Source organism: Salmo salar, chromosome 22, assembly GCF_965601325.2.
Source record: "Salmo salar chromosome 22, fSalSal1, whole genome shotgun sequence".
Taxonomy (NCBI): Eukaryota; Metazoa; Chordata; class Actinopteri; order Salmoniformes; family Salmonidae; genus Salmo; species Salmo salar.
Window position 1 is genome coordinate 17,652,091 of NC_138312.1, and position 60,948 is coordinate 17,713,038.

Consider the following 60,948-nt stretch of genomic DNA (forward strand, 5'->3'; position numbering starts at 1 on the left):
CCCTCCCCAACCCACCTATCCTGAGAATGACACAAATATACATTTTCACAAAGTCTGCTGCCTCAGATTGTATGATGGCAACTTTCATATACTCCAAGATGTGTTAGGAAGAGTGATCAGATGAATTGCAATTAATTGCAAAGTCCCTCTTTGCCATGCAAATGAACTGAATCCCCCAAAAACATTTCCACTGCATTTCAGCCCTGCCACAAAAGGACCAGCTGACATGTCAGTGATTCTCTCGTTAACACAGGTGTGAGTGTTGACGAGGACAAGGCTGGAGATCACTCTGTCATTTTGATTGAGTTCGAATAACAGACGGAAGCTTCAAAAGGAGGGTGGTGCTTGGAATCATTGTTCTTCCTCTGTCAACCATGGTTACCGCAAGGAAACACGTGCCATCATCATTGCTTTACACAAAAAGGGCTTCACGGGCAAGGATATTGCTGCCAGTAAGATTGCACCTAAGTCAACCATTTTATCGGAACTTCAAGGAGAGCGGTTCAATTGTTGTGAAGGAGGCTTCAGCAAGCTCCAGGAGCGTCTCCTAAAGTTGATTCAGCTGCGGGATCAGGGCACCACCAGTACAGAGCTTGCTCAGGAATGGCGGCAGGCAGGTGTGAGTGCATCTACATGCACAGTGAGGCGAAGACCTTTGGAGGATGGCCTGGTGTCAAGAAGGGGAGCAAACAAGCCACTTCTCTCCAGGTAAAACATCAGGGAAAGACTGATATTCTGCAAAAGGTACAGGGATTTGACTGCTGAGGACTGGGGTAAAGTCTTTTTCTCTGAATCCCCTTTCCAATTGTTTGGGGCATCTGGAAAAAAGCTTGTCAGGAGAAGACAAGGTGAGCACTACCATCAGTCCTGTGTCATGCCAACAGTAAAGCATCCTGAGACCATTCATGTGTGGGGTTGCTTCTCCGCCAAGGGAGTGGGCTCACTCACAATTTTGCCTAAGAACACAGCCATGAATAAAGAATGGTACCAACACATCCTCCGAGAGCAACTTCTCCCAACCATCCAGGAACAGTTTGGTGGCGAACAATGCCTTTCCCAGCTTGATGGAGCACCTTGCCATAAGGCAACAGTGATAACTAAGTGGCTCGGGGAACAAAACATTGATATTTTGGGCCCATGGCCAGGAAACTCCCCAGACCTTAAAACCTCTTAGGGATAGGGGGCAGTATTTTCACGTTCGGATGAAAAACGTGCCCAAATTAAACTGCCTCCTACTCAGACTCAGAAGGTAGGATATGCATATTATTAGTTGATTTTGATAGAAAACACTCTGAAGTTTCTAAAACTGTTTGAATGATGTCTGTGAGTATAACAGAACTCATATGGCAGGCAAAAACCTGAGAAAAATCCAACCAGGAAGTGGGGGATCTGAGAATTGTAGTTCTTCTTTTGAATCCCTATCAAAACTACAGTGTCTAAGGGGTCACGTTGCAATTCCTAAGGCTTCCATTGGCTGTCAACAGCCTTCAGAAAGTTGTTTCATCCGTCTCCTGTTGCAGGGCAGAAAATAGGAGCTCAGTCAATCAGTGGCCTGTCTGAGGACAAGGGCTTGAGGATGAGCGAGCTTGCGAGCGCGCCATTCCTTCTTTTTCTTCTGGAATGAATACGCTATAGTCCGGTTGGAAAATTATCGCATTTTCACGTTAAAAATACCCTAAAGATTGATTGTAAACAGCGCTTGACATGTTTCTACAAACGGTAATGGAACTTGAGCTTTTCGTCTATTTATTTGCGCCCCCGCCTCGTGCCTTTGGAATAGTGTTCTGGACACGCCAACAAAACGGAGGTATTTGGACATAAATGATGGACTTTATCGAACAAATGAACATTTCTTGTGGAAGTGGGAATCCTGCGAGTGCATTCCGCCGAAGATAAGCAAAGGTAAGAAAAGATTTATAACACTATTTTAGAGTTTTGTTGACGCCGTGACTTCGTGGCTAACTGTATAGTTTGCATTGATGGTTGAGCTATGTACTCAGAATATTGAACAATGTGCTTTCTCCGTAAAGTTATTTTGAAATCTGACACAGCGGTTGCATTAAAAAGTAGTATAGCTATAATTCTTTAAATAATTGTTATTTAATTTGCCAACGTTTATGATGAGCATTTCTGTAATATGTGAGCTCATTGTGCTCATTCACCGGAGGTTTTGAAGGATAAACATTATCTGAAAATGTTCTGAACATCACGTGCCAATGTAAAATGCTGTTTTTGAATATAAATATGAACTTGATCGTACAAAACATACATGTATTGTGTAACATGATGTCCTATGAGTGTCATCTGATGAAGACATCAAAGGTTAGTGCTTAATTTTAGCTGTTTTTGTGGTTTCTGTGACATCTCCTTGCTTGGAAAATGGCTGTGTGGTTGTTTGTCTATGTACTGTCCTAACATAATCTAATGTTTTGCTTTCGCTGTAAAGCCTTTTTGAAATAGGACAATGTGGTTGCATTAACGAGAAGTGTATCTTTAAAATGGTGTAAAATAGTCGTATGTTTGAGAAATTGAAATTATTCGATTTTTGTGGTTTTGAATTTCGCGCCATGCTATTTTGTAAAATTATCCCGTTAACGGGATCCTATCTCTAAGGGGTCCTCATTAATCCCATTGAGAACTTGTGGTCAATCCTCAAGAGGCGGGTGGACAAACAAAAACCCACAAATTCTGACAAACTCCAAGCATTGATTATGCAAGAATGGGCTGCCATCAGTCAGGATGTAGTCCAGAAGTTAATTGACAGCATGCCAGGGCAGATTGCAGAGGTCTTGAAAAAGAAGGGTCGACACTGCAAATATTGACTCTTTGCATCAACTTCATGTAATTGTCAATAAAAGCCTTTGGCATTTATGAAATGATTGTAGTTATACTTCAGTTTTCCATAGTAACACCTGACAAAAATATCAAAGGACACTGAGGCAGCAGACTTTGTGAAAATTAATATTTGTCATTCTCAACAGAATACTAGTCTTCTCCCATTTTTTTGAACCATTGCCTCAACCCATAAGGTGTATAAACAACAACAACAATAAATAAGAATAAAATAAGACAATAGATACAAAACAAAAATGTGAAGAACATCAACTCTAATTAGCACCTGTAGGACAGTATGCAAGTGTGTGTGCATGGACTTTGCAGATATATTTCTCACATGTGCAGCACATAGTATTTGTTTTACAGTCCTTGGCATCGCCTCCTCTTGCCTGCCCCAGCTGCAGCCTCAGGTGGATCAGGACAAGATTCAGCCCCCTGAACAGCTTTCACAAGCGCTGCAGAGGCTGCTGTGCGGGGGAGGCGCTCCCTTCTTTGAATGTGTTTGGTTACAAGTGCCTTTCCCAGCTGCTCCAGGAACACCCTCCTCTTGTTCCGCTTATCAGGCATCCAGGTAGGGTTGATCTTATTCCATATCATGAAGGCATCGTATGAGAACACATCAATGATGTTATGGAAGATGACCAGTGGTCAGCGGGCAGTCATCCTCCTGCAGCTGAAAGTTCCAATCACCTTTGTTGTGTTTGTAGTCCAGGATGACGGCTGGGTTCCTGTCCTCACGATCACTGATCTCAGCCATTTTGTGCAGTGTGCTCAGGAGGACCATTATTCTTGTTCCTCTTTGGGAGGTAAGAAACTAGAGTGGTGGTGGGGGTGAAGGCAAACTTTGATGAGAAGGCCTCTCTCCCCCTTGAGAGGAGTGCAGGGGGAAGCTCAGGCTTGTTCTTTCTGACTGTGCCAACCATGGTGATCTTTCAGGAGGTGCTGGCTGAGTTCAATCAGTAGCACACACAATCTAAATTTCTGTGTGTGTGTGTGTTTTTGTGGTGTATCAATTATTTTCTAACTGCCGGGTCAAAAATGACCCAAAGACAATCTTTGTACCCTGGTGGTGTACAGCGTTCATGGAAATATGAACGAAGGTTTCACTTTTTCTAATGTTGGAGTCACTCTAGGAAAAGTCATAAAATTTCAAGTTGAAAAAATATAATTTAGGGGGTTTAAACACAGTGGCGGGTCATTTTTGACTCTTAAGACAACACAAGGGTTAATATATATACTAGCCATTTCACATCGGTTACACTGAAACTGTGCTTCCGCAGAGGTAGGGAGGCGAGCAGGCCAGAGGTGGATGAACACAGTGCCTTTATTTGGGTGTAGGGACTGATCAGAGCCTGAAGGTACGGAGGTGCCGTTCCCCTCACAGCTCCGTAGGCAGCTCCGTAGGCAAGCACCATGGTCTTGTAGCAGATGCGAGCTTCAACTGGAAGCCAGTGGAGTGTGCGGAGGAGCGGGGTAACGTGAGAGAACTTGGGAAGGTTGAACACCAGACGGGCTGTGGCGTTCTGGATGAGTTGTAAGGGTTTAATGGCACAGGCAGGGAGCCCCGCCAACAGCGAGTTGCAGTAATCCAGACGGGAGATGACAAGTGCCTGGATTAGGACCTGCGCCGCTTCCTGTGTAAGGCAGGGTCGTACTGTGCGAATGTTGTAGAGCATGAACCTACAGGAACGGGTCACCACCTGACATCATCATGATTTGACCTTGTTTTTTTCCCAGTTGTCTTGAAAGCACCATAAATCCAGAGAATTCCAGACTTTAATTACAAAGTTTGATGACAACATTTGCCCACGAAGGATCGCTTCCTTCAAGTGAGCACAGCATAAGGTGAGTCCAAAAATGTCTTGTATGCTGCTGCATAAATTATGGAATATGCCAGGGAGATACGTTTACTGTAGCTAAGAAAGCAATACTAAGTGAATGTTGTGTAGTAAGCTGTTAGTAGCCCACGTGCCTCACCCTAATAATTTGGTCTATTTTCCCTTCTTAATTTTGCCTACTGTTCTAACTTGGTGGTGCAAATCAAATCAAAGTTTATTTGTCACATGCACCGAATACAACAGGTGTAGACCTTACAGTGAAATGCTTACTTACAGGCTCTAACCAATAGTGCAAAAAATATATTAGGTGAACAATAGGTAAGTAAAGAAATCAAACAGTAAAAAGACAGTTGAAAATAACAGTAGTGAGGCTATATACAGACACCGGTTAGTCAGGCTGATTGAGGTAGTATGTGCATGTAGATATGGTTAAAGTGACTATGAGGGGGTGGTGGGTGGCAGGACACAATGCAGATAGCCTGGTTAGCCAATGTGTGGGAGCACTGGTTGGTCGGGCCAATTGAGGTAGTATGTACATATATGTATAGTTAGTGACTATGCATATATGATAAACAGAGAGTAGCAGCAGCGTAAAAGAGGGGTTGGGGGGGCACACAATGCAAGTAGTCCGGGTAGCCATTTGATTACCTGTTCAGGAGTCTTATGGCTTGGGGGTAAAAACTGTTGAGAAGCCTTTTTGTCCTAGACTTGGCACTCTGGTACCGCTTGCCATGTGGTAGCAGAGAGAACAGTCTATGACTGGGGTGGCTGGGGTCTTTGACAATTTGGTAGTGTAGAGGTCCTGGTGTAGAGGTCCTGGATGGCAGGCAGCTTAGCCCCAGTGATGTACTGGGCCATATGCACTACCCTCTGTAGTGCCTTGCGGTCGGAGGCCGAGCAATTGCCGTACCAGGCAGTGATGCAAGCGGTCAGGATCCTCTCGATGTTGCAGATGTAGAACCTTTTGAGGATCTCGGGACCCATGCCAAATCTTTTTAGTTTCCTGAGGGGGAATAGGCTTTGTCGTGTCCTCTTCACGACTGTCTTGGTGTATTTGGACCATTCTAGTTTGTTGTTGATGTGGACACCAAGGAACTTGAAGCTCTCAACCTGCTCAACTACAGCCCTGTCGATGAGAATGGGGGTGGGCTCGGTCCTCCTTTTCCTAGTCCACAACCATCTCCTTAGTCTTGGTTATGTTGAGGGATAGGTTGTTATTCTGGCACCACCCGGCCAGGTCTCTGACCTCCTCCCTATAGGCTGTCTCGTCGTTGTCGGTGATCAGGCCTACCACTGTTGTGTCGTCTGCAAACTTAATGATGGTGTTGGAGTCGTGCCTGGCCATGCAGTCATGGGTGAACAGGGAGTACCGGAGGGGACTGAGCACGCACCCCTGGGGAGCTCCAGTGTTGAGGATCAGCGTGGCAGATGTGTTGCTACCTACCCTCACCACCTGGGGGCGGCCCGTCAGGAAGTACTGGATCCAGTTGCAGAGGAAGGTGGTTAGTCCAAGGGTCATTAGCTTAGTGATGAGCTTTGAGGGTACTATGGTGTTGAACGCTGAGCTGTAGTCAATGAATAGCATTCTCACATAAGTGTTCCTTTTGTCCAGGTGGGAAAGGGCAGTGTGGAGTGCAATAGATATTGCATCATCTGTGGATCTGTTTGGGCAGTATGCAAACTGGAGTTGGTCTAGGGTTTCTGGGATAATGGTGTTGATGTAAGCCATGACCAGCCTTTCAAAGCACTTCATGGCTACGGACGTGAGTGCTACGGGTCGGTAGTCATTTAGGCAGGTAGCCTATAACCTGTTTTAGACAAATGTAATCATTTAACTTATTTTTATTTTTTATTTAACCTTTATTTAACCAGGAAGGGCTCATTAAGATTTAAAATCTCTTTTTCAAGAGCGTCCTGGCCAAGATAGGCAGCGCCAAGTCATTACAAAAATTACAGACAAACAACATGCAAAAATATAAGTAATCTAGTAAAAACCATAGAATTCACAAGAGTATAACAAAATCAAAAACAGCAAATTAAAAACATTGACATGTCAGGGAATCAGTCTCAAGATCATTCATCAGTGATTTAAAAATACCAATCGGGACAAGTTCTTCCAGTTTAAAAGTATTTTGTAAGGCGTTCCAAGACGATGGCGCAGAGTACATAAAAGCCCTTTTACCAAATTCAGTTCGGACATTTGGAACAGTTAGCAGGATAAAGTCCCGCGAACGAAGAGAGTACCCACCACATTTCTGAACAATAAAAATGCCCAAATAAAAAGGTAGTAAACCCAAAATGGCTTTGTAAATAAAAGTATACCAGTGACTGAGCCTACGAGTGACTAGAGAAGGCCAGCCAACCCTGGTATACAAAGTGCAGTGGTGCGTAAGGGTTTTGCAGTTTAAAATAAATCTCAAAGTGCCATGGTAAACGGTGTCAATTGATCTCAAACACTGAGCGGAAGCATTCATATATAAAATATCCCCATAGTCTAGTAAAGGCATAAATGTAGCTGATGCTAGCCTCCTTCTGGCTTCAAAAGAAAAACAAGCCTTATTCCTGAAATAAAATCCTAATTTCAGCTTAAATTTTTTTGTAAGTTGTAAGTGAATATTGTAAGAGCTTTCATTGTCTGCTTATATGCCCCCTTTATTTATCATACGGTTCTGATTTAGTGTACAGGGAGAACAAAATTACAGATTGCCTCTTATGCGCTTGTCTTCCTCTTATGCCATAGTTTGTTTCAATTGTCAGTAGAAACCACATTGGTTTAAGCAAGTCAGCCATATCAGCTATGTTTTTTTAATAGGCAAGACAAGGCTCTGCAGATAGCCAGGTGTAGCAGTGGTAAGGTGTTGGGACTGCTGTTGGGACACTGCTGTTGGGACAGCTTTATGTAGGCCCTAACAGTTTGTGGGCACCGTTTGTCACCGTTATAGTGTAATTAATGTATTGTTTAGTGTTGTGTAGTGGTTTTGCTGGCATGCATCCCCAAAATGTTTTTGTTTGACCCACCAAGATGTACATGCTAAAATTGCCACTGTGTACAACATATAAAGACCTGCATCACTATACTGAGAGTGTGTCCATTTCTAAAATTATTATTATTCATTTTTCATACTGCAGAATGAGGATGAAACATTCAATCGCTTGTTGCATGCCATTTACATCCCAAATACAGATTTCGTTGTAAAGTATACTTTCCTTTAGAGACAGTCCAGTCCCCTGGGAACATCCACAAAAACGCATGTTTTTTTTATTCCATGATAAATGTCTCAGCTTGAATTTTATTTCCAAAATCAATCCAGTCTATATATGGTTATAATGTATCTCCTGTATTTTATGGTGCAATGTACTCCATTTATTTCTATTTTATTAGGGATCCCAATTAGCTAAGGCAGCAACTACTATTCCTGGGGTCCAAACACTTTAAGGCACTTACATTACACATAAAACAAAATCTAAAACAGTACATCATATACAGTGGCTTGCGAAATATTCACCCACCTTGGCGTTTTTCCTGTTTTGTTGCCTTACAACCTGGAATTAAAATAGATTTTGGGGGATTTGTATTATTTGATTTACACAACATGCCTACCACTTTGAAAATGCAAAATATGTTTTATTGTCCCGCTGGATGGTGAACCTCCGTCCCAGTCTCAAATCTCTGGAAGACTGAAGCAGGTTTCCCTCAAGAATTTCCCTCTATTTAGCGCCATCCATCATTCCTTCAATTCAACATCCCCACAGCATGATGCTGCCACCACCATGCTTCACTGTGGGGATGGTGGGCTTGGTGTGATGAGAGGTGTTGGGTTTGTGCCAGACATAGCGTTTTCCTTGATGGCCAAAACGCTCAATTTTAGTCTCATCTGACCAGAGTACCTTCTTCCATATGTTTGGGGAGTCTCCCACATGCCTTTTGGCGAACACCAAACGTGTTGCTTATTTATTTTGGCCACTCTTCCGTAAAATACAGCTCTGTGGAGTGTACGGCTTAAGTGGTCCTATGGACAGATACTCCAATCTCCGCTGTGGAGCTTTGCAGCTCCTTCAGGGTTATCGTTGGTCTCTTTGTTGCCTCTGATTAATGCCCTCCTTGCCTGGTCCGTGAGTTTTGGTGGGCGGCCCTCTCTTGGCAGGTGTGTTGTGGTGCCATATTCTTTACATTTTTAATGGATTTAATGGTGCTCTCTGGGATGTTCAAAGTTTCAGATATTTTTTTATAACCCAACCCTGATCTGACCTTCTCCACAACTTTGTCCCTAACCTGTTTGGAGAGCTCCTTGGTCGTTCATAGTGCCGCTTGCTTGGTGGTGCCCGCTTGCTTGGTGTTTCAGACTCTGGGGCCTTTCAGAACAGATGTGTGTGTGTGTGTGTGTGTGTGTGTGTGTGTGTGTGTGTGTGTGTGTGTGTGTGTGTGTGTGTGTGTGTGTGTGTGTGTGTGTGTGTGTGTGTGTGTGTGTGTGTGTGTGTGTGTGTGTGTGTGTGTGTGTGTGTGTATATATATATACATACATACTGAGATCAGGTGACAGATCATATGACACTTAGATTGCACACAGTTGGACTTTATTTAACTAATTATGTGACTTCTGAAGGTAATTGGTGGCACCAGATCTTATTTAGGGGCTTCATAGCAAAGGGTACATATGCACGCACCACTTTTCCATTTAGAATTTTTAAAACAAGGTATTTATTCATTTCACTTCACCAATTTGGACTATTTTGTGTATGTCCACTACAAGAAATCCAAATAGAAATCAATTTAAATTACAGGTTGTAATGTAACAAAATAGGAAAAACGCTTTAGGGGGTGAATACTTTTGCAAGGCACTGTAACAGTCACACCACCACACCACATATCCGAATACTTTTGCAAGGCACTGTAACAGTCACACCACCACATATCCAAAACACAAAATGTAGGATACCACCACACAACAATAATACAATGTACGTGTGTGTAAAGTGCATTTGCTAGTAGTTTAAACAGACACCTCGGTACATTCAGCTTGTCAACACTTCTTACAAAAAGAAGTAGTGATGAAGTCAATCTCTCCTCCACTTTGAGCCAGGAGAGATTGACATGCATCTCTTAATGTTAGATCTCTGTGTTCATTTAAGGACCAGCTGTGCTACCCTGTTCTGAGCCAATTGTAATTTTGTTTAAATCACTCTATGAGTTTGAAGGGAAAGGAACATTCTGGCCTCAGCTCGTCAAAGGGTGTACAGGAGAGCACATTTTTATTCAGCAGACTCTTTTGGTGTTTCTCTCTCTCTCTCTTACTCTGAAATGCCGACACACAAGTTCTTTTGATTACAGAAAAACATCTGAAACTTTGAGCAGTGCTGACTGTCTGGCTTTACTTTTCCACAGATATTTCCACAGGCGCAGGCCTCTAAAGGATCAAAAACAAGCCAGTGCCTCAAACAAATATACCCATACGCCTCTGAAACAATCGAGTCTTACTGGCTGAATACATTTGAATTCCATTCTTGCATTTTTCCCTGAGGTCATTCTGATTCACTGTAATAAGATGGAGGTTTACACTAAGGCTGACTGTCTACATGCAATTTCTGTAACAAACCCTGACCTCCAGCATAGCAGATGAGTATCTGCTACTCAACATAATCCATTAGCAAATACTCTCGTTGGCACTGAAGTGATGTGAGGATAATGTGGATGTTGTTGTAAATGCTGTTTGCCTACTGAAACCATTTCCTGTGAGATGGGGAGTGGGTGACTTATCACAGGAGAACCATATCACATGCAGTACTGTGATAAAGTCTAATTTTGCACAGGTATTTTCAAAAACTGGATTCGAATTATAGGGCTTGTTCAGTAGCTGGTTTCAGCTGCCATTGTATTAAACTCTTATCATACTGTACCCTTGTGTGCACAAGCTTGTATATAAGAGCTTAGAATCCCTATGTGTTAATTGTAGAACAAAATGATTGAAAGGTAATCGGATGAGCACAGGGACAACATTTTTGCACATGTTAGCTACATGTCTTCTGGCTCAGTTCGTGTGAAGCACAGGCAGTCTCACGGTGCTATTGCGAGAATTTACTCTGGGGTGATTCAGTCCTGTTGTTGGACAAACAAACACCACCGCAGCCCTTTAGGTCATTGTGAAGCCAATGAGATGGTGAGTGACTAAGTGTTTGCCATTGTAAATTATTCTTCCAGTGCCCCAAACGGTTACATGCTGAGCTGCTCGCTTGGGGCTTATTGTACTTTAGCATGGACGGTAAGCAGTGTCAGTAATTATTAATAAAACATGCTTTTCATGACATAAAGAGCTGCACGGCCATATCATAAACAAGATACAGTGTACATTATAAAGAATGTATGGATTGGGACCAAGGGGCAGACTGAACCAGGTGGTCAGTTTGACTTGTCCTTGACTCCATTTGAGCACATGTATAGCAAACTTAAACAGAAAACGAAAATGAAAACTAATCATGATAAAAAATGTAGTAAACTGAAATAAAATAATTAACAAACCTGTTTGAAAAACTAAAACTGTACTAAAACTTATCTTTGACTCCAAAACAAACTAAAATAAAACAAAAACCATCATGAATTTTGTTCAGTTTTTGGGGGGCAAAATGTAAAGGTGTTTTCAAGTATTTTTTTCGAATGGTGTTTTCAGGCTTCTGAATCTGGTGTGGCGCATTGAGATTTATTTTATCATTTAAAGGTAGACTCAGCATGATGTTGCCACAAGCAGCACCGCAGATATTGGGAGCATTTGAGTGGTAAGACTAAAGCAACCGACTGTAGACAACAGTCGAGGAGTGAAGTCGGGGGAGGTGCATCAGCGACAGCAGAAAGTCTGTTTTCTAACAGCAAGGCTCAGATCAACATGGCAGTGTTGCCATTGTTTATAAACATATTTTATACCCGCACCCCTACTTCCTCCTTCTCTGGGTATGTGGCAGCAGGGGGTGCTGCCGCATAACCGCACCCCTACTTCCACCGCACACTCACTCGACTATATACAGTATACACACCATATACACACTCACTCACACTAAATTGACACTCCCACACAAAATCCACACACATTAACATACACTACATATGCACACACAGTGCCTTCAGAAAGTATTCACACCTCTTGACTTTTTCCACATTTTGTTGTTACAGCCTGAATTTAAAATGGATTACATTTAGATTTTTTGTTACTGGCCTACACACAATACCCCATAATGTCAAAGTGGACTTATGTTTTTAGATTTAGTTTTTTTAACAAATTAATTAAAAATGAGAAGCTGAAATGTCTTGAGTCAATAAGTAGTCAACCCATTTGTTATGGCAAGCCTAAATAAGTTCAGGAGAAAAAAATGTGCTTGTGTGGAGGTGCTGACTAACGGCGAATAAACAATCAAAATAAAGAAAGTCGCACACTCCATACCAGCAATTTAATGCGTGTTTACCAGCTTTTCGGCATCACTGTGCCTTCCTCAGGGTAATGTCATGAATACTTGAAACAGGTTATGTAGACACAGAGCAATTAGTGCAACCAATGACAATAGTGAGGGGTGTGTCATAAGTTAATTAAAATGAATTAGTGAAAATGTTAATAATTTTTTTTATGGCATATTAAATATTACACTTGTTATCATATAGAAACATAATTGAATATTGTACATCATATTAGCATCAACATACATTTCTGTTTAATTCAATTTCACATTGTTTCGTATTTGTTACATGTAATCTTTTGGTTCAACCTTAATGTATAATGAGCATCATCAACAGGGGGAACATATTAGGTGTAGGCTAATAAGCTGTAGCAAGAATATATCAATATATAAGACTTGTTCATAAAATAAAGATTTGTTTAAGGGCCTGAGATCAAAGTCAATATTCAGACCACTAGGGGTCAATGTTTTTAGATAGGATATCCAGTAAGCCTCCCTTTGTAGTAGTAGGATCTCCATGTTACCTCCTCTCCTTGGTAGAGCAACATGCTCAATGCCTGTGTATTTGAGGGAGGAGATTGGATTTTAGCTTCAACAAAGTGAGCTACTACTGGATAGTCAATGTTCTTACACCTGATTTGAGCTGCGGTGTTCAGCTATGCATTGTTTTAATTGTCTTTTAGTTTGTCCTACGTAGGCTTTTCTACATGAACAGGTGATGAGATAGATTACTCCTTTGGTCTTGCATGAGATGATACCCGCAACAGGGATTTTTCAACCTGTATGTGGGTGTTTGAAGAAAGATTTTTTTTTGTATAGTGCTATTGCACTGTGCACATGAGCCACATTTGTAGTTCCCATTTGGGATAGGTGTCAAGAGTGTCTGAGTGGGCTCAAGGGGCATGTCAGATCTCACCAAACTATCTCCAACATTGGGACCACGTGGGGCTACCAGTGGGGGTTCCTTGAAGAGGTGTGCGACTACCAGTGAGACTACACGTGGGGCTACCAGTGGGGGTTCCTTGAAGAGGTGTGCGACTACCAGTGAGACTACACGTGAGACTACCAGTGGGGGTTCCTTGAAGAGGTGTGCGACTACCAGTGAGACTACACGTGAGACTACCAGTGGGGGTTCCTTGAAGAGGTGTGCGACTACCAGTGAGACTACACGTGAGACTACCAGTGGGGGTTCCTTGAAGAGGTGTGCGACTACCAGTGAGACTACACGTGAGACTACCAGTGGGGGTTCCTTGAAGAGGTGTGCGACTACCAGTGAGACTACACGTGAGACTACCAGTGGGGGTTCCTTGAAGAGGTGTGCGATTTGTTCTGTCTGATTGCAGAATATGCCAGTGCTTTTTCAGGATTGCTTTCATTTTCTCTGAACCCTTGGTGTACTTAGTGCAAAAGACGGTTGCGTTGTTTTTATTCTTTGGTTGAGTTTTTACTAATTCCTCTCTTGGTTTTTGAGATGTTTTCATCATTGCAGCATCAAGAGTTTTGTCCTTGTAGCCTCTCATTTTGAATGTATCTGTATTTTTCTTTTAGCATTGCTGTCAAAATCTGTTTACCCTGCATAACTGGCTATAAGGTAGACCATTCTTGAGGGGAAGGGGATGCATATTATCCGCACATAGCAAGGTATTGCAATCTGTGGGCTTTGTATATAAGACTGTATGAAATGCATCATTCTCTAATAATCCATAAGTCCAGGTAGTTTATTTTTCTCTCATCAGTCTGTGTGGTGCATTTGAGGAATTCAGAGCTCTCGTTCAGTAGAGTCTGGAATTCGTTTAGTTCCTGCTCACTTCCTTCCCAGAGCACAAAGACATTGTCTATGTATCTCTTCCATAGGAGTATTTTAGAAAGTAAGTGGTGTGTGTGTCTGTTTTATGAAGGAGTGCTTCTTCAAATTGTCCCACATACAGGTTTGCATAGTTGGAGGGGGAAAGGGGGAGCCCATGGCTACACCCCGAATCTGAAGGAAAAAGTCTGACTCAAAGACAAAGTAGTTATTGGATAATACCAGTTCAGTAATTTGTAAGATGCAATCATTGGATGGAGCAAGGGTAGAGTCTCTCTGCTGAAGGAAGTGTTGCAGCGCCTGCAAGCCTCCAGTGTGTGGGATGTTAGTGTACAAGCTCTCCACATCAAAAGTGGCCAGCGGGGTATGCTTGTAATCATTAAGGATTGGGGAGATTTTTCAAAATAAAAAATAAAAGGAATGAGCTAAGCACAGGCAAAATCCTAGAGGAAAACCTGGTTGTCTACTTTCCACCAGACACTGAGAAATTAATTTACCTTTCAGCAGGACAATAACCTAAAACACAAGGCCAAATCTACACTGGAGTTTCCTTCCAAGAGGACAGGGAATGTTCCTGAGTGGTCGAGTTAGTTTTGACTTAAATCTGCTTGGCAGTACCGGAGCGGTACCGGAGCACCAAGTCTCCTATATATCGACATAACCTGAAAGGCCGCTCAGCAACGAAGAAGCCACAGCTACAAAACTGCCATAAAAAAGCCAGACTACGGTTTGCAACTACACATGGGTACAAAGATCGTACTTTTTGGAGAAATGTCCTCTGGGCTGATGAAACAAAAATAGAACTGTTTGACCATCGTTATGTTTGGAAGAAAAAGGGGGAGCCTTGCAAGCCAAAGAACACCATCCCAACCGTGAAGCACGGAGATGGCAGCATCATGTTGCTTTGCTGCAGTAGGGACTGGTTCTCTTCACAAAATAGATGGCATGAGGAAGGAAAATTATGTGGATATATTGAAGCAACATCTCAAGACATCAGTCAGGAAGTTAAAGCTTGGTCGCAAATGGGTCTTCCAAATGGACAATGACCCCAAGCATACTTCCAAAGTTGTGGCAAAATGCTTAAGGACAACAAAGTCAAGGTATTGGAGTGGCCATCATAAAGCCCTGACCTCAATCCTATAGAACATTTGTGGGCAGAACTGAAAAAGCGTGTGCGAGCAAGGAGGCCTACAAACCTGACTCAGTTACACCAGCTCTGTCAGGAGGAATGGGCCAAAATTCACCCAACTTATTGTGGGAAGCTTGTGGAAGGCTACCCGAAACGTTTGACCCAAGTTAAACAATTTAAAGGCAATGCTACCAAATACTAATTGAGTGTATGTAAACTTCTGACCCACTGGGAATGTGATGAAAGAAATAAAAGCTGAAATAAATCATTCTCTACTATTATTCTGACATTTCACATTCTTAAAATAAAGTGGTGATCCTAACTGACCTAAGACAGGGAATTTTTACTAGGATTAAACGTCAGGAATTGTGAAAACCTGGGTTTAAATGTATTTGGCTAAGGTGTATGTAAACTTCTGACTTCAACTGTATCTATGCATAGTAACTTTAATAACTCTACCTACATGTACATATTACCTCAATTACCTCGACTAACCGGTGCCCCTGCACATTGACTCTGTACCGGTACCCCCTGTATATGGTTTGGTTTTGTTATTTTACTGCTGCTCTTTACTTGTTTCTTTTATTTCTTATTCATATTTTTTAAACTACATTGTTGGTTAGGGGCTTGTAAGTAAGCGTTTCACTGTAAGGTCTACACCTGTTGTATTCAGCGTATGTGACTAATAACATTTGATTTGGCTTCCTCCCCTTAATAAATAAGTACTTAACCTGCAACTCCACAACCCCAGTAATGGCAATTAACATAATACTTAATTACATTCAATTTGCTGTCATTTTAATGTTGTATGTAAACTTCTGACCCACTGGGAATGTGATGAAAGAAATAAAAGCTGAAATAATTCTCTAGTATTATTCTGACATTTCACATTCTTAAAATAAAGTGGTGATCCTAACTGACCGAAAACAGGGAATGTTTACTAGGATTAAATGTCAGGAATTGTGAAAAACTGAGTTTAAATGTATTTGGCTAAGGTGTATGTAAACCTCCGACTTCAACTGTGTGTGTGTGTGTGTGTGTGTACATACACACGCGTGCGCACACACATATATTTTGAATTCAGGCTGTAACACAACAGAATGTGGAATAAGTCATGGGGTATGAATACTTTCTGAAGGCACTGTAACACACCACACATACCGACACAATACAAAGACATACATACACATTACACGCACAATCACACATAAACAGTTTTTACACTCATCATTTGCTACTGCTACTCTGTTCTTTATTTTACTCTTATCATTATCTATCCTGATGCTTAGTCACTTTAGCCTGCTTTCATGTACTGTACAAATCTACCTCAAATAGCTTGTACCTCTGCACATAGATCTGGTACTGGTACTCCCTCTATATAGCTCCCTTGTGTATTTTATTTTATTCCTCTAGTGTTACTATTTTAAACTAAGCTTCCCTGTGGCTCAGTTGGTAGAGCATGGTGTTTGCAACGCCAGCATGGTGTGTGCAACGCAAGGGTTGTGGGTTTGATTCCCACGGGGGGCCAGTACAAAAAAAATTCATGAAATGAAAATGTATGCATTCACTACTGTAAGTCGCTCTGGATAAGAGCGTCTGCTAAATGACTAAAATGTCAAATGTAAACTCTGCATCATTGGGAAAGGCTTCTAAGCAAGCATTTCATGGTAAAGTCTACACCAGTTGTCACCACATGTGACAATTAAAATTTGGTTTGGGATCATGACGCGCGCAGACAGCAGTGGACACACAAATCAATTCAGAATACAAGTGTGCCTAATGAAATTGCTGAATGTCATTACACTTTCGGTGTTCTAAGATGAATGGTGGGTGCACAGTGCACTGTTTTAAGATGCTGGAATCATTATAAAGTGGATTGAACGTGTGCAGATGGCCTACTTTTTAAGTGCTTTGTTTGACAATCAGATGAAAACAACATGCCTTGTTTTGTTCATGCCAAAAGTGAATGGATTTTTTTACAGTTAAATGACATCTTTACTATTATGCACAATGGAGGTCCCTTTGAAAAAACCCTGTTCTAAACCCCATATCACAAACTGAAATCATAATATAATATTGTGTACACATTGTACAATCAATTAGTGAGAACCTCAAATATCACATTTATTAGTGTATATCAACTGAACACATAAATGACAGCAAATTGGTTCCTGTTTCAGTCATGTCTTTGGTCACGTTCGCGTGAGTCAAACAAAAACACCCTAATGATTGGTTGACAATAGAGCCTCCCACAATGCAGGTGATGGCAGCAGGATGAAGTTGGTGAAGAGCAACTGCAGAAACTTGTAGTCAAAACTTCATGAGCTTTGGTTGGATTTAAACCCTTCTCTTACAGTGAGTCAGACACAGCAGTGTTTTAAACACAATCCATGTTCTTTCTTAAACACTACTACTTGAGGTGAGAATGGGCCTGAATAACTATTCACACTCTTGTGGAGGATTTACTGCTGTCCAGGGATAAAGCTTGCTAAAGACTGATGTCAGCAAGAAATCATTAGCCCTGCTCCTCCATCCTCGATTGGGACATACCATGAAGTCCCAGGTCAAGTCCATTTGAGGGTTGGAAAGTGGAGGAAAATGCTCAACTCTGACTAGTATTGTTGGAGGACAAAAGGGTCAGAACCACTGAGAGACCTTCTGTTTTAAGTAAATATGTGGTGCTTCTTCAGAATCCATCAGACAAGTTGTATTACCATAAGCAATAATTTACATGGGAGAGACAGCATTAATCATTTGATTTGTCTGTCTGCTTTTAGGATTCCAATTTCCTAATCCACTAACTGTAATGAGCAGGATTACAGATGTAATCAATTTGGAAAATGAAAACTACTTTCAAAAGCTGAGACAAAATATAATTTGGAACTATGCAAACACTAAGCAAGCAGTGTCTTTCCATTCACCAAAACCATACAGTTTATGGGTTTTTCACCTAGAGTGCAACATTTCAAAGAAAATATGTATATTCCTAAAGCTCTAGGTGCCAAACAATATTCCTAACAGGATTCTTTGCACTTTTAATTGTTTTTACATCTCTTCTCTCTCAATCCATGCAAAGTGTTTCCAAAGAAATGAACAATAAGATTTATTGACCTCTTGCTGCAAATAATTCAGACATGTTGCTGTGAAATCAATAGCTTTTAACATCACCATATTTCAAACCCATCTTCCCGGACGCTGGACCAATATCGGCTTGTCAGAGTGAATCTCCTCTCTGCTGTCAACACGGTCTGGAGAGAAAAGGTTAGATATTTTTGCTCCCCTTACAAAAAATGTGTAAATTATTCATGGCTTGTATTAAAGATGCAGACTGGATCTCTCTGGGGAGTAAAGTCGTCTTCCAGATGAAGAACTGACATAGTCCTAACAGTGCATTCTTCTCATCTGCTCTGTTGCGCTCAAGCCCCAATCAGCAGAGCTAGGCAGGCTCTGTCATAGGCCTGTACACTACTGATGGATGGCTGGATCAACACCGTCAGTCACTCACCATACCTCTTACATTACTGACTTCTATTCTGACACATTGCTTTGTGCAGCAAGAAACTAACCTTGATTTACCAGGAACTGGCCAAACGCATGGATAATGTGGAATTATTGTTATGAAATCAGCTAGCCAGCCTTCTGAAATGTCGCTGTGTCTAGGGTTCTAGGCATAACTAACTGAACCTGTCTGAATGTGTGCATTTAAAACGTTAAAGTAAGAGTCCGGGGACAGGGTGTTGGATGCATGTGTCTAGGCAACAGCTTACTCACCAGGGTCCTGGGACAGCTCTGTCCGGACTCCAACAGTCGGGAAACCCAAGCAGGTTATGTTCAGTTGGGTGACAATAAAACAATATTGGGCTCCTGAGTGGCGCTGCCGTCTATGGCACTACAGACCCTGGTTCAATTCCAGGCTTATCACAACCGGCCATGATTGGGAGTCCCATAGGGCGGCTCCCACAATTGGCCCAGCGTCATCCGGGTTAGGGTTTGGCCGGGGTAGGCCGTCATTGTAAATGAGAATTTGTTCTTAACTGACTTGGTTAAATAAAATAAAAAATTTAAATTAAAAAACATAAACAAAAAGATGGCTTTCTGACACTGAAGATATAAACAAAGCCAAGTTCCAGAGCAGCCTCACTGCTCTGCAATCACCTAACACTCCCCAATCACCCGCACAGTGCGTAATTATTCACTTATCACGAGTAGTTACTGGCTGCTGACTCCTAGATGTGGAAGTGGAAGGGTACCTTTTACTTGTGCACCTAAGCACTTACTTACCTAACTAACCTCCATTCCTGACAGTGTTTACACTAGCTTACGCTATAATCATACTGCAGTGCATGATACTATGTCTATAGCATTTGTTGAATCATTAAAGATATTGTACAACCTATAGTTTAAGATGAGAATGCACTTGACTGAATATGTATTGAATGTGTATTGCCTGTACATGGCGAGAAGAATCCCTCTATAATAAGAGACCCAACATTGAACCGACAGAGGTTCTTGGTCAGATAAAGATGAAAAGGAGAAGCACGCAGGTTGAGATGTGGGTTGCGACACACTGGCACAGATTGTCGTGAAATAGACACAAATTACTTATTTGTGACAGGCACAAGATTTTCTTCATAACACATTCGTGTCCAGTACACGATTTTCGAGTCCACCACACGATTTCTTCATAACGCATTCCATTTTTTTGTAGCTAACACGTTAGCTAGGTGGCTAATGTTAGCTAGGCTAGGGGGTTAAGGTTAGGGGTTAATGTTAGGATAAGGGTTAGCTAACATGTAGTTGCAAAGTTGCTAAATAGCTCAAATCCTAAAGTTGTCGATCATGTAATTCAACGGTGGGATTGCTACTGTAGATCTTTGCGTTATACGCCCACCCATCCTCCCTGACCAACCTCCCTCCTATCGTTTCTGTCTTAAGTCACCTACTTCTTTAACCCTTTTGTTGTGTTCGTTTCATGTTAATTAATTCTGTGTTCCCAGTCCAAAATGACTGCCGCATTATAGCTGATTTATAAATCCATTATCACTTAATGTTGTGTTAGATCTTTTTATCAACTTAAGTTCGTGTGAACATTACACATTTTGAACTTCTATTTGCTATTTATGGTCTGTAGGCCTCATTGACCTGAGCTCATACAACTCATGTTTGAGTTAAATAGCGTAATGTATGAATTATTTTGACTATAACAAATACTCAGATGAAACATATTGTGCTACTTATCACAGACTACTTTGTGTCAAAGTTTAACAAGGACTCTTTCCTCCTCACCAGTGTCATGATTGGGGCGGCAGGTAGCCTCGTGGTTAGTGTTGGGCTGAGCAGTAACTGAAAGGTTGGTGGATCGAATCCCTAAACTGACAAGGTAAAAATCTGTTGTTCTGCCCCTGAACAAGGCGATTAATCCACTGTTCCTAGGCCGTCATTGTAAATAATAATTTTTTCTTAACTGACTTATGATCGAAGATATGATCAAGAGCCTCACATACAGTATATCGTTTGGTTATTGTGCTGCCACAGAATGAATTGTGAGCAAGTCCTCAAAAAAGCTTTAAACACCAGAACTGTGAGAAGTTCTATATATCATTGAAACAATGTTGCGATTGTTTGTAAGTATGCCAACAGGTGTGGTTCCTGTGGGGAAAAAATTATATTGGGGAAAGGTTCCTGTGGGGGTTGCCATGGAAGCCAAGAAGGGGAGTGAGGTGTTTGTGTGTGTGCACGTATGCGCTCAAACACACATGCATGTGGGGGTCTGGGAGAGGAAGTGTGTCCATCTGATGAATGGGCATGTGCCTGAACTCAATTGTATACACTAATTGTAGTCTCACCCATTAATTTCTAATGATCGGTCATTTTTGACCGGGAACACCACAGGTGTACAAAAGTAAAGAAAACACCCAAAATGTAATGTAAATCATAAATGTATTTTGTGTGTTCAGATGCCCTGTGTGGACAAAGTCATGGAACCATATAACAATCAGATTAAATGAACATAATTTTTCAGAGAGAGAACTTGTAAATCGGTCCAATTCGACCGGAACGCAGCAGGAGGGTTAATCTGTTTAGTTTAGTTTATTAGGATACCACAAGATATTACATTAAATTCAAAATAAACAATAGACAGTTATATAGTGTAAAGACACCAAGAGACATCCAAAATACTTTTTACACATTATTCATGTATACATATTAATATTCTTACACAGTGCCTTCAGAAAGTATTCAGACTCCACTTTGTTACGTTACTGCCTTATTCAAAAATGTATTAAATCGTTTTTTTCCCTCATCAATCTACACACAATTTTTTTTTAAATTGTTGCTAGTTTATTAAAAATAAGAAACTTAAATATCACATTTACAAAAGTATTTAGACCCTTTACTCAGTACTTTGTTGAAGCACCTTTGGCAGCGATTACAGCCTCGAGTCTCCTTGGGTATGACGCTACAAGCTTGGCACAGCTGTATTTGGGGAGTTTCTCCCATTCTTCTCTGCAGATCCTCTCAAGCTCTGTCAGGTTGCATGGGGAGCGTCGCTGCAAAGCTATTTTTAAGTCTCTCCAGATATGTTTGATCGGGTTCAAATCCGCAATCTGGCTGGGCCACTCAAGGACATTGAGACTTGTCCCAAAGCCACTCATGCGTTGTCTTGGCTGTGTGCTTAGGGTCGTTATCCTGTTGGAAGGTGAACCTTCACCCCAGTCTGAGGGCCTGAGTGCTCTGGAGCAGGTTTTCATCAAAGATCTCTCTGTACTTTGCTCCGTTCAACTTTGTCTCGATCCTGAACAGTCTCTGCCGCTGTAAAACATCCCCACAGCATGATGCTGTCACCACCATGCTTCACCGTAGGGATGAAGCATTCTGACGCTTGGCATTCTGGCCAAAGAGTTCAATCTTGGTTTCATCAGACCAGAGAATCTTGTTTCTCGTGGTGTGAGAGCCCTTTAGGTGCCTTTAGGCAAACTCCAAGCGGGCTGTCATGTGGCTTTTACTGAGGAGTGGCTTCCGTCTGGCCACTCTACCATAAAGACCTGATTAGTGGAGTGCTGCAAAGATGGTTGTCCTTCTGGAAGGTTCTCCCGTCTCCACAGAGGAACTCTAGAGCTCTGTCAGAGTGACCATCGGGATCTTGGTCACCTCCCTGACCAAGGCCCTTCACCGATTTCTCAATTTGGCCAGGTGGCCAGCTCTAGGAAGGTTCTTCATGGATCCAAACCTTTTCCATTTAAGAATGATTGAGGCCACTGTGTACATGCGGACCTTCAATGCGACAACAATGTTTTGGTACCCTTCCCCAGATCTGTGCCTCGATACTACAGACAATTCCTTCGACCTCATGGCTTGTTTTTTTTTTTTTACATGCACTGTCAACTGTTGGACCTTATATAGACAGGGTGTGCCTTTCCAAATCATGTCCAATCAATTGAATTTACCACAGGTGGACGCCAATGAAGTTGTAGAAACATCTCAAGGATGATCAATGGAAACAGGATCCACCTGCGCTCAATTTCGAGTCTCGTAACATAGGGTCTGAATAGCTATGTAATTAAGGTATCTGTTTTTTATTTGTAATACATTTGCAAACATTTCCAAAAACCTGTTTTCACATTGTCATTATGAGGTATTGTGTGTAGATTGCTGAGGAACAAAAACTATTTAATACATTTTAGAATAAGGCTGTAACATAACAAAATGTGGAAAAAGACAAGGGATCTGAATACTTTCCAAATGCACTGTATACAGTACAGTTAAATTAGGTTTTTAGAAAGAGGAGAGGCACTGTGACACAAGATGATTTGATCTGTTTTTAAAAGCTAAACTTTTTTCCTGAGTAACCTCTGGTGGCATAGCATTCCACGATGGCATGGCTCTATCGATAACTGAGTGACGCATTAAATCTGTTTTTAGTTTGGGTACCATGAAGAAACCCATAGTTGCGTGTCTGGTGGGGTATGTATGTCTGTTTGAAGTGTATGCAATTGGATTATACAAGTGGTTAGGCATTTTCAACACTCAAATGTTTCTTAACCTTTTACTGCAGCAAATCAAGGTCACACAGGGTGATTAGACAAATCTACTTTGAAACAAAAGTATGCACCTCACACACATGGTTATGGACTTAACAAAAAGAAGACACCTGTACTACGACAGAGTTTGCATCCCAATATTACACTTTATATACATCACAGAAGAGAAATATAACAAAACCATTTGACATAGAAACACCAGATTTTTTGGGGGGATAATCTGTATTAATTATGGAACTATGAATAACATTCCACCCATGAGGCCATTGACTGCAGGAACGGGCTACAAAGACTAGAAGAGAAGTACATTTCTCCTCAACCATGAAAGACTATTATGCATGTCGTTGATGTTAGTTCTGTGTGTGCAGTTAATGGCAAGGCGTGCTGTTTTGTTTTGAGCCAGCTGCAGCTTTTCTAGGTCTTTCTTTGCAGCACCTGACCATATTACTGGACAGTAATCAAGATGGGACAAGATCAAACACAGAACGTCTTTTTATAACAGACATACCTCTCCCCATCTTCACAACAACTTTGTCAATGTGACTTGACCATGATAACTGACCATCCAATGCTACTCCTAGGATCCGATGTTCAATGGTCACACCCTTTATGCACAACTCAAGTTGAGGTTTAAGTCTAAGAGAATGCTTTGAACCAAATACAATGCTTTTGGTTTTAGATGTATTTAAGACCCATTTATTAATAATTACCCATTCTGACACTGACTCTAACTCTTTGCATGCAGGCAGGCAGTGCGGTGAGAGAAAGAGCAGGCTCTTCATCCCCTCCTTCTGTAAAACCCAGGGTTCTGCCCTCCAAGGTACCCACACACATTTTTGACGATGTGCGCTTCTCTCAGAACGAATCAAAGTCCCCGTCATCTGGGAATTCACTTTTGTTCTTTGGTAGCTTGGAAATAAAGAAAACTTTATGATGATTATTTCCCTCTGGTTTTATTTGTCTTTGATTATTTTTGGGTGCAAGAAGCGGGATTATTTTACACAAAGTCAGCTTGTCTTTGGATGAGTGTTTTATGGTTGTTCTCCTCATGTATTCATTACAGAAACAACTCATGAGCTACTGACCACTGTGTGCAGTCTTAAAGATAGATATGCAATTTGAGAGTAAGGAAAGGATGTTATGCATATGGAATGTACACCAATACATGTTTTTCAGTGAGATGTCTCTATTTTACTTTATGGTGTTCAGAAAATGTGATTTACATTTTAAGTGTTGTGTTTTCGCCATGTTCTACAAATCTAGTAGAACACTGGCCTCTAGTGGAAGTCTTGCTCAATAACAGTCCTGACAACTCATGACAACTCATGAGATTTTGCCAGTGACGTTTACACAAGTCTCATTTGTCTCTGTTACTGTAAGTGTACAGTAACAATGGATGAAGCCGCCACATGGGAAGAAGCTCATGTTAAAAAATAAATACTACTTAAATGACAGACGAAGAATCTAGAATAAATATTTCAATTTATTGCACTCTATCAAAAACACATTGTGCATGTGTAAAGGTGCAATTCAATTGTTCAATTCCTGAATAAAATGGGTATTACGCCACCTCCTGGTTGATTAGTGTGTTTACATTGTCTAATACACTCAGTGATAAAGGCATGGGATTCTGGTTAATCCACAGCAGATTTATGGAGAATTTCTGTGGGTGAGTTGAAAATTGAATGGTCCCGGGATAGAAATGTATAAAGTTGACATTACATCATAAAATCCAGCTTTTACATCATACATTAGCAATTTATGTTATGAGTAACTACTGTTGGCTTGGCATTAAATAAGACACTTTATTTGTTATTTGCGGAATCTCAGTTTTCCATGTGGGTTTTATGCTAGCTAAAATTCCCACTTTGACGTTGGTAGCTAACTCGAAAATGCATCTTCTTTAGGAGTGCTATTTATATCTCATGGACTACTGACCATTCATCCATACTGTGTGTGTCCCATCATTGCAGGTAATTTATGACAAATGTATATGTTTTATAAACTCATGAGCATCAGCCAGTTTAATAGCCTGGTTTTGTTAGCTTAGGAAAATATGTGGCACATTTTAGGTATATTATATTCCTTTGCCACAAATGTGACAATTTTTCTGGTTAATTTTATATATTTTGGATACTAAAATGGATGATAGTTTATTCTGATGTTGTAAATATGAGATTACACATGGAAACAATGTATTTATTTTATTATAGTAAATTAGGAATTATTAGAAATTGTTAAATCCACCATATGATCACAATGACTGATAGACATTTCAATAGTTTTTTTGTTAGTATATTATACAGCAGATTTATGAAGAATTGCTGTGTGTGCTATTTATATCCCGTCGACTACTGACCATTCATCCATACTGTGCATACTGTGCATCTTTGGAAATAAATGAACTATCCATCTATTGCTCGTTCCTGTGTTGACTCACTGACTTGAGGGACGGGACCAGGAAGGTCACGTTGGTGCCGTGACCCGGATCATCAATCAAGATTGGTGTTCCTCATCGAACTGGGAGCCGTCCTATCTTCTCAGAGTCTACAGGCAGCGAGAAGAAATGGAACAAGCTGTAACTTTGATGCACCACTGTCCACACGTTGATGCAACACTGACCATTCATCCATACTGTGTGTGTCCCATCATTGCAGCTTTGAAAATAAATGAACTATCCATCCATTGCTCCTTCCTGTGTTGACTCACTGACTTGAGGGACGGGACCAGGAAGGTCACACATGAAATAAAAGCAACAATGACAGGTCACTGTTAAAACATTAGGGTCCGTTTTGTAAAAGTATGATCCAAATGATACAGTATAATTACTTCATCTCAAAAACAATTAAGAGAAAACATATGGACATTACATCCGCTCTTATAATACAAAAAACTTTGCCAGGTAGTATACTATAATGTGAGTGGGGGAGGAACTTTCAAGTCCCTTAGACTTTGTTAATTGCAACTGCTTCCTATCGACACTAGGTAGTACAAGATAATCAACAACCTTTAGTTAGACTTTTTGAGGTCCTTGTGCTCATAGCACCAAACCATACTACATGTACCTGTCCTGATGTGACATCAGGAGGACACTGAGCGTGTGTCTTCAATGTCTGAGGAATCACACTCGTCTGCGGACTCGGTGAGGGCGGGATAGGGACGTGGCTGGTCCAGGTTGACATAGGTGACCTTGAGGTTGATGTAGTGCTCCCCCTCGAGGCCAGACAGGATGGTCAGGACAGCTGACACCAGCGTGGCGAAGCTGGGCCTCACTTCTGGGTCTGGGTCCCAACACTGCAGCATGATGGCATACCTGGAGAGAGTTACATATAGCACTTACAGTTTTACTCAATCGCGTACAAGCATTTTTTGATCTGTGTTGAGACGTAACTATACAACTTACATTAAATTGCTTGTTAGTGGGTAGGTACTTAGTAAATACGTGTATATCCATTGCAACAACATTGTAATTACAGAGTTGGTTGTTAAAGATTTATATTGTAAGTACAATGTAACTAAAAGGGTTTTAAATAATGTTCTCCTGTCCCTTAATTTCTCCTAGTTATCTTATTGTCGGTAAAGGTTGTTTCATTCTAACTACATAGTAATTATAGAGGTTATACCCTACTGGGTTTCACTTTACATTGTAAGTTGTTAGCTCCTGGGTTGGTACATGAAAATTACAAGTATATCTTATGTAACTACATTGTTCTTACATTTCACTTTATTCAGTATACCCTTTGAGCCGGGTATGTATTGTAAGTAAATACATGTATTATTAAGTAAATACATTTATATTTAAATATGTACATGTATTGATCTACTGGGATTTTAAAAAGAGAGACTAACTTCCTGTTTTGTCTGCTTGGACTCGAGATAAATATGGTTGTGTTAATCTTTTTGCATGCAGTTTCTTTTGATTAATGTATTTGCAATTTTGACAGTATAATATATTTTTGATGAATGTATTTCTGTTTTGAGAAGGAAACTACATTTTGAAAATGCATTTACTGTTTTGCAAAAGGCCAGAGCATTTTGAAAATCGACAACATTGTTCCAAACAATTTTTTTTGTGCTTTCTTCTAGCAATAGGAGTACAAGTCCTACAAAATGCTTAACTGAAATAAAATAGTATTGCGCAGGCTCAGTACATAACATCTGTAATTACACATGTGGAATAACCTTTCAGCAAGTGGACGTGTAATTATACATGTGGAATAACCTTTCACCAAGTGGACGTGTAATTACACATTCCTTTATCAAATTGTGTAATAACTAATACTGCTACAACCCTATTACCATGCAATTATATAGTAATACCTATGTAACTACTACGTGGCCTTACAGGGGCAACTTAATGTAAATAGTTACCCAATGTGCTTTTTTTTTATCAGGAATAATATTACATTTGATATGTTCGAAATTGTTAAGTGAAATAGGCTAAAAAGGAGAGTAATTGCTCATAATTCTGCACCTTTGGATAGTTGTACTTTCAATTTTGATAATTTTTTATTTTATTTTTATTTTAACCTTTATTTAACTAGTCAAGTCAGTTAATAACAAAATCTTATATGACGGGCAAACCTGGGGCAATTGTGTGCCACCCTATGGGACTCCCAATCACGGCCGGTTGTGATACAGCCAGGAATCGAACCAGGGTCTGAAGTGACGCCTCTAGCACTGAGATGTAGTGCCTTAGACCGCTGCGCCACTCGGGAGATCATCATGATTTAGTGACTGCAAAGAAAATGTATTGATCTACTGGGATTTTAAAAAGAGAGACTAACTTTCTGTTTTGTCTGCTTGGACTCGAGAGATAAGTACGGTTGCGTTAATCTTTTTGCACGCAGTTTCTTTTGATTATATGAAAATCAACAACATTGTTCCAAAACATTGTCTTGAGAAAAACTGTAATGTGGTGCTTCCTTATAGCAATGGGAGTATAATTCCTACAAAATGCTTAACTGAAATAAAATAGTATTGTACAGGCTATGTACTCATTTCAATTTACAGACCGAAATTATTAAGCAAAAGCGATATGGAGGTGATTTATGGCTTTTACATATTTGAGATATTGAGACCAATGTTTGTTCCCACATGGAAAAGTCAGCCATTATGTTGCGTTCTTCTTCTCTACAGTTTTTTTCTCAATCGTTAATCTGTCTTTCAACACTTCCTATTTGTCACTGGGAGAGGGGACACATTAGATTAGACTGTAGAATTTATCATTGATATTGGGACGAGGACACAGGGAAAAACAAGTTGACGTTCATACGTAATCTCACTCCAGTGTGTGTGTGTGTGTGTGTGTGTGTGTGTGTGTGTGTGTGTGTTTGTGTGTGTGTACTTGCGCATGTGAGGATATCTTTGAAGTGAAGCATAGTGGTGATCATTAACTCTCAGACTACATTGCTTAACCATATTCGGATATGACTGTGGTGGACATTTACGGGTTTAACACTGCAGGTTGACCTTTCCAACATCCTTTAATTACTGGCTAGACTTTCCTGTTCCTCTTTGTTGCAACTGAAGAGGTGGGAAATTCATACACCATAACTTTCTGATTTGTTTTAAGCATCTCTGTTACAATATAACACTATTTACTATAGACATATTTATTTACTTTGAACAGGGCTTTTCTTCTTCTTTTTAGTTCTAATATGAGGAATTTTCAACAAAATGAAATGTCACTAGACTATCATTACCACTACTTACAAAGGGTCAGGACAGAACTGTGGTTGGGGGAGTCTCCTGCCCTTCAGTAGGTAATGTGTGATGTCATAGGGGTCCACCTCTGGGTAGGGGCTTGCTCCTCTCGTTAACATCTCCCACATCAACACCCCAAAGGACCACTGCAGAGGGGCATGATGGGAAACTTAGCTTGGTGAGAAAAGATTTGGGGGTAATATAAAGTTGCTCTTATTACTGTGTATAAACACTATAATTATTCAAGTAACAACAATGTCAGTCCTAATTCCACAAATGCTGCCTAATTCTTATTGTGTTATCAGAAAGTAAGTCCTTTACTTACTACGTCTGACTTGGCAGTGAATTTCTGTGTCTGGAGGCTCTCGATGGCCATCCACTTGACTGGTAACTTAGCCTTCCTGTGGTCCTGAATGCTGTAGTACTCCTTATCAAACACATCCCTGGCCATGCCGAAGTCTGCCACCTTCACTGTGTACGACTCATCCAGCCTGCACAGACAATAACAAGGGCAGACAGAAGGGCCCCAGATTGGTGATCTGTGAAAGCAAGCCTGCAACTATGGTACAGAAGCATTACTAAGTAAAATATAATCCGTTTGCTTATGTCAGGTCTAATGTATAGTTTAAATTGGCGACTAGCCCCAGTTACAGAGAACTGAACTGATTGCTCAACCCTGACTTACATGCAGTTGCGTGCTGCAAGGTCTCTGTGCACAAATTTCATATGTGCTAAGTACTCCATCCCCTTGGCAACCTGAAGCCCAAAGCCAATCAGGTCCTTCACTGTGGGGTTCTACAGGAAGAATCAATACCACACAAGAATAATGTCTGTCACATAAGCCTTGAGACACACTGTATCATTGAGGTGTTAAGGGGATCCCTTGTATGCTGATCAAAGTGAACAGGTGGTAGTTATTGTTTTGTCGCGTCCTTACCCTTTTCTCACAGCGTATGAAGTGGCGGAGGTCCCCGTGTTTCATATAAGGTAGTACCACCAGGGGGAGCCCCTCCTGGGGCAACAGGATGCCCAGCAGAGAGAGAACGTTGGTGTGATGGAACCCCTTCATCAGGATGCCCTCCTTCAGAAACTGCTCTACCTCATCTACATCTGTTATCCCTGATATGACACACACACACGCATGTACGTACGCAGGGCATACACACACATATTAACGTAAAAACTGCTTATGAACAGTCAACATTTACAGATAAAGCTTAAAAACCCTAAACAAACCACATTTAACCGAGTTTGCATGTTCAATTATCCCCACAAACGAGCAGGGTTGTTCCATGTTCACCCAGTTGGTCACATGTACAGGTGACTAATGCTCAGTCCACCTGGTTCAGCTCTAGAACATTGTGAAGGAGATACTCACTGTTCAATGACTTGACAGCACAATGGATTTCTCTGTTGTTGTAGTCTGTGAAGTAGCCATGGTAAACTGTGCCAAAATGACCTGAGGGAGATAAGAGAACATTATAATTGGAATGAGATGGGTTTAAGTCCCTATTATTTAAAATGGCCAATTTGATTTACTTGGTATAATAACAGAGACTAAAAGGTATGGGAGTAGTAGCCTATGTGCATTTGATTGTTGTCTAAAAAACACAATTAAAAAGCACTCTATGTATAGTGCTGTACACACTATAATGAGACTGACCCTTGCCAATGATCTGGCAATGCTGGACAATGAGCATGTCTGCTGGGATCAGCACATCCTTCACCTCTTCCAGGAGCTCTGGTCTAAAGCTGGAGATGGAGATCTTCTCAGAGGGCAGGAGGGGGGTGAGTGTGGGGTCCATTCTGCCTGCAGGGAAGGCCAGGTTGGGGAACACCACTGGGCTTCCCAGAGCTGAACTTGGCCTCTGAGGCAGGACTACTAGAGTGGAAAAGGGCAAGGTCAGTAGAGTTCCTTCAGTATTTGTAGATAATGCACATACATCAGTATGTGTAGATAATGTACATACATCATATGTGTAGATTTCAACTACTGTTGTTGAAACCAAAGAATAGAAACTGATCGAGACACAATATATTTTAGCCAATTAGAGTCTCACCTCTTCTGTAGTCAGCTACAGATGACAGTTCCACACTACTGCTGTTGGAGCGGTTGTGGTTTTGGGCCAAACGGGTCTCCACCTGAGAGTCTGGAAATGTCACAAGAGTTTTCAATCGTAAACCACGGGAGTAGGAAAATGCATCAAAAGTCAGCAAGACAATGTTAGCTACCACTGTCACTGTGCATGGCTGTAGATGTCCTACGTTAAACCAGTTGCATAAGACATCCTCATTACCAGTCATGAGGTTGTGTAAGATGACCTGATCAAAGTCCAGACAGACAGGGAACCCCACCTTTCTTCTGCTTCCTCAGGTGCTTCATGACTACAAAGGCCAGCACGGCTCCCGCCACCAGGGCCCCCAGTATCCCCAGTACGATGCCCACCATGTAGTGGTTACTGACCAGGACCACTGTCCCAACGTTGTGAACCTGCCCATTGATGGAGATCTGGGGAAGGAGAGACAGTGGGTGGGTCTTGATTGATTGATTTTATTTCCTCGTTTCAAAAAAACACATTCACACATAGATACAGACATGTTTTTTTTTTGTCAGCTTTTGACATCCTTTTTAAACGAAGTTATGGTCGGCATGGTCACACACTACTGCCAGAGACTGCTGTCTTGTTTTCCGGTAATTTCACCACACATGTAGGGAAAACAACCAAGTACAGCCCAATAGAAGGATGTTTATTGTTAACATACTCTAATGTTGAATGCACAACATAGTGTCCAGTAACCAACAAACCTTCACAGGCAGTCCTTCACTGATGGTTACGTTTCTGGGGATCCTGCAGGTGATTTCATTGTCCAGGACTTTCGCGTCACAATCCACTCCTCCCACTGTCATAGTGATTGTCATGCAGGAACTCACAAGGTTCAGTTTCTGGTGCTGTGATGGAGAAGAAAATGAGACTTCTGAGTTTTCCTCCTTGAAAATGTTTAAACAATACGTAAGCAATATAAAACGATATTCCTACTCCTTCTGACAGTAAGTAGCAGTCAAATAGACATTAATAAGGTGTGTTGTTACGGCACTGTTGCACTTACATGCAGTGACACTTCATCTTGTCCATGGTACAGCCTAAGTACATGGCCCTCAGTTTCAAAGGGTATGGGCTCGCCATAGGGGTGGTAGGAGAACTCTCCATTCCACAGTCCAACAGCTCCATCCATATCAAAGGAGAGCTCCCCTTCCTCTGTTTCTTCCCGGGGGAGAGCAGGAGTTATGCACTCCATCCGTGTAGGCAAAGACTTGCCTTTGCACACCTGGAGGGAATTATAAAAGAGTTGTATGCATCTGATTACATGAAACGTTTTTTTTATCTCTATCATGTATCATGTATGTGGTTGTATAATATTTTATTGGCCCGTACTCTGATGACAGGCTTCAGGTGGCCCTCATTGGGCTTAAAGCGGATGATGGTCCTGTAAACAGAGTCCAAGTTCTTCCCTTCAATGATTATCTTTGACCCCCTGGAGTCGACAGAGAAAAACAATGGAGAGTGGAGCGAGTGACAATAACAGATTCTACAGAAACCCACCAGCGGGGCTTAGATCTATCCTCTATCCTTTTATTTTGGTTGAGATGGTGACAGATTGTAAAGGCTGGCCTACCTGTCGAAACTGCAGTCTGGGAGGACGGCTGTGACCTCTGGGTTCTCTTTGTAGTAGAAGACCTTGGTGGTGAGGACAGGGGACTTGTCTATGAACACACTGAGGGGGACGTCCCTCACCTCCGCGATGGGCTGAGACAGACAGATGATGGAGGACATGTTCCCTCTGGATGCTGTGACACTGGAGGCAGGTGAAGTAGGGAGGAAGTCCAGGGTTAGTATACTCCTACAGGTCATACTGTAGGACTTATGGTCACCTCACTCTACATGTGGCTTTATGTGTTTATCACCCCACATTATCACCCCACAACATGAAAAAGTTGAACAGACTATTTAGAAGATATGTATATTTTGAAAAGAAAAAAGGATACACCACACTGAGTTAGTCATCACAACTACTAGTTCTTCATTCACTCCCTGTAATTGAAAGGTTTAAAAATATATATATAAAAAATAATAAATATATATATAATAAAGTAGTCCAAGCACAATCAGATTGCGATCAGTTTGCGTTTACTGTACACACAAATGCTGGGACAAGCATGGGGCTCACACAGGTAAATAGTCAATAGTAAATGTCATACAGGCAGGTATTTTAGAAGTACAGGTTAGAGGAAACAGGCTTTGGGTGAAAACATCACAGGAGAGCCATAATGACATAACCAGTAACTGGATCGTTCCACGAAATGAGTGCCTTTGCGTCCTTTGATAGTTGAATTAGACATTTTGCACCAAAATTGAAATTGAAATGAAACGCCTGTTATATTCAACTAAGTGCCCTTTAATATAGACCACATGGAAAATTCAATAAATGTGATTTTTTTTTTATTTGAATAAAGACTGAATAAAGGCTAAATATTTGAATAAAGGCTAAAGGGCAAAATCATAATTGTAAAGCCATAGTTATTTGGTTTCTTTGACAAAGTAATTTCTGAAGATTATTATTTATTTCATGTGATTAATGATTCATTTGATTAGTGATTTGTCCCATTTTTTAAGGTCAACCATGTTGACTATTCCATTTTAAATATGATTTTCAAAAGAAACATTGAACATATAATAGTCAAATCAAAGTGTAAAAGCAGGTGAGCTGATTTGTCCATTTTCTGGTGTTTTGTGGTGGAAAACATAGTGGGCCAAGCATAACAAGTCAACCCTGTTCACCATAGAAAGACAGGCTAGAAATGTTTTAACAATTACATTTTTGGGGTGAAGCTTGCATTCAATTATCCCTCCCTGTTGCACATAACAAGCTTCCATTTCCCCTATCACAAGCGGCTGATTTAAGATAAAATTGTCAACCCTGTTACTTTATTTGGCATTGAATAAGCCCTTATTATAGTAATTTTGTTATTTAACCTCTTGAGATGGAAAAACTTGTTTTTTATTCAGTTGAACATGCGCTTTATGACAATGTAAAACATTTGTGAAATCAACAGTTTTTTTCACTAAGTTACACATCTCAAAATGCACCGAATTGATGTAATGACCCAACTACATCCACCTGGTGATTGGGCAGGGATCTCCATTCAGAGTGACCCTCCTGTTCTTCCCAGCGTCCAGGTGAGGCCCAGTCACAGTAATCAGAGTTCCCCCAATACGAGGCCCGTAGTTGGGCTGGATTTCTGTGATGTTGGGAATCTGCCAGAGGGAGCAAAATGTTACCAATTGAATCCTAAAGCCATTCATAAAGTACCCCTGAAAGAGTGATGGTGACTTTGTACAACAGAGGATACTTCCAAACTCACTTGATATTTACAGTATGTCTCTGTTACATGCAATAATACATCTTATTATTAACAGAGACATAATCAAATGAGTCACCCAACTGAAACTAGGTAGTGCAATCAATTGCAGATTCAAATTACCACAAAGGTAAATCCTGGCATTTCTGATTTCCCGTCGATGGAGTAGCGGCCCTCCACCTTCTCCTCATGCACCTCCACAGTGATGTTAACTGATTTGGACAGCTCAGTGGGCCCAGAGTGGATCTTACACACCAGGCTAAGAAGCGGCACAACAACAGTGTCAAACTAACATAAAATAAAAAAGATGAAGCAGAAATCACCATGCGACGTCAACCCGTTTCAGTTAAGTTAACATCTACAGGATGGCCCATACTAGTTGAGTAAAACCTACATACTGTACATACTGTACATATAATACACATATATGTCAATATGACTAATACGATCCACTGTGTATCTCAAATCAAATAAAAACTTTCACATGCACCGAATACAACAGGTGTAGACTTAACCTGGAATGCTTACTTACAATCCCTTTCCCAACAATGCAGAGTTAAAAAGTAAGAAAAATGTGCACAAAATCAAAAGGAAATAGTAACATAATAAAATAACAATAGCAAGACTATATACAAGGTGCACCGGTACTGAGTCAATGTGCAGGGGTACGAGGTACTCGAGGTAATTTAGGTAATATGTACATGTAGCTAGGGGTAAAAGTCATTAGGCAATCTGGATAGACAATAAACAGAGTAGCAGCAGCGTATGTGAAGAGTGTGAAAGTGTGTCTGTGTGAGTGTGTGTGTGTGGTCAATATGCATGTGTTTTGTGTGTGTGAGCGTATGTAGTGTGTGTGTGTGTGCGTGCGTGCGTGCATGCGTGCGTGTTGGCGTCTCAGTGTTGTATGTGTGAGTGTGTGGTTAGAGTCCGGGGAGTGTGCATAGAGCCGGTGCAAGAGAGTTAGTGCAAATAAAAAGGTGGTCAATGCAAATAGTCCGGGTAGCCGTTTGATTAACTATTCAGCAGTCTTGGCACTCTGGTACCACTTGCCGTGCAGTAGCAGAGAGAACAGTCTGTGACTTGGGTTGCTGGAGTCTTTGAGAATTGTTAGGGCCTTCCTCTGACACCGCCTGGTATAGAGGTTGTGGATGGCAGGGAGCTTGGCCCCAGTAATGTACAAGGCCGTAAACACTGCCTTCTGTAGCGCTTTACGGTCGGATGCCAAGCAGTTGCAATACCAAGCGGTGATGCAGCCAGTCAAGATGCTCTCAATGGTGCAGCTGTAGAACTTTTTGATAATCTGAGGGCCCATGCCAAATCTTTTCAGCCTGCTTAGGGGGGAAAAGCGTTGTCGTACCCTCTTCACGACTGTGTTGGTGTGTTTGGACAATGAGCGGTCCTTAGCGATGTGGACACCGAGGAACTTGCAGCTCTTGACCCGCTCCACTATAGCCCCATCGATGTGAATAGGGGCGTGCTCTGCCCTCCGTTTCCTGTAGTCTACAATCAGCTCCTTTGTCTTGCTGACATTAAGGGAGAGGTTGTTGTCCTGGCGCACTGCCAGGTTTCTGACCTCCTCCCTATAGGCTGTCTTATCATTGTCGGTGATCAGGCCTACCACCATCGTGTCGTCGGCAAACTTAATGACAGTGTTGGAGTTGTGCGCAGCTACGCAGTCATGGGTGAACAGGGAGTATAGGAGGGCACTAAGCATGCACCCCTGAGGGGCCCCCGTGTTGAGGGTCAGCGTGGTGGATGTGTTGTTGCCGACCCTCTGTCTTTGTGAGTGGTACTCACTGTGTGTTGTTGCTCTTCAGTGGCAGCACGGCGCAGGCTGTCTGTCCCAGTCTCACCAGGTGGGTTCTGGAGCTGATGGCAGGTCTCAGGGGAGACTGAAACTCCCAGCCACACAGAGTCAGCTCTGATTGACCATCAGGCGGAGCTGTCTTAGGGAAGAACTTGGCCAAACAGGAACAAACAGATTCAGCATATGAACTTTCAATCCCAACCTATCATCATCATCACAACATACAAATACTATACAAAGTCATGGTCATGTTATGGTTATGCCCAGGTAATCTGTGACTATGGACAATCTCAAACATATCTTTATGATAACCATACATGCATATGACTAATGGCATTTCTTTGAATTCATCAACACATTATTCCACATAGAACCTAGCCAGCAGTAAGATCCATTGTATGGTAGGGTAGCTAATTGCTCCAATCCAAACCTCCCTGCCCAAAACAAACACATCCCTCTCCACAGTTCTTCTCACCTCGGTAATACCAGGGGGGCAAGACTCGTTCCGCCAGCGGCCACTGCATTCCTCCTCCCAGGAACACTCTCCAGAGCACCAGCCACAGACCATAAACTCAGGGGCTATCAGGCACATGGCACAGGTCATGAAGTGCTGGCAGCCTGGCCCCCTCTGAGGCACCTGGATCACCTGCCAGCCAAAGAGAGCGATTTGATTAACTTTGATTCAATCAAAGAGTCACTTTGATCGCTGTGTTTGCTAACTGTAACTGATTTTGAACTGGCTTTTCCAAACCTTGTCTCCAACCACAAACAGTAGAGATTCTGACGAATACACAGCAGCAATTGAGGAGACTCTCTGGTTCTCTACCAAGGTGTAATTGGCAAAGATAATAGGGCTTGATCTTCTCAAAACAAGCTGCCAAAAAGACAGAGCAGATCGTTAATAATCTATCGAAGAAGAGCAGAACTATAGTATGTTCACACTTTTCATTTAACTGGATTAGATCATATGGATCAGGATCACACTGTATTGTGAGCTGTCCCCCTCCATACCTGGAGGAGCCGTCCAGTGGAGGTGCCAATGTGTGCCACGGTCTTGTTCTCTATGGTGGTGACAAGCAGGGAGGTAAGCAGAATGTCATTCATCTGCCTGTTGAAGAGGTCCACTCTGTAATAGGGCTTAGACACCATGGTGGGGTGGTCCCTGCAGGTGGCTTTGTTCTCCATGCTCTGGTCACAGGGAGATAGGGCATAGTAAATAGGGAGATGATGTACGTTCTCTGAGTAGGGCCAGGAGTTTTTTCTGATCACGAGCCTAGAGCATGAAAAATAATTGTGCCCTAGTTATAGCGCACAACAAGCTCCCAGAGTGTTTTCTGGTCAAGATTAATCAGAATAATTGGGCTGCAAACCAAGGACTCATAGGGGCATGTGTAAATAAATCGACTTGTGCTATTCAAATAACATATTCAAAACTACTTACACAATACATAGATAACACTAAATTACCAAAAGCAGAAAAAGTATTATCTTGATCCATGTACAATGTGTTCACAGTTTGTTTTTAAAAAAATCTCTCTAGCTACAACCTGTTAAAGTGCAATAGTAAATGTAGGGTATTATACTTGTATCTGGTACTTGACATCAGGCCTTGAGGCACTATAGCCTACTGCTGTTGTTTCGTAAACAGATGTTCTAGGAACAAGGAACTGGGTGAGCAGCTTACCTGATGCCAAGTGAAAAAGGAATGAAAAGGTTTTAAAGCAAATGCACCCTAGCTTGTGTAATGCTTTTATAAGGGAACACTTTGAGAACACACTGACCAATGAGTTCCTCCACAGCTCTGATAGTATTATATCAGCTATAGGCTGTGCAACTTTATTGACTGATTTTTCCCACCTTCCTCATGGGACCAGAAAACCTTTGTTCTGCTTCAGCTTCCTGAATGAACCACAATGGCGTCTGACCTCAGATGCCAAAGACCCATGGTGATTCATAGCTCTCGCTACTATATTATATTTATCATACTGACGTGGTACAAAGAAACTCCATCTAAAAGAGGTACAAATAACATGTTAAAGAAACATAATCAATTGTCTCAGGTCTCAAGTTCCAACAGTCATTGTCATGAATATGCACAAAAACTAGAAAACAAGGATATAACCAAGGAACAGTATGTGATTATTAGTTCAGGTTCAACAGAACTGTTAGTACTATTTGGGAATCAGAATCTGTACTACTGATACAGATGCCAAAATGGAATATGCCTTATCAGTGTATTTTTCTGACTGTCTATATGTATATGTTTTCTCCCACAATACTGTACTAAAAAAAGGTTGGCGAAGGAGGATTTGTTTCCATGGTTTCATAACATCTGGGCATGCTGGAGGTAGACAGTGTGGCAAAGAACAGACAACAATAAGCACTCAATGCCACGAGCCAGTAAAAGTACACATAAATAGGCTTCAAATTATACAATAATTATATAGACAATGACACTCATGAGAGGTGTAGTTGTTCTTCTGAGAAGCAGGGTTATTGGTAGCAGCTGTGAGCTAATGTTGGAGAGGGAGGGACCCAGATTTCAGATTCCTGTAAATTCCAGCTGGCAGGCCACTCCTGTCCTGAATTGTGAAAACACAAAGAAACAGCCAAGTACTGTGAAACAATAATCCCTCTCGGAGTCACGTTCACTGTGGTTACGTTGGTCGTATTGGTGTACGGATGTAAAAATCCCTCAAAATCTGCTGTTGATGTCAATTCAAATTAGACCCCCTAAAGAATCTCAGAACCAGAGATCTGTATAGGTCAGGGAATATTTGGGGAGTCAAATGTGATCTCATAGTAGTAACACTCACTGGCACGTTTTTATTTGCTATTTGCTGAGTAAATAAAAAATGTAAAAAGAACAGTCAAAAATGTAAATGGTCGTTATGGCAGACTTGTTAAATTTCACAGTATTAAAACATGTTCATTCCCAGATAAATGAGGCATACAATTCATTTGACTGACAATAAAACATTGCCAAAGGCACAGAAATGTATTCAAAGACGCATATCCGGAAACAAGTTTAAAAGCGAACTAACTTCCAAATACGTTCGCCTCTGTCCAAAATCATGTTCTTTTTCAGCTGTTTTCTTTTGTTGGCAAAATGTTGTGTCCTTATTCCATAAAGCAGTTTTCCATCCCACAAAAAAAGCTTCCAAACAAATGGATTGCTCTCTAGAGGAGTCAAGAGCCAGTGAACGCTATTGGTTGCTACAGGAATCATGTTACAACTGTGTCATGGCCTTGTCTATCCTGAACCTGATAAAAAGGATAACAGCCTAATTAGATTTCAAAGACACTGCTTGGCTTACTGCTAAATATACATGTAAACTGACAACTAAAGAATTTTGATTAAGCCTAAATCACAGTTTCCTTTTTTATGGATATGTCATCTGGATCATGTGAGATATCGAGGATGTGTGCATAGTGGATTGACTACCCAAGGCAGAGAAGAAAAATAACTTGAACACACTATAAAGTCTCTGCTTTGGACTGGGCAATACAGAAACATTTTGTGGAGCAATTGCATTATGACTCCAATAGATTTCTCTGTGCCTAGATAGCTGTTTACACATGAAAATACAGATTTTTGTTGTTGTGATTAGTGATTGCTGTCGGAATCAAAATAACTCCTTGCTTTCAACCCTCCTCTGCTCCTGTGTAAACCAAATTGAGCAGGTTGAGACAACCTATTGCGTGACTAAATACAGACCATTAAACTCTGACACGCTTGCTTTTGTTTAACATCCTTGTCATGTCCATGCACTTACTGTAAGAGAAAACATCATCCTAGACTTACCACGCACAAGAAATTCCATTGGCTCTTACTATACCTAGCCTACAGTGGCGGTCGGTGTCATTTCAGATGAGGGAGGACGATTATTTTTGGGGAGCATGGCCTTCTTTCTATTGCAGCATACTGGATGACTGTCATTCATACTCCATTCACCCAGTTCAATGTAACATCGATAGGTTTAGGCTACTACATGCTACTTCAATTTTGCCTATTCCCATCATGAGGTTGTGACAAACGAGCCTATGAATTAAAGTTTACAGTGTAGGTTGAGAGAAATTTGAGTAATCAAGGTGACAGACATTGACACATTCAATACTGCCTTGCACAATCTTGCCTGCATCTAGCTGCTCTAGGATATAATCCTTAGTCCAACAGTTGCAAACAAGAGTTTCTATTGGACAAATTAATGTATGTTTATCCCCGTTTCCTTCCGTTTGCTTCCATTTAAGAAACTTTTTCCAACAGAATTGGCAGAGTGAATCACACGCAAATACAGTTCACTTTCATAGCAGCCACATACAAATAGCATGATTCCTTTTATCATTGGGATAATTCCTTCTCACATCTACGCGCTCTGTCTACGCGCTCTCCTCCTCTCACCTATCCCCTTCGCTTGTGGACTTCAGTGCACAACACATCAGCTATCTGTGACATGGCAAAAAAAACTTTCCAAGCCAAACCTTCATATAATAACCTCTAACCCCTACACACAGCCTACATCGTTGTCACCATATTAGCTAACATAGCTACTAGAACTAATGTGTTAGTAAAGCCGCTACAATCATGCAGTACAGTGTACAGTTTGCAAGCAGTTTAGCAGTTACAATACATCGGCGGGCCCCAGTGACAATGCATTAAAGTTAAGCTTAACTTGACTTGGAAAAATTCCAGTGTCGGATAGCCATAGCCAGCTAGGTAGCATAGCATCCCTCTCTGTTTGAGCCAGGTGTTTGAGTAGGCTAAACCAGCTAGCTGCATTTGCTAGCTAAGAAAGTGAAAGTGAAAATACGAAATACAGCTAGCTCTCTCTCTCTCTCTCTCTCTCTCTCTCTTGCTTCTCCTTCATTTTTGAAGAAATGAATTTGTTCAAAACTGTTCAACTATTGTCTTTCTCTCTCTTTGAGTCAACTACTCACCACATGTTATGCACTGCAGTGCTAGCTGGCTGTAGCTTATGCTTTCTGTACTATATTAATTATCTGATCCTTTCATTGGGTGGGCAAGAGCTCTGATAGGTTGGAGGACATCCTCCGGAAGTTGTTATCACTACTGTGTAAGGTTATGGAAGAGGGCGAGAACCACGAGCCTCCTAGGTTTTGTATTGAAGTCAGTGTACACAGAGGAGGATGGAAACTAGCTGTCCTCTGGCTACACCATGGTGCTACCCTACGGAGTGCTATTGAGGCTACTGTATACCATCATTGCAAAACAGTGTGTTTTAATCAATTATTTGGTAACGTGAGTATATTTAGGATATCTAAAAAGGACATATTTTTTAATGTTTCACTATTTTTATTTTTATGAAATTCACTGAGGAGGCTGGTCCTCCCATTCCTCCTCTGAGCAGCCTCCACTGATACACAGGAATGAGAGTCATTGAAATAATCTGTTTTCCTGCCGAAAGAGTAGTACAGGATGTTCCATGGCTCCTCTGGAGAGTCCACTTCTTCCTGGTTGGAAAATAGCTCACACCTGTCTCCTGGTGCACTCATTATCCTTCACACTGTTCCATACTTTTGTACAGTTGTTTTTTTATTTTATCACTGGATCACCCACTCTCGCTGAGTCCACAGACATCCAAGTCTCCATTTTACCAGTCCAGCCAGACATGTACATCTAGGCTCAGGGCCGGTCCGTCCTAGTCAAGACAAATAAGTTGCCGCCCCTACTAGAATAGTCCCAGTAAGCAAAATGACATTGAAAAGATATCTAAAATACGTATTTTTACAGATATTAAAGTTGGGTTCACTTTAGGTTCTGAATGAATATGAAAAGACGTGTTTTCCAGACGTTGAAATCAGGTTCATTTTCAGTTCAGAATGAAAGTTGAAAATACGTATTTTCCCTACATTGAAAATACGTATTTTCCCTACATTGAGATCAGATTCAATGAAAGTTGCAAATATCTATCTTTTCGGACGTTGAAAATACGTATTTTCCGGATGTTGAAATCAGGTTCATTTTTGGTTCTCAATTAAAGCTGAAAAGACACCATTTATAGACATCTATGTTTGGGCCAAATCAAGGCTGGTCCAGACGGACAAAATCTGAACGAAACGTCCGTGGATGTAGAAATCAAGGCCGGTCCGGGCTGCACCGAAAAAAGACATCCAGAAGTATTTTAGGAATGCCGATCTATGTGGTAAGCCTACCATTTGTGACCGACCGTCTCGATTCGGTCTTATGTAGTACATTTTTAAAAGGTGTTGACTGACTAAATAAAAGCAGGGCATCCTACCGGAGAATTTTAGAACTTGGACACTGTCTCATTGACCTAACGTTATATCCTAATTTGACTTTGGTGCAGGTCATGTTGTTCTTCACATTATCTTCTATGGTAAACTCACACTATATCAAATTAAATCTAAGTTTATTTGTCATATGCACAGGATACAGAAGGTGTAAACGGTTACTTGCATAGTGGAGTCTTTTGTTTAGACATGTAGCTAGCTTAACAATGAACCATAATCCCAACTCATAACATCACTACCCTGCATGAATCTGCTGGTAGCTAAAGCTAACCAACTAGCTTGGTTCAATGTGAGCTAGCTAGCTAACTAACATTAGGCTATAACTAGAAATTCAAATGGCTCTGAGATACGAAAAATATTACTACACAGATCATACACGTAACATTAGCTAGCGAGCCAGCCAGTTAACATTAGCTAGCTAGCTAACAGTACGCTTTAACTTGCAATGAAAATGACTTTCTGACAAAATTAGGAACATATAATATCTGATAATGTAGCTAGCTAGACCATTTTACCTGTATACATGGATGAACGCTTCTCCCTCTCTGTCATGGATGCTATGGTTGCCCTTAGTTTGAAGATGTCATCTGGAGACAGGTGTTTTATGCAACAGCCTTCTTCTATGTGTTCTCTTTTCGACTCCCTCCGCAAATTCATAGCGGCAGATATGAGACACTTCTCTGTGGTAGAGAATGCGGGGTTCAGAAACATGTTTAAAGTGGTCGAGCCGCACTTCACTATTCCTTCCTGTACACATTTTGCCCAGACATTAATACCTGCCTTACACAAAAAACAAAATAACATTTTGAGAGCGAGTTGTCAGAAACGTGGTCTGTTGCTCTAACCACAGACAGTTGGACATCTAGAGCTACCTTACTGTAACGGCTAATTTCATTACGGCAGAGTGGGAGATAAAAAGCCATGTCCTTCAAACACGTCCCCTTGAGAGTAGTCACACCAGTGTAAACTTGGGGGAAGAGCGATGGGAAGTAGTTGCAGTGTGAAAGTTGGAGAAGGATAATGTAATGATTCCTGTGACCACTGACAACACTAGAAATATTGTAAATGCAGTTGCGCTAGCTGGATTGGGGCCACAGATAGGATGCTTTGCTCACGTTATTAATCTAGCATTTCAAAAAGCTATGTCGATGAATCCAATCTCTCGCCTCCTAGCAAAGATCAGGAAGGTGGTATCCTTCGTTCATAAACCACACATGTGCAGATCTTTTCAAGACAAAACAGGAGATGCTGGAGCTGCCAAACCACAAACTAATCCAAGATGTCCCTACTTGATGGAATTCAAGCCATGACATGTTTGAGAGATACCTTGATCAGAAAGTTGAGGTGTATTCTACACTAACTGATCAAGTTGTGAGGAAGAATGTCAAAGATATTGTGACTTTGTCTGAAAATGACATAAAACTAGCAGAGGAAGTTATCAAAGTGTGCAAACCTCTCAAAACAGTCACAACACTGATATGCACTGAGAGCATTCCATCAGTTTCCATGGTCCTGCCTATGAAAACAATGATCCTGAAATCAATGGTGGCATCTGATGAAGATGAACCCGCAGTAAGGGATGTCAAGACTGCTATCAGAGTTAACCTGGAGCCTAGATATGCTGACCTTGGTGACCAAGACTTCTTACACAAGAGCACCGCTTTGGACCCCCGGTTCAAATCCCTGCTGCACCTGGATAAACTCACAGCAGAGATTGTGACCAATATACAACAGGTATTGTATTTATTTTGTTAATGTGACATTTATTTTATTAATTAGTGATTTAACAATTCATTATAAAGTAATAATTGTAATTGTCATAATAGTGTCTGATATATATTTCTAACAACAAATCATATTTTTAAAGCCACTTCAGAGATTTTCATCTAATTTAATTCTGCAGGGTCAAGCCACAGATACCACAGGAGCCAACCGCTCTCCAGAGACGACAGACGACAGGGGTTCTCCTCCAGAAAATAAGTCTGCCATGGCTGAGCTTTTTGGGGAGTTGTTCACGACCCAGGAGCAGGGAACCAAGTCAAAGGTCAAGGTCATAGAGGAGGAGGTGACCTCAAACAGGGAAGTGGACCTTATTCCTCTGGATGCTGATCCACTTACATGGTGGAAAACCAAAGAGTTAATATACCCTCATGTTGCCATGTTAGCAAGGCGCTACCTGGCTGTGCCTGGGACCTCTGTCCCTAGCGAGAGTGTATTCTCCACAGCGGCTGACATTGTCACAGTAAGCCGATCTGTGCTCACTACAGATAATGTGGATAGACTAATCTTCTTAAATAAAAACTAGAAAATCTGATTTTATTTTTTTCAAGTAACCAGTCTCAAGTGGTCCTATTTTGTTTAAAGCACTGCTATGTGACTACATTTTGATATATGCTGCTGGACTAAGCACTCTTGTTGAAGTTCTGTTTTAAATGACTGTATTATTTCATGTTATAAGGCAGGCACTGCTGTTTTTAGTTGTCCCTTTGTTTCCATATCCTCCTGGGAATTCAAGCTACCCATGTTTACTATTATAATAAATGGAAAATCTAAATACAAATTACATATTTCTCAGGCATTTATTTTGTTGATGTATCGAAACCGTACCGAACCGTGACATTACAGTACAGTATCGTACCGAACCGTGAGTTTTGTGAACCGTTTCACCCCTATTAAGTAGCCAAACTAACTAACGTTTACCCAGTCTGTCACAAATATTAGAGTGAAGTAAGGGAATAACTCTCATGCTATCTATGCATTGTGAAGACAACCTGAACAGACTATGTACGCATAATGTATATAACACAATTTACCAACACCTCTCTGGATCAACCTGTGTGAGTGAGTGTTGAGTTGGTGGGCTGGTGAACTCACCTCATGAGGACAGCTCTCGCAGGCCTGGAAGTGGCAAAGTCCCCGGGACAGCTGCTCTGGGCCAGACTTACAGCAGTCATCCACCCCGTCATCGATGGCCTTGTTCACATTGTCCATTGGAAAGGCACAGAGGGCCGAGTCATGCTCTGTGACCCCATTGTCATCTGTGACAGCGAACACTCCATAGAGGATGTCATCCTCTTCCTCTGCTCCAAGTTCATCCGCCAGCTCTCTGCCTGCCTTCCCAAAGTGGGCTGCCTGCACCACGTTGTACACCACATCCTTAAAGGCCTCACTCCCGCTTACCGTGTTCCTTCTCCTCCGTTTGGGTTCAAACCGGCACTCCAGAACCACCTCCCGGTACCTCCTCATCTCCCACTCATTCCTCGGCAGGCGGCCCAGCCGCGTCTGAAACGGGGAGAACTCTTGGTCAGGGCTCTCTCTCTGGACAGACAGGAAGTAGACAAACTCCTGGGTGAAGAAGCTGTAGACATACTCAATGTTGTAGGTCCTGCGCAGGCTAGGCAGAACGGTCAGTCCCCGCACGTCATTGTAAAAACCGTCTTCTGACGCCAATGGTCGGCGCACTGATATGGACTTCCTGTCATATCTCTGTGTCACTCTATCATTTACAGTGGAAGCCACAAAAAAGTATACAGTCTGTCCCTCCTCCACCATGGTGACTTTGGTGCCCAGCGGGCTGGCAAGACAGTCAGGACAATAGGCAGCAGAGTTAGATTCTTTTCTGAATAAACATTTTGATGAATTCTTATTGGGTGGTTGTCCATCTGTCTTAAGTTGGTGGAAATGGCATACACCATATTGAGAACTCCCACAAGAGTATAAATACATAAAGAATGTATCCAACAACAATACCTCATTGTCAGTGTTCTCTAGGAAGTTGGGATCCTTGTCAACGTCACACAAATCACAAATCTTACACTCAGGGCTGCCCACTGGGCCTGTAGGAAGCTCCCACACTTTCTCGAAAGTCATGTTCACAGCCTCGATCACATTCTGAGATGCCACATACACTTCCTGGTACATTGAGTTGGTCACTATGTTTTGGATGGGGCTCTTTGTTTGGAAGAAGGGCATGGTGTAGACCACAGAGAAGTTGACAGGGCTAGGGGTTGTAGAGGGGCAGGTGTCCAATGTGGAGGTCAAGACAGTCTGGAGCCAGACACATGTCAACCACTGTGTGACCCAGTGGACCATCTCCACTCTCAGATGCAGAGAGAAGGGGGGACTGATGTCCTTGCGTTACCTCCAGGTCTGATTGTTGGACAATGTCATCCTTATTGAGACCAGCTGCAGATCTCTGAGGAAAATAAAAATTATAAATGATTAAAGTGGTCCTGACTGTCCACAAGATTGCAATCAATATGATTCCTAAGCTATAAACATAATGGGATTCTATCTAAAATAACGTAGAGTATAGTACTTTCTGGTCGAGACAAGTATGAGAGAGACAGTGATGAAGAGATGTGGTCATAAGGAAGCAATGTTAAAAGCTTCCGCTGTCTCATAGTAAACAACAGCCTAATAGGAAATGTTTAGATACCGGTTGCCAAAGAGAGCTGTGTTGGTATTACACAGTATGCATCTGTTAAACCTCTTCCATAATGACATACAAAAGCCTTTTTTTAATTAACAATCTGAAGTATTTCAAAGTGCCTGAAAATGTCATGATCTGTCCTTTGAGCTTGAAAATGCATTGCTAAAGCACAACCTAATAATGTAAAAGCCCTAGTAGTGTGGAAGCATCTACCCCAAATTGTGCCATGTTCTCATACAAAGCAGGTAAAAGTCTGTCTTTCCAGTGCAATACAGATCAATAATCCAGACATCTTCTAATGCAAGAGAATATCAATTTCCCTAGAAGCTTTAATTTCCCTAGAGGTCTTTACGCTCGAATGATGAATGGGTTAAACACATTCTAATTGCTAATCAATACTGAGCCATAACATGACATACATGTAGCTACTGCTGAAGTTGACCAGAGCACTCCATGTCCCGGGAAGTTGACCAGAGCACTCCATGTCCCGGACATTGTGCATTTGCATTGAGCCACATCCCCTGGGTTGATGATTAACCGGACATATCACAGCCAGGTTACAGGTAGCACTCAGGGACCTGGGCCTCTCTACTTTGCATTCCTGTCACAACCACTACATGCCTTTCTGGGAAAAAGATGCACACGGACTGATGGTCATACAATACGTGCCTCTTAAGTCCCACATGAAAAGCGGGACTTCTCAAAAATGAGTTGTAGAATTTCAACAACAGAAGCATTATAATGCGGCTATATAACAGTCTTCAAGATACAGTAAAAAAAATACCTATAATAAAGTTATTAGCCATTAGAAAAGTTGGAAATCTTAATTTTTATATATATAATATATTTTATATATATAATATATATATATACACACAGTATACGCAACATCAATAATTCATAGAATAGCATTGGCATACATGTTACATTTTAACACCTGCAAATTCATGTCAAACAAACATAGGTTTAGTGTTTAAAAGCAGCAGGGACATGGGTGTAAGGACTGAGTGACTTTCTTCATGCTCATGGTTAATAAACCAAAGGTTGGAAATTTAGTTTCCATTCATTGCCATTTACAGGTAGGCATGCAACGCATTGCAATCTGGTCTTGGTCATTGAAAAGTCACAAATAGCATTATCTTCATTCAGGTGCTTTCTACAAAGGTCATTTGAAGAGTAGAGCATTTCAATATGTATCAATGAATAGAGTGTTCAGTAGTTCTGAACAAACCCATGATTTGTCTCTGCAGCTTGGTCTACTGTCTGAGCCTGTGAACATGTCCAATAGCGCTAATGCATGTTTTAGCTATCCAAAACTACAGAGACGTGATTAATAGGTTTATAATTCCCACAGACACCCTGTTAAACATGGAATAACGCAATATGAGTTTATCTGGCTTGCAGGAAATGCCATGTGTATATCATATTGAAGCAGTTATGATAAGGTACACAATTCCTCATAAATCCAGGTCGACACATACGGTCGTAATCAATACACTGATAATATATAATTTTGGGATTTCAGCAACTATCAACCAAATCCAAAGACTGACAAAAACAACAAACCGAATAGATATTCTGTCATTCGAGTGGAGTAGATATAAACAGAATATAGAATACCATATAAACAGAAAGAATGGAGTAGACACGTTTGAAGCACGCCTTGTAGGAAATGTTTCAGATTATTAAATCAATCCGTGTTCACAATATACATTTTAATCCACTATAAAGTTTAATATATTCGATGATGTCTAAAAATCACAATATAGTTTTTAGGTGAGAACCACAAAGAACGAATAAACTCAGAACTCGCTGCAAAATGATGTGATGCATGTTACTAAACCATAACTTTTCGCTACTTACCTGTTTGAGGTAATGCACAAACGTCACGAATCTCAGATTTGTCCTCTTGACAGCATAATTGACAATCCCTTGACCACGCGCGGACTTCGAAAAGTTTTCCCTTCGCCAATATTTATTTTAATGGAGAATTTGCTGTATGCGTAGCCTACGCTAGTTTTCAAACAATGATAACAGTTTTTATTTCCAGGCGAAAGGTGAATCATAGACTGCTGTGCACCAGATGGTTTGCAGTACTCCTCAACCTAGCGCACGCATTCACCTCCTCTTTGCGCGTGATACAGCGTGCCAACTTCCAAGTGCATAAAATGACAGTGAAGAAGAAAATGCAGCTTGCCACTTCACTTAAAACATTTATTTCCAATTTCATTATTCTAAGATAGTAATTGTCATTTTTGCCAGTTCTTGCTGGATATATTTGTTGTGGGACATTTTGGTTGAACATAAATGGTTATAAGCCTACTGTACTTTGTTTCGGTCTTGTTGTTTGAATAATGAAAATCTTACAAAAAAAAGAAACAAATTCTATACGATTTCTTTTTATTTTACATAATAGTTTGTTACACTCCAGATACAAACGAACAACAATTTACAGACACACAAACAATGACTACATCTCATCTGGCCGGACACGCATGTTTACATGAGTTGGGTTCGGTGGTTGACATGGTGCCATGAGATCGCCTGGGGCTAGGCTGAGAGCTCTTGTAAAAAGAACATTGTAAAACTTTCAAATCCATAATTTTTTCGTTGCTAAATCTCTCTTTTTTGTTGAATATTAAAACATACAATCTACTTGCAGTGAAGCCACTCAACATTTACATTACATTCAGTCATCTAACAGACTCCCATCCAGAGCGACCCACAGAAGCATCCAGGGTCAACACCCTGCTCAAGGGCACGTCGACAGATCTCCCACAAGATCTAAAACAATGGCCCGAACCAGCGACCTATCAGCCACAGGCCAAAGCTCCCAACCACCAGCCCACCCACCACAGTTTCTGAGAGCTGCCCCTCAACCAACCAGTGGCGGTTCTAGACCATTTCAACTGGGGGGGCCAGTTGTACTGTTAGAGGGGCCAGTTACATTAGATGTTATTGTTGTCATATCGTTTTCTTCACTGAATTGCAGGCATTAGCAGGCAAAAGACCATGTTCATAATCATCATCGTTGCCACTGTCTAATAACGGATGTAAAAAAAAGAACAAGAGCATAAATTTGTTATGTAAAAATGATTTCATACTCCACATTTAGGGGGGCCACAAGGGGGTCCAAAATTGTTGTCACAGGGGCACTGGCCCCCCTGCCCCCCCCCCCCCCCCCCCAACCAAGAACCATTAGTGCAACCAAACCGAGACCCCCCCCCACAGCCTCCCCCCAAAAAAATAATAAATTCCATTACCCAGCTCCAAGACCCCCCAAGCCACGTCCTCCCATGCACCAACAACCAACAAATTAACAAAAGAGAAAAAAGAGAAAAACTAAGGAAAACAGAAAACATGAAGGACTGCAAAAACCCTAACAGCAAGTCCAACTGAATACATTCCAGTGCATGTATGGCACTATTTACATGTGTGTACTGTATGTGTGTCTGTGTATGTGCACGTGTGTGCGCTTGAATGTGAGTGTGTGTATATGCATGTGTACAAGTGTACAAACGCCTGCACGGCATCAGCCTCAGGCAAACAGGCATTAGATGTAACAACGTTACCATCAGTATCATTCAAACTTAGTTTTATTTGTTTTTATTTTGACTGAATTTTTTTGAGAAAAAAACATCTGTCTTGATATATGGTGGTCTTCAATGTTAAAGTTAAAAGACTTTCATGTTAAATCCATTTGTTTGCCCTGGTTAGCTAGCTGGATGGAAGTCATTTTTGCATTTAAATAATGCAGGACCAGCTGTTGCTTTGTTACACCTGCTGGTTGGAAGGTGGAGATGGCTGTGTCTGAGATGTTAGAGAGGCAGAGGGACTGTTCCTGACCACTGCTGATGTGTGGTTGAATTTCTGGTTCTTTACTGCAGCCGATAAATCACCCAGTTGGGTGCTACTGTTGGCAGGGTAGTACAGAATGTGCCATATGCTGAAACAGTGAAGAGAGTGGTAGAGGAAGATGGGTACAGGGTAAGGGATCCTGAGAGGATTCCTGTGAGTAGTCAGAGACCAATAGAGAGGGATTGGAATAATATGTGCTTCGCTCAGGTGGGTTTCTTACCATTCATAGCCATGATTGTCAACAGTACTACAGAAGTGGAACGTAGGTCACAGAAAATAGAGGTTGTGGTGGCAACTGCAGAGAATTACTTGGGATTGCAAGGTTTTACTGCAGAAGATTTGTTGGGGGTGTTAAGTGGTAATGTTCTGTCCTTGCAGAACATTGGCCTGGAATAGGATTAGATAGGGCTAAATAGTGGAATGGGGTCCAATCCCAAAGAAGAAGAAGACAGTTTTTTCTCACCATCAAATATGGTAGTGAGAGGAAGTCCAACTGGGCCAACATTCTGCAAATCTTCTCATCAATGAAACATCTGATCTGATTTCTGTTTCCAAAACTAGAAAATGTTACAAACACAGTGCACTAAGTTTTATACACTTGACGCTTTGCCAAAGTAAAACCAAAAAAATGTGTTGTTAAGAAGGAGTGCAAGGTTGAATTAAGTTTGTGCACATGCACACTTCATTGAGGAGGCGTTCCCTAATGGAAATATGCAATTCATGCTACAACACGCCAATTGGATCTCAGAAGCTTGTGATTGGCTTTGCCCACCTCCTTGTTGTTCTGCTCACTATGCTTCTCCCACAGTAAATGACACAGGTGAACTGTCTTAGGTTAGCGATAAAGATCTTTGGTAATACTTCTGACAGCCAACGTTCCAGCTCCACCCATAACTTCCAGACTTTATAGCATTCCCAGAAAGCATGGATTATTGAGTCATTATTGGTTTTACACTTAAGACATTACTACTAGTGTGCTGTAGAATTTGTGAATTTTGTCTCTTGTATAATACATTCTATACATTAGTTTATACTGGATAAAATGTTCCAACTTTCCCTCCATCTTGTGCCAACATCAGTTCTTTTTAAGTCTTGGTTCCAATAGTTTATATATTTGTTCTAAGATATTGTCAGTTGGATATGCTCTCTGCAAGATTTTATATATCTTCCCTATCATATGAACATCCTTTTCTGACTCAAGATTTCAGACACTTTTGGCTTACTGCTAAATATAAGGTGACAACTAAAGAATTTTGATGAAGCCTAAATCACTCTTTTATGGATATGTGATCTGGATCATGTGAGATATAAAGAAAGTGTGCATATGGGATCAACAACCCCCAAGCAGTAAGAAAAATAACTTGAACACACAATAATGTATCTGCTTTGGACTGGGCAATACATATATCTCCAGGCCAGAAAAATGTTGTGGAGCTTGCATTATGTGGTCAATGGATTTATCTGTGTCTAGATACCTGTTTGCACATGAAAACACAGTTAAAGGATATATTTAGTGTTTATTGTATGTTGGAATCAAAATAAACCCTCCTCTGCTCCTGTGTAAACCAAATTGAGCAGGTTGAGACAAACCATTGCGTGATTAAATACAGACCCTTAAACTCTGACTCCCTGGTTTTGTATGACATCCTTGTCATGTCCACGCACTTACTGTAAGAGAAATCATAATCCTAGACTTACCACCACCACGAAATTCAATTGACTCTTACTATACCTAGCCTACTCCCTGAGTCAGCAAGAGAATGGTTGACACCCAAAAACTGTTCAATTGAATGCCTTTCATGCACTTGAGGAGTATGATGCCAATCTTGACCCAATTAATAGGTCACACTGTACATTATGAAAAATACCATCTAAAAACCGTATCACATAGAGAATATACATTATCTTATACTGTATCTTCATATACACAGGAATGAGAATCAGAAAAAATAATCTGGATTCCTGCCAAGAGTAGTACAGGAAGTTCCATTGCCCCTCTGGAGAGTCCCTCAAGGTTGCTCTGTTGTCCAAAAGATTTCAAATCAAAATATTGTGATATGTAACTTTTAAGTTGCATGTACAATATTTGAAACTATTGGTCAGTCCAAAATTACTTTTTAATTCTGTCATGGAAATACATGTATTTCCTGTTACCAAGTCATTTACGGATTCTATGCCTTTAGTCTTCAAAGTGGACCAATTTATTGGGGAATTCTGAAAAGCTATCCAAGGATTGTCCTTAAGGTTGTGTTTTTAGGGTGTTATATTGGTTCTTGTAGAATACGTTTCATTTTCTTCCATGTTGTTATAGTGTTCTTAACTATGAAGTTGTTAATGTTCTTAGCTTTATCGTTTATCCACGTAAAAAGATCCTGGGGATGAGCATGCGCATCTTCAGTATGTACCCATTATTCCTCTTTAGTGCATTTAACTATATGTCGCAAGTAGAAGCCTTGGGCAGCGAGTTGATATAATTCCAAGTCTGGAAGGTTACAACCACCCTCAGACTTGGAAGATGTAAAACTTTCCATTTTATTAATTGAATTTTATTTGCCCATATGAAGTCTATGCTGTCTCTTGTAAGTAGCCTATGTGGTTAAAGCGGCAACAGCAGATGAAACAGTGTAAGGGCTGTCGTCAGGAATGGACCAAGGCGCAGCGGGAATGTGGATACTCATATTTTTAATAAACACAAGTAAAGCATCCACAGGAAAAAAAACAATAAACACGACAGGACCAGTTTTGCAGGCACACAAAACGCAGTGCAAAAACAACTACCCACAACCACAAGGAAAAACACACACTACTATATAGGACTCCCAATCAAAGGCAACTCAACACTGCCTTCAATTGGGAGTCCAACAACCAACTAACTAACACATAACACAAAAACCCTGCCACGTCCTGACCAAAACTAATACAATTACGCCCTCTGCTGGTCAGGACGTGACAAACAGTAAGTGTTCCCTGCCACTGCTTTGCTAAAAAGCTGAGGAGAAAAATGTAACCACTATCACATTTATAGACAGAGCTATGGATGCAAGGACTGACCATCCATGACATCAAAATTATAGTTTTAACCATGTTTTGAAGCTATTTAGTGTTTGTTTACATTTGCTTTGTTTAGAAACATTGGAGTAAAACAAGCTTATAGTTTGGGTTCAGATTGAATACGACAGTTGAACTAAGCTCATGGGGCATTTATAAGTTAAATTCTTTAAGAATCAATGGGTACATATCATTCATATTACAAGTCCAAAAATGGATGAAGCTACTGCAGATTGCTAGCCTGACGACTCACACTAAAATCTTCCGCTGCTCTGTCGTTTGCTACATACTTTAGTCTGAGACTGCCATCACTGAAGTCGTTTGTGGTGACGAAGGGCAAGAAGGGCGTTGTACAAAACAAATGAATCAGCGATTGGATCGTCTCAAAACCAATCAGAGTATCAAAGCCAATGAAGAATTTTCAAACCACCACTTCTCCCACGTGTGTTCTGGCTATGGCCCAATCCATCGGTTTCTGGACCAATCAGATGGCCCAGAACATGTTCACATTTGGTGAAGGGTCGGAGAGGTACTCAGATCCAGGCTCATTGCGTAGAAGAAACTAACGTCTCTGGGCGTAGCCTAGCATTTGGCCGGAGCAAGGTGTCTGAGTAGCCAGGCAAGCATAAATAAAACCAAAGGTCATATCTGATGCCAGTTGTCTTATGATAGCCTACAGACAAAATCCTCACACTGTGTTGTTTTCAGAGATGAACACGTACACATGAAATGTCATATAATTTATTTGATTATTTATCATAATATTAGACAATTAATCTCTAGACAAATGGGTAAAATGTTAGATCTAGGAGCTAGACTTGAAGCAGCTACAAAACCATACAACTCTAACAAGCTCCAGCCATCACACACCATTAGCACAACTATAAAGGCAGTTTGGCATGAAAAGTAAGGGAAAGCTTTTGAATCACCTTGACGGTGAATGTCAAAATTTATCAACCCGATGTATTGAATTTATTTTGGGCAACAGACATATACAACAAAATGCACAATGTGGACCCAGAGGATATCACTTGAAAGTATGAATTAAAACGCTTGTTCTAAAGTGGTCCTCGATGGTAAAAACAATAACACATATAATGATTAAAAGACAAGACAAATTACAAACAACCATAAATGCATTCATTTATATTGACATCCTAAAATGTGGCACTATTCACTGCACTTCTCCCTAACCTTAAATATCAACCATATTAATTTCACATTAGAACATTCTATTAATTTCCCATCATACCGATTCTTCAGATAAATACACCTGACCAGCAGTAGGGGGCACAAGGGGCAGTGGAGTGGTTTCTCCTTTGCCTGCTTTTTAAAGCTACTTTTACTTTTTATTTGCTTGATCTCCAAGGGAAGGCTATTCCACAGACAAATGCCTGTATGGAAAAACGTGCTCCTCGCAGTACTGTTTACTCTTGGGAGTTAACAAGACATAACACTCGCTCTGGTATTGTGACTGTGTTGGTTATAGACCATATCAATGTGGTTTTTCATGTAACCTGGGGCACGATCATTTAAGATGTCAAACATATGATTAAGTTTAAGTTGGTCCACTCTGGACTCCAAAGGCAACAAACCCACCTCCCGGAACTCCTGCACCCCTATATGGGTCCTAGCGGGGAAATTCAGCATATACCTGATAACATTATTTTGCATGACCTGCATTCTCTCTTTCAGCTTTTTTGATAGCCCACTATACCAAGCAGAGCAGGCATGTAAACTAAAACAAAAAAATCATATTATTACAGACAACTCAGAGATTCCCATCTTAAAATAAATATACTTTCCCAAGTACATCACCTTTGACAGTAAAATCCTTGATCCAAAACCCAAGCAACAAATAAAGACACAAATAATAATTAAAATAACTCTTCTGAGCAACACAACGGTAATCATGGTAGACTTTTCCCGTTGGAGTATGCAGATAAACAAAACAGTGGAATTAATAGAAGTACGTGTTTAAAGTATGTGCATATACTGTAAGTAGAGTGCATGGGGCTAACTGCATTACAGTCAGAAAGTGAGATTAATCTTTCTTGGTTTCATCAATTAATGGGCTAACCATTAGGGACTCGTTTGACAATATAAGGCAGGTTTCCATTGACCCACGTCTATTCGACAAAAGCAAGACGCAAAAACAAAACAACATTAGGATGTGTAATGGAAACGGCAACTATAAGAGAACTGTTCTAAACATCAACATTTTTATCTGCTCAACGGGTGGATTCTTATTTTGTCTGGCTTTCTTAATTGCAACAAATGATGATGGAAACTGTTTTTCGAATAAATTATGATTGCTGAATAATTTTGAAGGCACGTTGTAATCACGTAACTATAGCTAAAGCTCCACTCCACATTTAATTATAAATCCCTACTGCTTGCTTAATCTATTTTCTCAACTATACACATTATGTTTCTTCTAGGACAAGGATTGTCCTGACTTTCAATAATGCCTGAATTGCTTCACCTTGTTTTTCTGGTTGGCTGGCTCACCTAGATAAAACATTCACTATGCACTTATTTCAGATCTACAGGAGTGCACGTTTTACCATGGCACGGACCGTGGCGATACGTTGGCAGGGCACATTATAATTACTAACACATGGCAAATCAATGACAGGTCTATTACAGTTTCAAATAATCCTCATCTTATAGCAATTGGGACACCATCACAGATTTCGGCATTGTTATTAATAGAAATATCTGCTGCATATCTCTCAATTCCCATAGGTCAACCACCAATTAAAATCATGAAATTATGTTTGATAAAACATAGCTTTACCCTCATTGTGATTACCTAATTTTACCCCCTGATGACCATAGACTGAAGAATCTGCAAAGAGCAAACAAAAGTGATGCGTGATGATTTGTTGGCATTACATCCATGACCTACAATAGTGCCCATCCGACTTCAACGTCACGAGGCAGCAGGTTTAGAGGGCCAGGGTTTCTTAGTACTGTAGCTAGGTCAGCTGGGGGCCTGGGGGCTCAGTATGTCGTCCTCCCTCTTGATCCACTCCAGCAGCTTATTAACAGCAGCCACGGCCACGGCCTTGGTCCCCAGGGGACTGAAACAGAGGTAGAGCTCAATGCCAATTGTCACCTGATGGAGAGGTAAGGTAGAGGTGGTGGAAGAGGGTTTAGAGGAGAGATTAATAACCATGGTACTACAGATATCCCCTGAAGAGATCCGCATGGATAAACATCTTTCTTCTACATTGCAAGACTGTGCATTTTAAGATCAGCGACAATAAGATTTACAGAGATGTATGAAAATGTATAAAATGGTATAAAACCAGTGTACTATGCTTACCCAGGCCAGCAGGTTCTCAGTCTCTCCACAGCGGTAGATGGAGCGCAGGGGGCGTGTCGGGTGGTGCAAGCGGCTGTGGAGGTACTGGTACAATCCCATCAGCCTCTCCTGCTCCTCTACAGATTGGTACAGCAAGGGCAGCTCAGGGCTGGTGGAAGACACAGAAACAGAATGGGGGGAAAAAAGGTAAGCGGGGTAACAAGGACTATAAACCATATAAGCCGTGATGGTGTACACCAGTGGCTCCCAAACTGTGGTTCCCCGACCCCCCCCCCCAAAAAAATGGTATTATTGTTTATTTTTTAAAGGAACTCAGTCCGGCTACTCTTGAAAGTTTTAATAGTAGAATGCACATGGAGCCATTTTAAAATTGGGTAGTGTTTTCCTCTGTCATGTCAGTCATACATACCACAGAGAGCTATTTATAACTTGTCAGAAATGTCCACATCAACTAGTCCATGTCAGCTAACATTTTTAGCTAGGTTTTTCAGTCCATAGAATTTGTTGTAATTTTTGAGCCACTTAAATATCACACATTAGACATGGCAAAATGAATAGAATTGCAAGAAAATTAGCTTTAAAACTGCTACAGTTGCTCTGTACCCCATGACAAAATGTGTAGAATTGCAGGAAAGCTTTAAAGCTGAAAAAAATATATTCACCAACATGAGGGGTGTGAACAGTTTGTACCGTGAAAAGTGCTTGTGCCCATAGAAATAGACATGGCATGCAGGGGGGCGTGGGATGTTCCCCAATACTTGAAAGGAGGGCCTGAGTGAAAAACTTTGGGAACCCCTGTTGTACGTTACAGAAATCGTCCATACTCACCTTGTGTAGAGTCCAGAGGTCTTGGACTTGTACAGAAAGTGCCTGAGCTCTGGGATGCCGACCTGGCTGACAGAGTAGCTGGGGCACTTCAGCGCCTCCAAGGCCTTGTAGGCAGTGCGTTGGCTCAGCCGCTCCAGGAAGCGGTGCTTGCAATCAGAAAGGTTAAAGAAGTCCTCCCGGTTGGCGGACACCAGGATGAGGCAAAGGTCAGAGGCCGGCTCCAGGTAAGAGATGTGGGTGTGGAAGAAGCCAGCAGTGTTGAACTTAGGGTGGCAGATGGGCATCCTGCCTTCACCCTCGCGGAAAGATGACGCCCTCCAGGTTGAAGAGCAGGTGCAGGTCCATGTGGTGCAGGTACTGGTCCTTCTTGCATACCAGGGTGACCAGGCAGTCCCCAGCCAGGAGGATGGAGAAGACCAGGTTCTTGGTCTTGGCAGCCTGCAGGCTGGAGGAGACCAAGTCACTGGTGGAGCTGGGAAGGGGGAGGCAAGTGACAGTGCTGAGGAGCAGGCCCGTGTCACGGTCCAACAGATGTCCGTGAGATGCTCGGAGCCTGTCAGTAGGCGGCCCAGGTCGTAGTTCTGCTTGTGCTGGAAGATGTGGTTGAGCTGGGTGAGGGTAAGCAGGCTGACGATCTGGTAGTAGATGTACTGCAGCTCACGCGTCAGCTCTCTATCTGACTGACAGATCCGGGATACACCCACCAGGACAAGAGGAGTCTTGCGAAGGAACACCACTTTGTAACCGTCTTGAACAGAAGGTTTGAATGAGAGGGCAATGACACATCTACAGTACAGTACAGACAGATCGTTTTTTTTGCAATATGGCATATCTTACTAACTGAGCTTTGAATTGCATAGCCTACTTTATAGTTGTGCACTTTGTTTCACTGACAAAAACTATGACAAGGCTACTTTACCCTCTAACTCTAATGTTCCACTCCACAGAGATACTCCCCAAATCTTCTACTCACCTGCGTGAATGGAGTAAATGGTACTGTTGTCTGCCTTCACGACAGAGACCAGCACCACCATGGAGCTGGAGAGGGCCTCCTTTGTGACGTAGCGTGAGTAGATGGGCTTGCCTGCCTCGCTCAGTACAAACACGTTTCCTGTGGCTACGACAGACCTCACTGCACACATCCTCTTCCTTAATCCTGCTTTCGGTGCCCACCTCCTCCGCTACCTCCACTTCAGGCTGCTGCTCCTTCTGGGTCTAATCCTCAGCCCCCAGATACAGAGCTTCCTCCTTTACAGACTGTCCTGACTCCCAAAGTACAGAGTCTCTTTCAGTTTCCATCTCAGTAGTCACCTCACTGTCAGCAGTCAGGTCCTCAAAGGACTGTGCATGAACAAACATGGCACTCTCCTGGCCAGCACCTGTGGAGATTAGATGTTTTTAATACAGTGAATCTTGACCAAAAAAAACGTGAATACAGGGGGAGCATATATGGCTTAACTGACAGTAAACCCTGGATTAAATATTGATTGGTCTGTTATACTGTTGTGAAGGAAAATTGTATGTCTGTGCTTTTCTAATAACCAATTTGACTAGGTTCTTGCAAGTGACTGATTGATCGTGCCTGGGAGGAATCCTCACTATCAGTATCTGCAATTTGGCAGTACGCCCAGAACATTGTTTTGAGAATCAAAAGGGGTGTCTCAGTTTCAAGGTCTTAGCTTGGAGAGAAGAGGCCTCGTGAGGCATTGGTTGGTTACATGCATGAACCAACCGTTAACGATGAATTAATTATGAATAATGAATAAGCTAAATCATGCAAATATAACTTGTCTGTGTAAGCAGTATATACTGTAAGATAACTAATGGGACTTCCTCGGTAGAGCTCACTTCAGACCTGTACTTTATGCATCTAAGTTTGACTATGACCTCTCCAGCTTGCTGACAATAAAGAATGATTCATTTCAGATGACTTTCGGTGTCCCTGGTGGTAATTTCCACGACACTGTATTATTACTTACAAATGTCAATTGATGAAATAGTGAAATCTACAGGGGGGGAAAAGAAAATTAGTAAAAGTGTAATAAAGTAAAAGTGAATTCAGTTTATGGATCTTGCTGGAAGGACAGAGAACTGAGCTGTTTCAACTGTGCTTTGACTACGACACTAAAAACAGTCATTCCAGACAAAGATCATGAGTGGTGTGTATTATGATTTTTTTATTTTACCTTTATTGAACCAGGTAGGCCAGTTGAGAACAAGTTCTCATTTACAACTGCGACCTGGCCAAGATAAAGCAAAGCAGTGCGACACAAACAACAACACAGAGTTACACATGGAACAAACAAGTGTACAGTCAATAACACAATAGAAAAAAAGAAAGTCTATATACAGTGTGTGCAAATGGCGTGACGAGGTAGGCAATAAATAGGCCATAGTAGTGAAGTAATTACAATTTAGCAGATTAATACTGGAGTGATAAATGAGCAGATGATGATGTGCAAGTAGAGATACTGGTGTGCAAAAGAGCAGAAAAGTTAATAAAAACAATATGGGGATGAGGTAGGTAGATTGGGTGGGCTATTTACAGATGGACCACCCACCACTGCGACCTGTATGCTCTAGTCGGCTGGCCCTCGCACACAGCTGCAGCGATCGCTGATGTTTAAAGTTAGTGAGGGAAATATAAGTCTCCAGCTTCAGCGATTTTTGCAATTCGTTCCAGTCACTGGCAGCAGAGAACTGGAAGGAAAGGCGGCCAAAGTAGGTGTTGGCTTTGGGGATGACCAGTGAAATATACCTGCTGGAGCACGTGCTACGGTTGGGTGTTGTTATCGTGACCAGTGAGCTGATATAAGGCGGAGCTTTACCTAGCATAGACTTATAGATGACCTGGAGCCAGTGGGTCTGGCGACGAATATGTAGCGAGGGCCAGCCTACTAGAGCATACAGGTCGCAGTGGTGGGTGGTATAAGGGGCTTTGGTAACAAAACGGATGGCACTGTGATAGACTACATCCAATTTGCTGAGTAGAGTGTTCGAAGCTATTTTGTAGATGATAGCCTCCAGCATAACACCACTATGATGTGGGTGCCTAAGGGGAATGGGAAAATGAGGGAGGCCATATTTCATTGAACGACAGCAAGTCATATCCTATTAGGATATTGATCTAATCTAGATGAAACTTGCATCTACCATAAAAT

At 41.4% G+C, this 60,948-nt stretch overlaps 1 protein-coding gene and 1 pseudogene across 5 annotated transcripts; both read right to left on the reverse strand.

Moving 5' to 3' along the window:
* Nucleotides 1-21,114: 21,114 nt before the first annotated feature.
* LOC106582868 (macrophage-stimulating protein receptor) lies at nucleotides 21,115-48,850 on the reverse strand. Of its 5 annotated transcripts, none has more exons than XM_045705492.2 (22): nucleotides 48,586-48,850; nucleotides 45,165-46,485; nucleotides 37,029-37,205; nucleotides 36,769-36,891; nucleotides 36,493-36,663; nucleotides 36,008-36,168; nucleotides 34,334-34,469; nucleotides 33,970-34,106; nucleotides 32,467-32,646; nucleotides 32,226-32,325; nucleotides 31,900-32,118; nucleotides 31,598-31,741; nucleotides 31,147-31,300; nucleotides 30,852-30,941; nucleotides 30,455-30,670; nucleotides 30,170-30,250; nucleotides 29,729-29,910; nucleotides 29,477-29,586; nucleotides 29,117-29,282; nucleotides 28,801-28,937; nucleotides 26,151-26,398; nucleotides 21,115-25,632 (listed from the first exon to the last, which is right to left on the reverse strand). In XM_045705492.2, the coding sequence occupies exons 2-21, from the start codon at nucleotides 46,380-46,382 to the stop codon at nucleotides 26,167-26,169; spliced, it is 4,134 nt and encodes a 1,377-aa protein (XP_045561448.1). In that variant the 5' UTR covers nucleotides 46,383-46,485; nucleotides 48,586-48,850; the 3' UTR covers nucleotides 21,115-25,632; nucleotides 26,151-26,166. The 5 variants fall into 5 exon arrangements, with proteins under 5 accessions (XP_045561448.1, XP_014021910.2, XP_082823528.1 ...); XM_014166435.3 differs by having other exon boundaries at nucleotides 30,455-30,673; XM_082967402.1 differs by lacking the exon at nucleotides 48,586-48,850 and adding an exon at nucleotides 47,142-47,317 and having other exon boundaries at nucleotides 30,455-30,673.
* Nucleotides 48,851-56,614: 7,764 nt separating this feature from the next.
* On the reverse strand, nucleotides 56,615-58,929 carry LOC106582869 (protein SAND-like; annotated as a pseudogene).
* Between the last annotated feature and the right edge of the window lie 2,019 nt (nucleotides 58,930-60,948).

Coding starts and splice junctions, on each gene's coding strand:
- LOC106582868 (XM_014166435.3), bottom strand. CDS start 46,382: ATGGTCCACTGGGTCACACAGTGGTTGACATGTGTCTGGCTCCAGACT. Junction 30,942..31,146: donor CCTGAGGAAGCAGAAGAAAG/GTGGGGTTCCCT, acceptor TGACATTTCCAG/ACTCTCAGGTGGAGACCCGT. Junction 30,674..30,851: donor TGTAGCTGACTACAGAAGAG/GTGAGACTCTAA, acceptor TTTCCACTCTAG/TAGTCCTGCCTCAGAGGCCA.